The sequence below is a fragment of the Ictidomys tridecemlineatus genome, chromosome 15 (assembly GCF_052094955.1).
Source record: "Ictidomys tridecemlineatus isolate mIctTri1 chromosome 15, mIctTri1.hap1, whole genome shotgun sequence".
NCBI classification, from domain to species: domain Eukaryota; kingdom Metazoa; phylum Chordata; class Mammalia; order Rodentia; family Sciuridae; genus Ictidomys; species Ictidomys tridecemlineatus.
In genome coordinates, this window is record NC_135491.1 from 43,821,427 (window position 1) to 43,874,549 (window position 53,123).

Here is a 53,123-nt window from a genome sequence, read left to right on the forward strand (position 1 = left end):
AAAGTGTCCAGGGACTGAGGTTTCCTAACGTTCAAGTGGCAATCACAGTTTCTTCGCGTGACTGGAGACTCCAGAAGTTCCAGATGATCAAGTAAGGGCAGAAAGTAAGGCCCTCGGGAGCCACTGTCGCTTGCCAAAGGCCAGCTGGGCAGCTACACACCCAGTGGCCTGCGGACAGGCAAGGGGAAGGAGGCCGCCCAGCGGGAGGAGTCCAGGTTCCCTGCAGTCCAGCCGCCGCACAAGCTACAGGGTGGCGCATGCGCGGCGCGGACCGCGGAGTTGTGAATGGTGCGTCTTGTTTGCAGGAGTTTGAGGCGGGCGGGCGCGAGGAGGAGGGGTGGGGCCGGCGGGGGCGGGGCGGCCGAGCGAGCGAGGTGGGCGGCGAGAGGAAGTGGCGGCGGCGGCGACGGCGGCGGCCGGGGGCGGCAGGCAACGGCTGAGGCGACGGCGGCGTGGGTTGGGCTCGAGCGGGCGGTGGCACCTCAGACTCCCCGGAGCGGGAGCCCACACGGGCGGGCGCCTGAAACAAAGGGGAGCGGGAGAAGGGGCGCCGCGGGTGGGCGGTCATTCGGTCAGCGCGGAGCCGGCCAGCGGGTGCCCGCGCTTCCCCGTAACCCGGCCGGCCGGCACGGCCTCAGGGCGGGAAGATGCCGCGCGTCGTGCCCGACCAGAGAAGCAAGTTCGAGAATGAAGAATTCTTCAGAAAGCTGAGCCGCGAGTGTGAGGTAAGGCGGGCGGGCGGCGCGGAGGCCGCGACGTGCCCCGAGTGGGCCCGAGCAGAGAAAAGTTTGAGCGGCGCGGTCCCCGGGAAGCCCGGGCCGGCGCGCCCGCGGAGGGGCAATCTCGCCCGGGCGGCCGTCTGCCCACAGGCTCTGCTTGCCCTTATCGGCGCTGCGCGGGGCGGGAGGGCGCGCGGGCGGCGCCGCAGATTTCGCTCCTGATTTCGGCCGTCTCTGCCTTACAGATTAAGTACACCGGCTTCAGGGACCGGCCCCACGAGGAGCGCCAGGCGCGCTTCCAGAACGCCTGCCGCGACGGCCGCTCGGAGATCGTAAGTCCGCGGGGCCCCGGCGCGCGCGGGTCACTTGTTGCGCGGGGACCGCGCGGCCCAGGCGGGTTCCGGACGGCGCCGCGGATGCCGCGGCTCCCGGAACTGAGCGGGCGCCTTCTCACTTCCTACTCGGGATTCAGAAGGCGAAACCAGGCGCTGGAGGCCGGCTCCTCGCGGGGACACGCTTTCCCCGTGGCCCGCCGCGGTGGCTCGTGTTTCCCAGAGCCGGCCTGGCGCACAGTTCACCGCGAGTGGAGCTCCAGCCCGAGCCAAAGTAAATAAGCAAAGGTCCTTATATAGGCTGTGACACCGATGAGGGTTGGGGGGGACTTCGGGGTATGTGCGGGAAGAAAACACCCACTCGGGAAAAGGACTGGAGCTTCATTCGAGGTCAGCGATAGTTTGTTTCCTAGACGCTGGATTTGTTGGTAAATTTATATGTGAAGCTCTTTTGCTCCCAGAATGAGGATACATCTTTACTCCAGTTATCTATTGTCCTGATAGAAAAGGGAGGTTTAAAAGAAAAAGGGCCTACAGGACGTTTAATTTTCTTTTCCTGGAATATAATGCTTCAAGAGAATCGGGGGGGAAAAAATTATCAGTTTTTTTTTTTTTTCCCTAAACATATCCTGTTTAGTGTTGCAGTACCTAAAGAACCGCATATGGCTCTGCAAAAACCACCGTTGATCTCCTGGAGGCCCGTTTGGGTGTGATAGACTTGATGCCTCACCTCCATCAAACCTAAGGTTGAAAAAAAAAAAAACAAAAGTATCCTCCATTCATCGCCTTTTGTCCAATTGGAGGTATAATAAGGCAACGATGGGAAGAAACTGTAGAAAAAGAGGTTGATTATTTGTTTAAAAAATGTTGAAGCACTGTATAATGGACTCTTTACCTTGCATTATGACTTGAGCCCATTGCTTTGGCAGAGACTTGAAGCTAAGGTGCTGTTTGAACAGAGGTTAACAGTAGGAAGGCATGTTGGAAAATTTATTCCTCCCCTTTTACAATCAATTATTTGTTTTTATTGAGGTGTAATTCATATACTATAAAATTCTCCAGTTCACAAAAATCAGATTTATTTTTAAATCATATTTAATATTTAATATTTAAACAATGTTTTTGGAATTATATTACTGATAGATGATAAATTTTTGAGGAGCTTTTAAAATATTTGATCGTTAATGTATATTATGAGAGTTTTAAGTCCCCCTCCAAGTTTATTGATAGTTGTAATATTTGTGTATTAAAAAAATACTTGGGGCTTGAGATGTGTCTCAAGCGGTAGCGCCCCTGGCATGCGTGTGGCCCGGGTTCAATCCTCAACACCACATATAAGCAAAGATGTTGTGTCCGCCAAAAACTAAAAAAAATATTAATATTCTCTCTTTCTCTCTCTCTCTGTTAAAAAAAAAAAAGACAAATACTTTTTGATTTTTGGCACTGGGTGATAGAAGAATAATTCATTAGTTGGTCGAGTGACTGTCATTCTTTGCCTGGGTTTTCTTTTGCAAAAGGTGGATGGATAATAGTCCATCAAAGGATTTCCCGGAGGTAAATGATGAGATACAAAATGCTGTCACTTTTTTAAAGCTGAGATTTTTTTTCTGAAAATCAGTGAAGCATAGCCTGTAGGGTTCTTTTAGTTGTATTATACTTTGCTGCATGTAATTGTGAACTGAGGATATAATTTAGCCTATAGTATATCTAAAGAGTTATATTCTAATATTGTTAAAATATAGCAGTGTTATATAGGTTGTTATGTTTGTCATAAATTTCTTTCCAGGGTGAAATAACTGATCTTACAAATTTTAATAAGTTTTGTTTAATTTGTTTTCTGAGAAATATTAAAGATTGAAGGATGTAGATTGATTTCTATAAGATTTGCACTTAAGATGGCACTGGCACATGTTGTTTGTTGAGTAATGTAATATTTGGGGAGGAATTTCACTTTTTACTCTTTTTTCTTTTTTCCCCCTCTCTTCCTTGTTTTTCCCTTTTAAATCATTGTTGCCCAATTTAAATTACAGGATCCTGCCTGGGCACAGTGACACACATCTGTAATCCCAGCTGCTCTGGAGACTAAAATGGCAGGATTGCAAGTTTGAGGCCCTCCTCAGCTACTTAGTGAAGCCCTCAGCAATTTAGCAAGACCTTGTCTCAAAATAAAAAATCAAAAGGGCTGGGTATGTAGCTCAGTGGTAAAACTCCCCAGGTTCAATACCCAGTATTTAATTAATTAATTTACAGGATCTTTAGCTCCTAGAGGTTGGAGACTGTACTAAGCCTGAATAAATCCCTCTAAAAAAAAGTGCTTTGCAAAAGGCCCTTTGTATTAGAGGTACTGATTATTTGAATTTAGAGGCTACATAATTTAAGGCCTGAAATTTATCTATGACTTTTGAACAGGTTGGTTTCTAACTATTTAGTAGTAGAAAAGGAATTATTTTCTATTTGACAGTGGTCATATATGGTAAAGATAAACATAGTTCTCAATTCCCCAATTATTCCACTGCCCCAGTTGCTGTTTTTTTTTTTTCCCCTCATTTTTAACATCTCCTTGTGTACCAGGGAGATTAGTAAAGAATTTATTTTACATTTAGAGGTGAAAGAAATTAAGGGCTGTAATACTTTCCTTTCACTACAAAACTTATCAGACTCTTTTTTTTTCAAATTTTTTTTAGTTGTAGATGGACACAATACCTTTATTTTATTTGTTTATTTTTTTAAAGTGGTGCCAAGGATCAAGCCCAGTGCCTCATGCATGGTAGGCATACACTCTACCACTGAGCCACAACCCCAGCCCCTGTTCAGACTTTTTAGCACATAATGAAATGATAGTGATTGTGGGTGAGAGCTAGAATTTATTTTGGTGAAATTTGATTTATTCCTCTTTTGAATTGTTATTGTAGTAAGGATATCGGAGATGTCTTCAACACAAATAATTAAAAAAATACTTACAGGGGTATGTTGACTCTACTATGGGGAAGGTAAAAACTGATATATTTTTAATCCTGAAGATTCAATGGTTAAATATATTGGATTGGCATAAGGTGTGCCATTTTTTTAATTTGTGAAAACTATAAAATACAGTCAAGACAACTTGGAAGTCTTACATACTGACATTTTCCCACTGTAATATTTTAATATTTTCAAACAGAATTTTCTGACTCTTACGTGTAGGTATTTTATTTAAAAAGGGATCCCACTGTAGCTCAGGGGTAGAGTGTTTGCCTAACATTGGTAAGGCCCTAGATTCCATCCTCAGCACCTCAAAAAAAAAAAAAAAAAAAAAGTCATTGGGTAAAGTAAATTTGGAAAACACTATTCTAGAATGATTAATTTTTAGTTTTTACCACTTCTTCTCTCAGGGAGGGATCTTGGTGAGAAAGTGGTAAAGCAGGAAATCTCTTCTGAGTTTTGCATTCAAACAGGAGATGAAGTAATAAGATCTTCAGAGTGTCTTAGCACTATGCTGGTTTAGAAGTAGAAGGGTTTGCTACTGGATAAACAAAGTACTGAAGAAATGTGATTCAGAGGTTTTGACACAGGACATTCATTCATGGGTTTAATCTCTTATCTACTACCATTCTGTTCTGGGAGAATTTCATTATCTGAGGTTAAAAGTTGCCACTTTTATTAATCTCGAAGTTATTTCTCTTAAGCAGGGTGCATTGGGGCACACCTATAGTCCCAGCTACTTGGGGAGGCTGAGGCAGGAGGACAGCTGTGCTCAGAAATTGGAAGCCAGCTTGAACAATAACAGACAACCTTCCTCCCCTATCTCAGACAGACAAAGGTTATATTTTTCAGAAAACATTTATATGGTGTTTACTTGGTACTGTTCTAAGCATTGTAATACAAATATTAATTTGTGAGGAAACTGAAGTATGCCTCAGGTCATACTGCCTAGGCAGTTTTTCTTCTAGAATCTGCTTTTCATTTGAACTAATGGTTGTGCTATTATGGATAAAACTTAGTTCTGATAGTGCATGGAAAGATTTTTTAAAAAAAATTACTATTGTAATATTGATGTTAGTTTATTTCAGTTTCTAGGCATAGAAAATAATTACCACAACTGGCATCCCAGTTGATGAAAGAAATGCCATCAAAGATGTCTAGAGATTTAGCAGTTGAGTTGACAAAGTACCTACAGTACCAGTAATAGAAATAGGAAGTATAATTTTTACCTTTAAAAACAGAATAAACTGTTAACCAGTAGGGGAACTAGTGGATAGTTATATCAGCTAATGGTTTTAAACAAATGGCTCAAAATGTGAAGCCCTTGCTTTCAGATGAAGACTGTGCTTCAAGTGATGATGCTTCAGAATGTAATCAGTAAAATAAACCAAACAAAACTTTCTGGTTTCAGCAAAGAAGAGTTTACATTTAGACAATGAAAATGTATTTAAAAAAAAAAACCTGCTTGTTATTTCTTTCAGAAAGAAATAGGAGGAATAATGTTATTTCTGTTTTTTACATGGGAGAAATATAGAGTTAAATTGCTCAGGGGCTACATGGAATGACACTTAATGAAATGGTTTTAGACTCTTCTGTCTGAGCTGAACCATCCAAATCTTCTATAAATATTAGATGAACACTCAGTACTTTTAGTTGTAATTAGAGCTACTTCTTCTATAGTAAAATTTTAGAAAAGTGCATTTTTTTTTAAATCATCTAACGTTTTAGAAAGAAGTACTGTCACATTACATGCTAATGTATGGTTTATAACAAGAAAAACAATCCCTAGTGCATTTTTTTCTTTCTTTCTTTTTTTTTGGTACTGGTGATTAAACCTAGGGGTGCTTCGCCACATCCCCAGTCCATTTTTATTTTTTGAGACGGGGTCTTACTAAGTTGCTGAGACTGATTTTGAACTTGTGATCCTCCTACCTCAGCCTCCTGAGATGCTGGGATTATGGGCATGCACCACTACATCCAGCTCCTAGTACATTTTTTAACATGGGTTTTAAAATCCATTTAAAAGGTTTTTATTTTTTATTTTTTTAGTACCTGTGATTGAACTCAGGGGCACTCGACCACTGAGCCACACCCCTAGCCCTATTTTGTATTTTATTTAGAGACAGAGTTTCACTGAGTTGCTTAGTGAATCACTTTTGCTGAGTCTGGCTTTGAACTCACGATCCTCCTGCCTCAGCTTGTGGAGCCACTGGGATTACAGGCCTATGTTACCACGCCTGGCAAAAATGTACTTACTGCATTTTTTTTTTTTGTATCACACACCATTCAGTGTTTCCTTGAGCGAAGGAAATCAAGAAAGATCAAATGTATCATATAACTTTAAATTGCGATATGCTTTTAAATTCAAAATCTTTAGTTCACTAGTGGTTTTCACATTTAAAAATATTTAAAAGTTTTAAAATGCAAGGACAGTGGTTTCTGGTTAGACATTAGCAATGTAAGATCCTAACGTCAGCAAAAAATGACCTGAAAGAAAGTATTGATTCCATGTCTGATTTTATATTTAAGCAGCCAATGGCAAATGTCCTCAAAATGGAATCAGATGTTTGTAACTTAATACTTAAGAAAAATGATGAGTGCATGTTTTTTACTTTTAAGTATTCTCAGTGCTGCCTGGCTTAAGACATAAACTGATGTAAAAATAAATGACTGCCTGCATAATTTATGTAATGTCCTGCTCCTGATCCTGTTTGTATTGATTTTTCTAAAAGGCTTTTGTGGCCACAGGAACCAATCTGTCTCTCCAGTTTTTTCCGGCCAGCTGGCAGGGAGAACAACGACAAACACCTAGCCGAGAGTATGTCGACTTAGAAAGAGAAGCAGGCAAGGTAGGAAACGTTTCTTTTCAATTGGTGAGTTGTTTTCATTAAAGGTTTTCTGATGATATACATTATTAGCAATCGTGGGTTACCCAGGTATATGATCAGATTTGCTTTCATTTCATATTATAAAGATGTAATACAGTGTTTTTAAAATCTGTGTTATACTATATCACACATTACTAATTTCACGAATATTCATCGAAGAAAGTTGTAGCCCATAAGGAAAGCAGTGAACTTTCCTACAATAACACTTAAAACCTAATTCTTTTAAAAGTGTTGACAAGAACTTTTTGTGTTTACTAAAATATGTGTTACTACAGTGTTGTAAAAAAAATGAAATTAAGAGAAAAATGGGAAGGCTCTGTAGGCTTACAAATTCACAGTATTTAGAAGTAGCTCATGGGTAACTTTCTAATTCTGTTGTAGCAAAATTAATTTTGAGAAAAACTTTTAAAACTTCAACTTGGAAAAAATTGTTTTGAAAAAGTTTCTGGGAAAACAGATTTCTTACAATTTTTATTTTAGAAGTTTAGGCAAAAGGGGGTTGGGTTGTGGCTCGGTGATAGAGTGCTTGCCTAGCACAGGGAGGCACCAGGTTTGGTCCCTAGCACCACATTTTTAAAAAAAAATTTAAATAAATAAATAAACAAAATAAAGGTGTTTTTTTTAAAAAAGAAGTAGTTTAGGCTAAAGATTTTTTAAAAGGTAGAAATATTTATGCTTAGAGTCCTGTTAATCTAAGTAAAAGGTACAGGACTTTTTGGTGAAATTTTAATGAATAATAACTTGGATTGGTTGATCATTAACTAAGAAGTCAAGGAGCTGTCTTCTTGAAATAAAAATTTTAAAAAGAATTTTGGGGATCCATATTATCTTCAGTGTTTCTTGTTTCCTTTACAGGGTGTTTCCATACCTATTTCTGTCTGTTTGAAAATTACTTTTCTTTTTTTTTTTTTTTTTTTTTTTTTTAAAGAGAGAGTGGAGAGGAGAGAGAGAGATAGAGAGAGAGAATTTTTAATATTTATTTTTTTTAGTTCTCGGTGGACACAACATCTTTGTTTGTATGTGGTGCTGAGGATCGAACTCGGGCCGCACGCATGCCAGGCGAGCGTGCTACCGCTTGAGCCACATCCCCAGCCCCTGAAAATTACTTTTCAAAGTGTCATCATGAATGGCATAATCTATCATTTTATTTGCAAAATGTAAGAAATATCTAAATATTAATGAAGGTATTTTGTATCAGAAAAGGATTTCTAATTTTTTATATATGCAATTAAGAATTTTTTGTTTTATGAAATTAAGTTTGATCTTGTACATGAAACAAACTAACTAATCTTTGGATTTGGGAGAGGGAAAATAGATGACAGGATTTTAAAAAAATGAGTAATATTTGCTTTCCTGTGTATTAGCTTGTTTAATTAGAAAGTTAAAAGCAAATATTACATATTTTACTATTTGGTAATTCTTAACATATAAGGGGAAACTTGGAAAATCATTGTAGGATTATTGGTCTTTGTCTGTTTTGGTGCATGTATGTGTGACTAGATGAAGAAGAAAAAATTTTTTTTTTCTTGTTTAAGACATTTCCTCAGAATCAGCTGTTGAATCTAGTTCTAGCCCAAGTGTTCTAGCACTTGTTAGGCTGAGGCAGGAGAATCACTTGAGCCAAGGAGTTTGAGGCTAGCCTGGGTAACATAGTGAGGCTTTGTCAAAAAAAGAAAACACTAGATAGATCAGTTTCTTAAAGGCATATATATATAAAAAAGTTGCCTTCCCTTAGCTTTAATGCTAAACTACTTAATGCTTGAAGATTGGCATGTCAGTGCTACTGGGAGGTCCATTTTACTTGAATTAGATAATGATATCTGGTCACTAGTTTGAAGACTACATTATTCTTGGATTTAAAGCTATTGATGTGTTTTCAGTTATAGAACTAACAATATCAAAAATGTCAGATGGGGCCAGGCATGGTGGTGCATGCACGCCTATAATCCCAGTGGCTCTGGAGCTGAGGCAGGAGGATCATGGGTTCAAAGCCAGCCTCAGCAGAAGCAAGGCACTAAGCAACTCAGTGAGATCCTGTCTCTAAATAAAATACAAAATAGGACTGGGGATATGGCTTAGTGGCTGACTGCCCCTGAGTTCAATCCCCAACTCCCCCCAAGCCAAAAAAAAAAAAAAGTTTGAAGGTTTACTCTAGTATTTAGAAGATTTTCAAATCTATCAGGAATTTATATTTTATAATTGATTTTAGAAATTTCCTTTCTGAGGGGTGGGATATACTCAGTTGGTAGAGTGCTTGCCTTGCATGAATAAAGCCCTGGGTTCAATCCCCAGCATCATAAAAGAAAGAAAGAAAAGAAATTTTCTTTCTGTAAAGGGAAAAATAGTAATATTTTCAATTTTGCAGGCTAATGGTCTCTGTTGCTGCTATTCACCTGCGCTGTTACAGTGTGAAAGAAGCCAGAGATAATATGTGAACAAATAAGTGTGACTGTGTTCAAGAATGGTTACATTGGCAGGATGGAAATTTGTTTTTTTAATGTATATATCATGTTTTTCTCAACTATAGCTTTGCCAACATCTGTACTATACCAGCAGGATCTAGAAGAGTAAACCGTTTTAAGGAAAAACAAAAACCCTCCTAGTATGCTATGGGATAAATTACTCCAGTGAATTTAGAGAAAAAATTCTGTCTTGGATTTTTTCATACATGGAGCTAAGATTATTTCTCCCTTCCTTTTTATGTTCTCTTTAACCATTATATTTTGATTCTGTACCCATATGACTAGGACTAGAAGCAAAGAAAATTGAAGGGACTTCCTCAAATGTTAATTTGCCTCTTCTATATCAGATCCCAAATCAGTGTCATCCTCCTTATTCTCTCAGCCTCACTTACTGTGTTAGTCAATGTTTCATCACTATGACAAAATACCTGATAAAACTACTTAAAGGAGGAAAGATTTATTTTTGGCTCAGTTTCACGGGTTTCATTGTATGGACAATTGGTTCCTTTGTTTCTGGTCCTGTGGTGAGGCAGTAGTACATCATGGCAAAAGGGTATAGTAAATCAGTACTGCTTAACCTTATGGCTGGCAGAGAGAAAGGAGCCAGGGGCAAGACAAAAGTCTTCAGAGGCATGCCCTTGAAAACCTACTCCCTTCATCTAGGTCCCACCTTCCAGTTTCTTCCACTTCCCAGTAGTATGTTCAGCTATGAATGTTATCAGTGAATTAGTCCATTAATGAGGTTAGAGCCCTTATGATCTAATTACTTCCCCCAAAGCCCTACCTCTAAAAATCGTTGCACTGGGGACCAAGTCTTCAACATATGAGTCTTTGTGGGACTTTCTGAATTCAAACCATAATACTTCCTGAAGCAGCTTATTTCTCTTTACTAATCAGCAGGATATTTTTATTCTGAGCAGGATATTTACAGTTTTAAATAGGATAGTCTAGGTAAAGAAGCTCATATCTGAGCAAAGGCTTGAAGGGAGTTTAGGGAATGATGAGCCCTGTAGGTATATGGGGGAAAAGATGTTCCAGATAGAGGAAACAGCCACTATGAAGGCCACAGGGTGTGAGCATGTTATGTATATTTGATAAACAGCAGCCAATCCTATGTGAGTAGAGTAGGATAAGAAAGGAGGAGAGAAGATGAGATCAGGGCTTTAACAAGGAGCCAGTTCTCATGGCTGTTGTAACAACATGGATTTTTATTCTGAGTGAAATAGGGAGTGGTTTCATGTTTTTGAGCAGGTAAATGATATGGTCTGGGTTAGGTTTTGACTAACCTAACTTTTGGGTTGATTGATAATAAACCATAGGGGACAAGATTGAAATAGGGAGACCTGCTTGGCTATTTCAGCAATCTTTGCTAGAGAACAGGGTGATAACAGTGGACAGAATGAGAGAAGGATGTGTTTTGAGAAAAAGAAGATTTGCTTATGGATTGGATGAGAAAAAAAAGGAGTTAATGACTGTTTTTTTGGCTAGAGCAACTGGAAATATGGGATTGCCATTATCTGAGATGGGAAAGGCTATAGATAGATCAAGGAGCAGGTTTGGTCAGTTTAGGGTATGTGAGTTTGTAATAATAGCTTGTTATTGCTGCTTCTGTTTCCTAACCACCCTTAACTCTTAAAGCCAAAACATTACTTTTTCATAAATGATTCTGCGTCGCTTATTTTGAGTTCATTTGCCTTTTAAAATAACAATTTTATTGAAGTATATTTTCCATTCAATAAAATACATCCAGTATAATTATATAATTTTTTTTAACATTCTCACTCCATTATTTTTTTATTTAATCATTTTCTGTTGTGCTGGATTTTGTACCCAGAGCCTCGTACTTGCTAGGCAAGCCCTCTTACTACTGAGTTACATCCCCAACACAATTGTATAATTTGAGTTTTAACAAATATATGGACACATGTAAATGCCATTACAGATAAAGGCAGTGTTTCTGTCATCCCCAAAGTTTTCTTATTTCCCTTTACAAGAATCAGGGAATTGTGTGGCTGGGTGGTCCCACATGAGGTTGCAGTCCAGATGTTGGCTGGGACTGGCAGTCTCTGAAAACTAGACGGAAGCTAAAGGTTCCCCTTCAAGCTCACTCAGTTGACTTCAGTTCCTAGGCATGTGTGCACCTCTTTATAGAAAAAGAATGAAGTCACCATGCTTTTTATGACCTGTTATTTAAGTCATTGTGTCTTATTTTATTCATTGCAAACTAGTCACCAAGTCTAATCCACACTAAATAGGAAGGGTGATTCCATATGGGTGTGAATACCAGGAAGCTGAAATCACTGGGGTCATCCTGGAGTCTAGCTATCATTGATATAAATTTAGTGAATTTAAAAAAAAAACTTAGAATGCTGAGAAAGAAGACAAGAATCTCCATATCCTTTTATTAAAAATAATGATTTTATGATTTATGGCTCATATAAACCAGTGCCTTTTATTCATTCTTTTGCTTATGTGGTTGCAGGAATATTTTCAAACCAAGAATCTTCAATAAAAAGGTTTATTAATTATTAACTACACAAATAGGAACTTTATGTAAGATCAAGTCAGCACATAATTTTCTCTATTTGAATTTTTTTTGTACCAAGGTGTCTGGTGACCCATCTACATTGGTTCTTTTTTAAAAAAATCTATACCTTTATTTTATTTATTTATTTATTTATTCATTTTTATGTGAGGCTGAGGATTGAACTCAGTTCCTCACATGTGCTAAGCAAGTGCTCTACCACAGAGTCCCAGCCCCTCCATTGGTTCTTTCTCAGGAAAGATTTAAAATAATCTAGTAGAACTCTAGAGTAAAGTCAAAGGTAATCATAAATATTTTCCTCATCTATAAATGATAATCAGAATATCTGTTCTGTTCATATACTTCATGTGAGGATTAAATGAGGTACTAAAACATGTGAAAATGTATTTTAAATTGTAAACCCCTATCCAAAGTTAGGTTATTTGATGGTTTTCTAGGGTGAGATTATAAGTAACTGAATGTTAGTTAGTACAACAGTGTACCTTAGGTAAGCTTCATTTTAGGTGGCTATACAATGTTGGAATACTGTGTCTTTCCCAAGTGGTGTGTTAGCTTTTTGTTGCTGTGACGAAAATACCTGACAAGAGCAACTCAGAGGAGGAAAAATTGATTTGGGGCTCAGTTTCATAAGTTCATTTCAAGGTCAGCTAACTGTATCACTCTGGGCCTAAGAAGGCAGAAAAGCATCAAGGCAGAAGGATGTGGTGGGGGAAAGCTGTTCAGCTTGTGGCAGCCAGGAAGCAGAGAGGAGCCAAGGACAAAATATAGTCTAAGGGTACAACCTCAGTGACCTATTTCTCCAGCCAGTCCTCGTCTGCTTACACTTAACCTGGTTATGTTGACCAGGATGACCCCAGTGATCCCAGCTTCCTGATATTCACATCCCATATGGAAGCCATTCAGATTATTAATCCAACAAATGGATTAGTCCACTAGTTAATTATTAATCCATTAGTTATAGCTCCCATAATCCAGTGATTTCATCTCTGAACATTTTTGCATTGCCTAATGCTTGAGTTTTTCAGGGGATATTAAATATCCAAACTATAACAGTTATAAATCTTAGCAGCCAAAATGTTCTTAATTCTTCTTTAAATTGCTTCCCTCTAATTTTGCTGTCAGAAAACAAGGAAAAGCAACTTATCAGTATTTAAATCATTCCTAAGTTAAAATTTTATAGACTTAGCAACTCTTTAATTCCTTTGATCTTTCCTCTTAGGACCTATTTCCAATTCCTTTTTATTTCAAACAAACGCAAATGAATATGGTTAATAAAAATTTTTAATCTTGGGTAATCAGATTAATGTTTTTATCACATAAACTGTATTTCTTAGAGTTTTGTTGGGATTGTGAATAAAACATTTATGTTTACTTTTGTGATCCCAGTTTATGAGTACAAAGTTGAAGGGTATGGTATGAAAAATATTTCATAAGTTGAAAAAAATGAAAAGTGCTACTGTTCGATCATTTTTTCTATGGAAATAGAGCATCCTGTCTAGTTTTACTACATTGGCCACAGAAATAAAGAGGTTAAACTTTTTATGGTTGGTGTATTTCTGTTTATAGTTTATGATTTTAATTTATAGTCAAACAGCATGAATATCAGACATTGAGAAGTAGTTATAAATCATGTCATTAGAGTGAGTGCTCTTTGCATTTTTGGTAAGTTGTGTTTATTTTTTCCTTTTTCCAAGTTCTGAACTTTGCATACTTAAGACAAAAAGACAAATCTTTTTAGCACTCATTTTTATTAGCTAAAATAGCAAAGAAAAAATTCACAGCATTTGTTTTAATGAATGAAAATAGAATCTTATTTTAAATGGCCTTCTCCAACAGTCAGTGGTTCTGCTGCTTCTGCAGCCTTTTGCTTACTTGCCTGCAAGCTCTTTGTCCCAAAATAAATATTGTCTGTTTATATACTATCCAAAATTTGGCAGGGTTTACAGGACTCCTTGATGTTAGTTTTGGGAAATTCTTATTCATGCTCAACAAGTTTCTTCTCTTTTCTACATAGCCTAGTCTTTCCAAATAAAATATTTCTGTGATAAAGCTTTGGAATATAATTTTCCCCCAAGAGAAATTGAGACAATTTTACAACTAGCTTCTCATATCTAGAATTCAAGTATTTATATTCAACTAAAATTTGAAATGTATCTTCTAGTACTTAGTTATTGTGTATTAAAATAAGTAATTTGGTTATTAAATTTTTTTAATTTTTTTTTTTTTTGGTGGTACTAGGAATTGAACCCAAGACAAGCATTCTACCACTGAGCTATATCTCCAGCCCTTTTGAGAGCCTAAGTTGCCCAGTCTGGCCTCAAACTTGAGATCCTCCTGCCTTAGTACCTGGAATTTCAGGCAGGTGCCATCATGCCCAGCAAAGATAACATTTTAAGTATACTATACTTAAATATATGTTCTAAGAATACTAATACTTATAAGAACTGAATCATAAAATTTAAAATTGGATGTTACTAGTATAAGCTATAGGCTTATATATTTTTTTAAACTTTTTTTTTTAGTTGTAGATGGACACAATAATAATAAATAAAATGAAGTCCACCATCAACTAAAAAAATACTTAAGAAAAAAAATGTGCCTCTGGCTGGGGTTGTGGCTCAGTGGTAGGGCACTTGCCTATCATGCGTGAGGCACTGGGTTCGATCCCCAGCACCACATAAAAATTAACAAATAAAATAAAGGTATTGTGTCCATCCAAAAAAAATTTTTTTAAAAAATGTGCTTCTTAGTGTATTGCTGTACTTTCAAGACTCTGAGACAGTGCTGTACTGCATGTCCTGAGAACAGGCTGAGTCAGGGAATGGTTGGCAGGTTATTTTTGTGTGAAAAAGCTTTTTTCCCACATACACAATCTGTATAAAAGCCCTTTTGTGTTTTAAAACTTCATATATAAAGGCAGATTAAACTCCAGATTAAAATAAAATGATGATCTAGAAATATGTGATTCCATTTTCATTAGGAGAATTTAGATGTTTCAAACACATATTTTTGCCTGTATTGTAGATATTCAAAGTGTGTTCTTATGTTCTCTATTTTTAAAAAATGATAATTTCTTTCTTTTTCTTTTCTTTTCTTTTTTTTTTTTTGGTACTGTAGATTGAACTCAGGGGCACTCGACCACTGAGCCACATCCCCAGCCCGTTTTTGAATTTTAATTAGATACAGGGTCTCACTGAGTTGCTTAGTGCCTCGCCATTGCTAAGGCTGGCTTTGAACCCACAATCCTCCTGTTTTAGCCTCCAAGCCACTGGGATTACAGGCATGCACCACCACGCCTGGCAAAAAAATAATGATAATTTCTAATAAGAGTCTGGCTTTATTTGTAGAATATTATTTGAAATAATAACCCTTTGGAAGAACTAGTTTTTGAGGGTTTTGCTTATTCATGCCAGCTGGATCCCTTTGCTATCTAGAATGTTCCTGGACCCTTTTTCCCTTCTCCCCCATTTGTGTCTTTTGTGTACTGGGTATTGAACTTAGGGCCTTATACATGCTAATTGTAAGCTTTATCAATGAGCTATACCTCTAGCCTTTTTGGACTGTTTTTTAAAATTGAAATAAAATTCACCATCTTTATCCACCAATTACACAACTGAGAGGTTTTTAATATATCACAGTGTACACCCATTACCATTATCTGATTCTAGAGCATTTGCAGAATTCTGGGCCATTGTGAATCCAGTTTGACAACTATAAGCCAGTTTTTACTGTACTAACCACCACCAGGCTCTGGTTTACCTCATCACTAATTCTATTAAACCTGTACTATATAGTGAAGTCTTTGATTTGATTTTAAAACACATCTGGTGTTTGCTTGACTTTACAGCTGAAGAAACTAAGGCCGGAGAGTCTAAATTTTCAGAAATCATGAAGTCCCTTTCTTACAAAGAGCCAGGATTCAGGCCCAGGTCTTTTTTACCCAAGTTTTTGTTCTTTGTGGTGTATCACACTACTGCTAATGTATATTATTAGAGAAAGTGTCACAAACTGTACCATCTTCAAAGCCTTTTATAAAGTTATTTTGGTCCAAATTATTCTTCCCACCTGAATGAGTAACCATTGATATTTTAGTGTGATCTTTTAGACAGACACAAAGAATTTTATGATTTAATTTTTATGCTTTTCATTTGAAGTTGTATATACTAGGTCAGTGTATTTCAGGACTTCCCTAAGCATGTTGTTTGCTTTGCATCTTGAAATAAAGGTAGCCAAACTAGTAAGTCGTCTTTTTCGGTAGGGGGATGGAGGGTGAAGTAGTCTATATATTTTAAAATTATGTAAGGCTCAATATACATATTTATTGTTCTAGATGCTATGAATTTAACCATTGAAGTTGACTAACAAGTCTCTCTTTTTTAGGGAAATGCTCTATTTTAGCATACCCTGAAATACTGGAAATACTAAAAATACTCCTCATAAGTGTATCTGTGATTGAGGTAAATTTCGAGAGTTAGGAGTTCTGGATGTGGTTTTTACTGCTTACTAGTTGTATGACCTGCCAGTGAATTATTTAATCCCTCACAGTTTTAATTTCTTCATCTTTTATATTTCTTTCTATTGGATGGTTGTAAATGTCAGATGGGACTTGGAGTTTTTTTAAAGCTGAAGAGCTTATATAAACTTAAAAGTGGTGATGCTGTTATGCCTGAGAGAAAAAGTGTCAGGAAGAGAGAGTTAAAAAAAAAAAGAGAGAGAGAGAGAGCCATTTTGGAGTTGGGTAGGGGCTTCTTTAAGCAAAGTGAATTCAAAGTAAAGATATGAGAGGCATGGAGATGGAGACAGACTAAAAATAACATTTTGAGAGCACAACAGTGTTCAAGCTTACGATAGATTGTGATGTGTAGGCTAACACCTTTTTATGTAGTGAGAGAAAGCCAGTAGGCATTTTAAATATACCTTCAGGAATAAAAAATTTATAAAAAAAATATAAATCATTGCAAATTTTCAGATTAGACTAAAAATATTTTCAGCTTAAAACCATTTGTAAGTACAGGTATGATTGGTGCAAAAGCATCTTCTCAGGGGGCTCACAAAAGGAATGGCTCTTCAACTAATAAATGGACCAGGAGTGTTTCTAGGTAGAGTACAAATTCTGTGACTATGTATGTAAATAAATATTGTAATGTCACTTTCAAATGAAACTCCTGGGAAAGGATAAACTGAACAGAATCTCAGGGTCAAGTCTAGATCCAACTTCCATGGGGAAGAAAGATATATGTGTATATACATATACACACATACACATACATATATATATATGTATGTGTATGTGTGTGTATGTGTGTGTTGAGGGTGAAGTTGGAGATCAAATCCAGGACCTCAAACATGCTTGAGAGGCATTTTACCACCAAACTACAAACTCCCAGACTCTCTGACATATTTTTTTTTGTTTAGTTGTAGATGGACACAATACTCTTATTTTATTATTTTTTTAATGTGGTGCTGAGGATTGAGCCCAGTGCCTTCCACATGTGAGGCAAGCACTCTACCACTGAGCTACAACCCCACCCCCCCACCCCTGCAAATTTTTAAGAGCCACTTTGGGGAGTTTTGTGAGCAGAATCATGAGTGTGTTGTAGGAAAACTGACTTGCTTAAAACACACCTTTAATCCTAGTAATTTGGGAAGCTGAGGCAGAAGGGTTGCAAATTCAAGATCAGTTTTAGCAATTAGCAAGGCCCTAAGCAACTTAGTGATACCTTGTCTCAAAATAAAAAAGGACTGGGGATGTGGCTCAGTGGTTAGGCACCCCTGGGTTCAATTCCTTGTACACCACCCCCCCCCCCCAAAAAAAAAGGAAAAACAAACTATGGCTTATACTCTCTGGCACAAGTGTGAACCACTGTAAACAAATCTGGGGAGGAATCATGGTCAGAGGGAGTGAGCTGCTCTCTATTTTCTGCTAGGTTTTCTACCAGGCTTATGTGAGCATTCTGCCCTCCGAGGATCTTAGTGATGACCATCCTCAGAAAGTCTGTCTTTTGAATCCAGTTTTTTTTTTCTACATTAAAAGCTCTGCTGGGGCTGGGGTTGGGATTGGGGCTCAGTGATAGCCCACTTGCCTAGCATGTGTGAGGCACTGGGTTTGATTCTCAGCACCACATAAATTAAAAAAAAAAACAAGTCAATAGGCAAATAAAAAATTAAAATTACAAAAAAAAAAACTCTGCTATGATATAGGATCTCCATTAATCCTGTGTTGTGATGGGCCTCTCTCCATTTTTTGTTTCCTTCTTTTGCTTGTGTGGGAGGTTATGTACTGCGGATTGAACCCAGGGCCTCATGCATATTAGGTAAGCACTCTGCCACTGAGCCACATCCCTAGCCCTACTTTTTTTTTTTTAATTTCATATCTATTTCTTGGTAATTTTGTGAATAACTTACTTGGGGGCGGTACATGGAACCAAAAATTTCTGAAATTTTTTGCCTGTTTGAAGTATCTTTATTCTACTTGTATACTTTGCCATAAATATTTGATGTCTTCTAGAGTTTGAGATTAGAGATTTGTTTTCATTCAGATGACCTCATTACATTGGCATACTTCCATTATTGCTGTTGAGAATCTGAAATCAGCTAGGCGCGGAGGTACACACCTGTAATCCCAGTGGTTCAGCAGGCTGAGGCAGGAGGATCACAAGTTCAAAGCTGGTTTTAGCAATTTAGCAAGGCCCTAAGCAATTTAGCGAGACCATGTCTCTAAATAAAATATAAAAATGGGCTAAAGATGTGGCTTAGTAGTTAAGCATCCCGGGTTTCAATCCCTGGTACCAAAAGAGAGAGAGAGAGAGAATTTGAAGTCATTGTTTCTAGTCAATTTTCCCCTCTTCACAAGTTTGTAAAGTTGTCTTTGTCTCTATGTTTTAAAAGTCATCTATGATATTACCAAGTGTGGATCCACATTCCTTTGTTGTGTGGGTATTTGGTAGTTCCTTCCTTCCTTCCTCCCTCCCTCTATTTTATTTAAATGGGCCTTTATTTTGTTCATTTATTTATACGCGGTGCTGAGAATCAAACCCAGTGCCTCACACATGCCAGGCAAGCACTCTACTACTGAGCCACAACTCCAGCTCCTTGGTGGTCCTTTTCAATATGGCAGCATATGTCCTTCCAGAAGGAAATTTTCTGGTATTTCTTTATGTTTTTTTTTTTTTTTGTTCTATTTCTGGAACACCTACTATTTGGATGTTGGATCTCTAGGAATGATCCTGTTGATTATCTTGTTTTCTAATTTCTTAAAGCTCTTTGTGTTCCACATCCTGTTCTTGTTTATTGAATGCATTGTTTTTTATCTGCAGATGAAACTGATAAGTTTTGCCTCTTATTATAGAGCTTCATAGGAAACAATCGGGCTGTGGCGGAAGCATAAAAGTCTCACTTTATTTGGGCTCAGATTTCCGCTTAGGAAAAGAAAAATATAGTGGAACCAAATTAAAATAAATATGTGGAGAGCACATTAGAGGCATGTATGTTAATACATATTTATAAATTTGCACCAAAGTTTGCATATATTCTTTTTTTTTAAATACCAATCTACACTTCCAGTCTTTTATTTTTTATTTTGAGAGAGGGTCTTGCTAAGTTGTTTAGGTCCTTACCAAGTCACTAAAGTGAGGCTGACCTTGAACTTAGAATACTTTTGCCTCAGCCTCCTAAGCTGCTGGGATTGCAGGCATGCAGCACCATGCCCTGCTTGATCTCATGTATTTTTGACCAAAGTCTGGTTTGGTTAACATATCCATTTATTGAGTACATGTTTGTTTATCCATTTATTGAATATGTTTTTTTTTTAATTTTTTAGTTAAACACTTGAACACAATATCTTTGATTATTTTTACATGGTGCTGAGGATTGAACCTGGTGCCTCATATGTGCAAGGCAAGCGCTCTGCCACTGAGCCCCAGCCCTGAATATGTGTGTATATGTATACACACACATTAAGTTTCAGACACATTCTCTAGTTTCCCATTTTAGGGTTTCAATTATAAATAGTATGTTGGTAAGTTACATTAAATCATTATAAAGGAATCTATTTTTACACTTAAGTGCAATCTAATTATGATTTAGAAGCAAGTGAGATTGAATGACTGCATTCAGTAATTGTCTGGCAGCCATGTAGCTGACTGTGCATATTTGAACAGGGAGAAGCATGTGGCTAAAGGCAGATGAGTCAAAACCAAATATCTTCTAAAGGAATCTGTTAAATAGTCTACAGAAATGATTACAACTAAACATTAGGGTACATAACTTCTTCCATGGAAGATCTTGTTTTCCTGGATGCATATGTCATCTCTGTATTACTGCTTGTCTGATGATTCATTGTTTGTGGGTAGAAACAACTATTCATCGTCTGGGGAAAAAATAACATCTTTACCTTTGAAAAAAATTCTATGTAATGCATTGGTGGCAATATATGTGCAAGTAATCATTGTTTCTCTGTTTCATAAGTTTTATGTACATTGATTTAATTTTTGCCTTCACTTGTAAAGAAGGTATTCTTAAGCCCTGATTTAAATGTAAGGAATCTGAGGCTTATAAGCAAAAGTAACTCTCTGGGCATGGTGGTGCATGCCTATAAACTCTGTGTCTAGGGAGGCTGAAGCAGGAAGATCGAAAGTTTGAAGTCAGCCTCAGCAACTTAGTAAGGCCCTAAGCAACAAGTGAGGCCCTGTCTCAAAATAAAAAATAAAAAGGGTGAGCATGACTGGGTTGAATCCCTGGGTCCCAGGAGGAAAATAAAAGATAAGTAGTTTGTCACACTTGATACTTGATAGAGACAAGTATCTATCAAGACACACTTGATAGAGCTAGAATATTTAAACCCAAGTTTTTCTGATTGCAAAGTTTATTTTGTTTCCACTCTTTCCATGCTCTTGTGTTAAACTTAATGATGATATTCCTTTAAAAAATAATTACATATTTTTGGAATGTTAGTGAATCACTTTGGAAGTATTGATTTTGGAGTTGTAAAGAAATTTTAGTGAGTAGATGTGAATTCACAGATAGGTAATCTGGCCATTAGTGGACCCATGGAGAGTGGCAAAAAAATGTCGCTTTCTAAGCATATTCCCAGTTGAAGTCACACAAAGACAATGCTCTGCCTTTTTGTAGCAGCTCTCATGGTGTAAAAGTATTCTTTTTGAGGTTTACTTAGTGCCATGTTTTTCATATTTTGTGTTTTTTGTTGGTGATTTTGCTATTTAAAGTGGTGGCCCTGAGGCTGGGCTGGGGCTCAGTAGTAGAGCACTTACTTGCCTAGCAAGTGTGAGGTACTGGGTTCAATTCTCAGCACCACATATAAATAAATGAATAAAATACAGATCTATCAACATCTAAAATTTTTTTTAAAAAATAAAGTGGTGGCCCCAAATGTAGTGTTGAAGTAATGTCTAGGGTTCATAAGCGCAAGATGTGCCCAATTTAGAAAATACATATATTAGATAAGCTGCCTTCAGGCATGATATGTTACAACAAATCCCATCATTATGTACAGCTAAAATGCACTGATGAAAGGGGGGAGAAAGTGAACATCTTTCTTTATAACAAATGTTTTGTGTACATCTTTGATTAAGTTTTAAGAGGCATTTATAGACATAGCGTTGCTGGATCAGAAAAGTATGCACACTCATTCCCCCAAAATGTCTTCCAAGAATCATTAGTCAGTTTTCATTTTATCTGGCAATGTAATATAACCTGGTTTGCCTCCTGATAGACATTATTAAAATTTTTTTCAATTTATTTTTATATTTGTTTAAATATAGTTATCTTGTTTGAATTTAATATGCTTGATTATTGTTGTGAACACTTCTGAATAACTTTTGACTGTTTATTTTTGTGGTGTTAAGGATTGAACCCAGGGGCACTCTCTCTACCTTTAATCCACTTCCCAGTCCTATTTATTTATTTATTTATTTATTTAGAGACAGAGTTTTAACTGGCCTGGAACTTGTGATTCTCCTGCTCAGCCTCCAGAGTTGCTGGGATTACAGGCATATACCTGTAAGGTGGTCTTAAAAAGAGGTGGCAAGGCTAATATATTCAGTTCTTCCTCGTTAGAAGCTTTTGAGAACCTGAGGGGTAATGATTATTCCTTCTTAGTGTTTTCCCAGTTTCTCAATTTACAGACTAGAGTTGAAAGTGTTTAAACTCTTAACAGTTTAATACAGAGGAGTGAAATATCCTTTCCAATTGAAAGGGATTTTTTGAAAGTGAAGTCTTTTCTTCTTGCTTTTGTCAATAGCTTTGACTGTTGGTATCTGTGCATATTGATTTTGTGATTCAATACTAATGTGTATGGGGGTCTTGTTTCCAGATCTACAATTATTCTGTATTAATTACCTTTAAATTATGTTCTTTTGAATCACTCAATAGGAACTCTTTCTGCCATCTCTTTGTGCTTTCTGATTCTCTCAGATCAGCTACCTAGAAGCCAGAAATCCTGTTCTTTTCTATAAATATATATTTGTAGAGGAAAAGACAGTTGAGGTTGCCACTACTTATTCCATATTTAGATATTCTTTGAACAAGATTTTAAAGAAGGAACTGTTGGGTGAATAAATGAGAAGTTGAGTAGTTTTTCTCATACCCTTCCTTTGACACTTATTTTTCAAAACAGGGTTGCTAATTTTTAGCTCTTAAAATAGTTTGAATGGGCTGAGGCTGTAGCTCAGTAGTAGAGTGCTTGCCTAGTATGTGTGAGACTTGAGTTTGATTCTTAACACCATATAAAAATAAATAAGAAGAATAAAGGTGTTGTAAAAAAAATCTTTAAAAAAAAAAAGTTTGGAGGCTGTAGCCCACTGCTTGGGAGGTTGAGGCAGGAAGATTATAAGTTTGAGGCTAGGTTGGGCAATTTAGGGAGAGCCTGCTTCAAAATAAAAAAAATTAAAAGGCTGGTGGTGTAAGTTAGTGATCAGGTGTCCTTGGGTTCAGTCCCTGAGGTATATGTATAGGAGTGGGAGGTGAGTTTGTTCCATTTACTAAATTAAGGTTATTTATCATCCATTAAGCCCTGTACTAGAAAGATCTTTGTGTTTGTCTATGAGGGGAGGGAAAGAATGGAGTTTTTACTATAATGATTGGATTATTTTTGCTTTGCACACCTGTATAAGAATAATGAAACCAGTAGTCTTCCTTAGAAAAATGTACGTAGACTCAACATACATTTTTACACAGAATTTTGAGAGAAGTTGAGTGATCCAAGATCCTGTAACATACTTAAGATATCTGATTCAGCCAACAAAGGGGAAGTTTTTTACTTGGGGATCTATAACTAACCTTTAGCCACTGGGCTCCTGACCTGTTTTCTTTTAACCCCCCTGTCTGTTCATAGCTCCATCTGCAGGATTCTTTTTTTCTACCTAACATCAAAAAGTTGGACTTTTCTGCAGGTTCTTTCTGGGTCCTTCTCTTTTTTTCCCCTACTTACTCCTGGGGGAATCTCTTCTTCCTTCTCTTCAGTTTCACATATTCAATATTGTTGGTGGCTGCTAGATTTATAATATCATCTGAGATTTCTCAAAGTGCTAAAATCCCATATGCTACTTCCTACTTGGAATCTCCTTTTGATATCTCATATGTCGCTTACATAACAGATAAAAATTGTTACAAACATTTATTATGACAACTTCATTGAGATATCCACATACCATAAGGTTCAGTCTAAAAGTATACAGCTCAGTGATTTTTAGTATATTCAGAGATGTGCAGCTATCATAACTAATTCCAGAATATTTTCATCACCCCCAAAAGAATTCTCATACACATTAGCAGTCATTCCTAGCTCCCCTCTCTCCTCAGCGCCTAGCAACCACTAATTTTCTTTCTGTCTCTATATCTGCCTTTTCTGGACATTTCATAAAATGTGTCCTTTTCCTGGCCTCTTGAACTTAATATGATGTTTTTAAGGTTTCTTTATGATAGTAAGCATTAATACTTGTTTCCTTTTTTTAACCAAATGTTTCATTATATCAGTACTAGAGTTGATGGTACAAACATGTTTTTGATGACCCTGTACTGCTTGAGTGATAGGGAATTTGAAGATACAAAATATGAAAATCAAATGATAGCATATATAATTTAGATAGAATATCACAAAACTGATAATTTAGATCTTGAATGTATTAATTTTGTTTAACATTTACCTTTTCTTAAGAAAAATACACAATGTGAAGCTATAATTAGTTTTAACCTGTGAAATCTCACACACATTCTGTGATATTTAACTTTTGGAAAGATAAGCTATTTTGATATTTTCTTGAGATTAGCTGCATCTGTTTACCCATTTTAAAATAGTTTTATAAAATCCATTTTGTAGGAAAAAATATTTAATTGTTCTAGAACAATGGGTTTAATTCATGGGTCATATTTAATATTTTTTTCTGAAGTTTTGAGTGAAATAAGTAAGGCATCATCATTTAAGTGTAAAATGTCTTTGTGTTTAAATAACATTATTGAATTATGTTACAAAATACCAAACTATTAAGAGTCAGAATTATATTTTCTTCATACTTTGAGGCTTAGTATTCATGAATGTATAAAAGCACCATTTACTTTGAAGATTTACATATAAGACTGTATTTATTTGAATATGAATATCTAAATAAATCACCAGGATCATCTAAATGTTCTTTTTAATTAGGATTTTAGAAATTGGTCTTTATTAAGAAATGTAGCCATTTTCTAAAGCCATTTAGGAATTTCTCAAAACAAATCAGTGGTTTTCTTTGTCATGAGAGAACATTTATAAAGAAGTAATAAATGGGTTTTTAAAAAATTTAGTATTTTTAAAAGGAAAATATGTTCGTGAAAATTAATATGAATAAGCTAAGAGATTATAGCATTTTGAGTTCTGAAAGATGTAAACCATTTTTGAAGAATATAAAATCTTGATTAAAGTGGTATTAAAGATGACTTCGCTATTAGATGAATTCTTTTCATGATTCGTATAAAACTTTAAAATAGGTGTTCACTTATAGGTGAGATGTTCTACTCTCCACTATGTGCCATTTAAGGGTAGGAGGAAATCTTCATTTCAGATGTGGTGAGTTGAGTTATATTGATGTGAAGAATAGTAGGATATTGTTTGTAGATTTTGTGAGGTATTAAACATTAGGTCAGTCAGCATAGTCACTCATATGACTATATGCACATAGATGGAGTTTTCAATTCACAGTGTGGAAGGGCATGAACACTTATCAGAACAGAAGGAAATATGTGGTTAAACGGTTTCAGCTCTTAACTGTAGACTATTTCCCTTCATCCAAATGAGAGGAGAAATGGAACCTTAGGTTTGGTGAGGTTTTTTCCCTATTGCAAGTTGAAATTGGTTCACCATGGTTTCTTGAAACCCTTAGCAAAAATGGTTGTGTTTAGCAGTGTAGGGAAGTGACAAAAATGTATATGTAGTAGGAGTCATAGATTTTATATTACAGGTGTCCCAGGAACAAATTTTCTAGCATATTTGTAATTATTAGAAGTCAGTTCTTATTGAGCATCTTTCAAAACAAGAAGGATGCAAGAATCTTTGTGAAGAAAACTGCTAAGTAATCTCAGTGACTCAGGAGACTGAGGCAGGAAGATCGTGAGTTCAGAGTCAGCCTCAGCAGCTTAGTTTAGGCCATAAGCAACTCAGTGAGACCCTGTCTCTAACAAAAACATAAAAAGGGCTGGGATGTGGTTCATTGATTAAGTACCCCTGAGTTCAACCCCTGGTGCCAAAACAAAACAACAAAAACCCTGCTGAATTAAGTAAAGAACAAAATTATGCTTCCAACTTTTTCCCCCCCAAATGAGAAACTGTCTTACCAATTTTCTGTACTCATAGTAGCTTGCAGAGCGCTGAAATTATCCAGAGAAAGTACATTTGGATAAGTGAACTTATCCATAGGTAATAAAAAAACTTCATTTCTAAAGATGTATTTGATTACCTGGAGTTTTGAGTATCATTTAGGTACTGCTTCTTCTGCATTTAAAATATCTTAGCAAGGCAGTAAATGATTAAAATCTATGCTAATTTTCATTTAGAAGCCCATATTAAATGAGGTAGTGAGGATCTAAAATGATGTTTTTTAAAAAAAATAACTGTTAAAGTGTATTGTTAGGGTAGAGGAGATTGTAGGAAGTGTAATAATTCTCTTAAAGTGCTTATCTGTATCATAGTAAAATATTCACTTCCAGGTAGCATTAGCACCATCCTAATTACCCTTTTTTTTTTTTTTTTTTGATATGAGGTCTTTTTCTGTTTGCTAGACTGGTCTCCAATTTCTAAGCTTAAGTGATCTTCCTTGCTTCAGTCTCCCAAGTAGCTGAGACTATAGGTGGGGTACCACCATGCCTGACAGGAATGAGTCAGTATGAAAGTTAATTTGGTGACTGAAAATAATATGAATTTGGAAGTCTTAAAGTGAGTTTTACTCTAGGAATGGTGAAGAACTTGGTTATTTTTTGCAGAAGAAAGCTTAAAACTTTAAAACTTCAATTAATTCCAAAGCTGAAGGATATAGGAGTTTTCTGATAAAGTTTAATGTTTATCACAATATTCCCACTTATTGAGAATTCAGAATGTTTGGTTTTATTCTTAAATTTTTATTATATTTTAATTTATTGATGGATAGTGCATAATAATTTTAACAGTGAGTTGAAATAACTAGATTTTGAGTTAATTTATTGATTTCTGGGAAAATTATTGATTTTACATTAGTTCACTGCTGTGACCTAATGTATTTTAATGATTGTTAAATAGTTTAAATTAAATTCCTTTGAAGAGATAATGCCTTGCAAGAGAAAAACAGGATTAATTATCAGGAAGCTGTGCAGTAACTTATAAAACTAAAGGAAATATGAAGAGTTGAACTGTGGCTGGCTATAGGTATCGAAGTTGAAGGAAGCAGTACATTCTCTAATCAGAGGATAGTGAGTTCCAGTTGTTTTCCCTCTTTATATCTTTCTATGCAAAATCAGAAGAACATCAGGACAAAGAATCTGGTGTCCTAGTCTTAACTGGAAGAGTAAAGAAACATTCTTCAAACATCACCTTATTATGAACAGTTTTTACAAATCCTATATAATTTTCTTTTTAAAATAATCTGGAAAATTGTGACTAGAAATAAAATCCTATGTCTGAGGATATAATTTAATGGTAGAGCACTTGCCTATCATTGCGTTTGATCCCCAGCACTATGAAAGGAAGAAAGGGAAAGAAAAGGAAAAGGAAGAAGTAGGTAGAGAGGGAGGAAGGGGGAAAAGGAAGGAAATAAAATCCTAGTAGGGCAGATTAATTTATAGAATATGTCAGAGACTATGGTGTGTGTATTTTTTAAAGAAAACTACGGATTGTTATAAATAAGCTTAAACTTTCAATGTTCACACATCTTATAGTTTTTTAGTGGTTTTCATCCTTCTTTTCTATGTCTTAGGTGTATTTGAAGGCTCCCATGATTCTGAATGGAGTCTGTGTTATCTGGAAAGGCTGGATTGATCTTCAGAGACTGGATGGTATGGGATGCCTGGAGTTTGATGAGGAGCGAGCCCAGGTAGGGTGACGTCAGGCCTTTCTGAACATTCATCTTTTATTAAGCCCCTAATCTTGCTCTTGTCTAGGAACCTATTTTACTTAGTCTTTAAAAGTAAGTATAGAGCCAGGTGCGTTAGTGCATGCCTATGATCCCAGCAGCTGTGGAAGCTGAGGCAGGAGCATTGCAAATTCAGAGCCAGCCTCAGCAACTTAGTGAGGCCCTAAGGAATTTAGTAAGCCCATATCTCAAAATCTCAAATGAAAAATGAAAATGGGGATATGGCTCAGTGGTTAAGCACCCCTGGGTTTAATCCCTGGTACCAAAAAAAAACATCTAGACAATAATAAAAAGTAAATCAAGAAAATAATACATTCTGGTAATATTGAGGAATTCTGAAAATGTTGAAGCCCACATCTGGTCTCAATTTGGGTAAAGTGTTTTTTTCAGTGGTTCCAGACTCTTATTGGATTAGTCCTGTCTGCTTGGTGAGAACTTAAAAGTTCAGTAAATGGTTCTATTTAGTATTTGTTAGTGAACCTTAGAACATTATTAGGGGGATAAAAACATTCAAAATAAAATGTAGAAACAGACTAGGTGTGGTGGTGCACTCCTATAATCCCCACAACTCCAGAGATTGAGGCAGGAACGTCACAGATTTGAGACTAGCCTCAGAAACTTTAGGGGACCCTGTCTCAAAATAAATAAAAAAAGGGATGGAGATGTAGCTCAATGGCAGAATGTACACAAGGCCCTGGTCAATCCTAGTACTAGAAAGAAGAAGAAAAAAGTTGAATCAGCACTTTTGGAATGCCTGAGTAGGAATTTGGCTAATCTTCTCCCCAAAAATAGACTGGTTTAAAAACCAGCCAGACATGGTGGTTCATCCCTGTAATCCCCACAACTCTGGAGGCTGAGGCAGGAGAATCACAAGTGTGAGGCTAGACTTAGCAACTTAGTCCCTGTCTCAAAATAAAACAATAAAAAGAGCTGATATGTAGCTCAGTAGTAGCATGCCTGAGATCATTCCCCAGAACTGCAAAGAGAAAGAAAAGAAAAAAAATTTATTTGTCTTTGAAATTAACCAAAGAACACAAATTGAGAGACCTTTATTCAAACAGAGCTCTTAACTTTTAATAAGATCAGTGACAGTCTGTGACATTGTAGTCAGGAGCTGCTGCCATCCCTTTCCCACCTCTGAGGTCCCTCAGGTTCTATCCTGCATTGGCAGGGTAAGCCACAAGGGCTGGTAGCTCTGTTGTAGGGAGGGAAGAAGGGGAAAAAAAGGAAGGATATAAAATCCTAGTAGGGCAGATTAATTTATATGGAACATAGACCAGAGCTTGGAGAAGATCCATGCCCAGGATATTGCTGAAAACGATAGATGACTTATTAGCAGTCTGGCAGTTATTGTTTTAAGAAGCAATAAGAAAGCCAACCAGCCAGAACTTTATCAGGGAGATCCGGGGACATATATAGCTAGAGTAGCCCTACTAAGATCACACTTTTGTGGACTGGAAATTCACATGTGTGTGCCAAGCTATATCTGCTTTAGAGAGAAGACAAAGGGGCCCTGGTAAGCTGCTAGACCCTGGCAAAACACATAGTAAACTGGTAAACTCACTAAATTTAGCATTTCCCCAAACCTCACATAGATCTTATGGCAAAGAACAGAAGCCTATTGGCTTAGATAATTTAAGCAAAACCTCTGACCTATAACTGGCTGACAGCTAAGCTATGCTGACTGGTAGGTAGCCTTCCAGAAAACAAGACTTAAAAAGATCACACAAGGGCTGGGGATGTGGCTCAAGCGATAGCACGCTCACCTGGCATGCATGCAGTCCGGGTTCGATCCTCAGCACCACATATAAACAAAGATGTTGTGTCTGCCAAAAACTAAAAAACAAAATAAATATTTAAAAAAAAAAAAAAAGATCACACAAAACAAAAAACTGAGCAGTGGCATCAGTGGCTACACACTGCTAGGCAAAGCAGACTATAGGATTATTCAATTCGAGTCAGTGAACAAACAAAAAGAGCCAACAACAAGCTAGAAGCAGGATCAGAATTCAGAGTTGCGACACCATGTTATCTAAAATTTCAGTTTTCAACCAAAAAATCATGAAATACACAAATAAGCCTGAAAAAAAGAAAAAGAAGAATGCAATAGAAACCTTCAAGAGGTTCCAAAATATTGGTTCTTAGAGACGTGAATTTCAAAGTAGTTATTTAGTTCAAAGAACTAAAGGAAAATTCTTTTTTTTTTTTAATTCTTTGCTTTAAAGATTAAAATTTTTGAGCACATGCCTGTAATCCCAGCTACTTAATTTGAAACCAGTATGGTAATTTAATGAGACTCTGCCTCAAAATAAAATAAAAAGGGCAGGAAATACAGGCCAGAGGTAGAATGCTCCTGGGTTTGATCCCTAGCATAAAAAATAAATGAATTTTTTTTTAAAAGATAAAATTCTGATGACAGTGACTTTCCAAAAATATAAAATCAATAAAGAGGTTTAAATTATAAAATAGAATCATGTGGATATGGTGGCATGCACCAGTAATCCCAGCAACTCTGACAGCTGAGATGGGAAGATTGCAAGTTTGAGACCTGACAAATAAAAAATAAAGGAAAAGAAAATATTAACAATGTAGCTCAGTGACAAAAGTGTCCCTGGGTTCAAACCCCAGTGCCCCCCCCCCCCAAAAAAAAGGCTCACATATAAGGAAGCCACAATAAAATAAACAACTGGCCTATTTTTGTTGTTGTTGTTTGTTTTGTTGTTCTGGAGGCTAAAGAGTAGTAAGATGGCATGTGCAGAATGCTAGAAGAAAAAGGTAAAGCACATTACCAGATGATAATGTCACTTAATTTTTTGGTATTAAATTTGTTAGTAGAGTTGAAATGATAATGACAAGAAATAAAAAACAAGTTTCATTATTTCTTTGTTCTCTCTTCCCATATTATTCTCCATTTATGGAAATGTGAGAATTTCTAATCCAAGAGATCAAAAAATGAAACCTTCCTTGTAAAAAAATAAAGATTCAAAGTTTAAATTCTTAAGAATCCCTGCTACCCTGATTTCCACAGTGGTAGGAGTCCCAGTTCTTTCAGGAAAATAATATTTTCCAGGCCTCAGAGTTCTCTTTCATAAAACGGGGGAAATGCTACCCATAAAATTATTGGTAGCCTACCATAATACCTGGCATACCACAGTTTCTAAATGAAGATTCTTGATTTTGTTAATTGCCCTTGAGCATTTTATACTTACAGTTTCCACTATTCTTAAGGGATCCTAATCTTTTTCTTACATTAATATGTTATTTTGAAAGGAATGAATTTCAGCCTTCAGTCATTGGATGTTTATGCTAGAACAGGGAGTAAACCTGGCCAGTAGCCCCACTTCTGTGTTCCAACACAATTTTTGTTTATCTCTGCTGATCCACAGACAGAAGTAACTTTTCTAAATTGACCAAAAAGTTGTTTGAAAATTCACCTCAATTCTTGGTTGGTGTTACATCAGTAATGATATAGTATTCAGTTGGCCCTCCACATCCCTGGGTTCTACATTCGTCCATTCAACCAACTAGATCAAAAATATATATTTTTAAAAATTATTTGCATTAAACCTATTTTTCTTGTGATTCTTCCCTAAACAATTATATTAGGTATGATTAGCAATCTAGAAATGTTTTAAAGAATACAGGAGGATGCATATAGGTTATATTCAAATACTACTTTTTTGATTTGTTTTATTTTGCTTTGTGGTGCTGGACTTTCAACCCAGGGCTTGGTGCATGCTAGGCAAGCATCCCCCACTTAGCTACATCCCTGACTCCCAATTTCATTTTAGCTAAGGATATTACATGCACTTATTTTATATGGTTACCAAGGGATAACTGTAATTTGATGTAGAATTAAAGAGTGATCACTTGTCGTTTCTGATACAGTCCTAAAAGTAAAAGATGTCATTTAAAATAACTAAAATCATATAACATTTTGACCCACAAAATATTTTATTGCTGCTAGTCTTAGAAAAGTAATGGTTGGGCATGGTGGTGCATTCCTGAAGTCCCAGCTACTTGGAAATCTGAGACAGAAGGGTCATAAGCTCAAGGCCAGCCCTGTCAACTTAGTGAGATTCTATATCAAAGTAAAACTAAAAGGGCTAGAGATGTAGCTCACAGGTAGAAAGAGTTTACCTAGCATGTGTGGGGCCTTAGGTTCAATCCCTAGTACCGCAAAAAAAGAAAATTCTATGCAAAACTAATTTCAGAAGCAAGTTTTTCTTAAAAAAATTAACTTATCTTTGTACATTATAGCAAAATGAAAAATTTATCTTTATGTTAATTAGTCTATAAGAATAAATATTTTAAAAATTTTTAAGGGTCTCATACATGCTAGCCCAATGCTCTCCTACTGAGCTATCTACGCCCAGTCCCTTTTATTTATTGTTTTGAAACAGGGTCTCACTACTTTGCTGAGGCAGGCTTCAAACTTGCAATCTTCCTGCCTCCCACCTCCTAAGTAGTTGAGATTATAAGCACATGTCACCATGTCAACTTAATGTCTTATTTCATTTTTTAAAATAAAGGTGCCTACAATGTTTTAATAATAAATTTGGACCCTTGACATCTTTGGTTATTCCCTGAGCTGTATAAAAAATTGACAACAAGCTTAGCATAGTGGTACATGCTTGTAATCCTAGCAATTTGGGGGTCTGAGGCAGGAGATTGCACATTTGAGGCCAGCTTCAGCAAAAGCACAATGCAAAGCAACTCAGTGAGACCCTGTCTCTGAATAAAATATTTAAAAAGTGCTAGGGATGTGGCTGAATTGGTCAAGTGCCCCTGAGTTCAATCCCTGGTACCCAAAAAAAAAAAAAAAAAAAAAAAGTGCTGTATGAAAAGGTTCTTCCCAAAAAGAATAGATATGAGAATTGAAGAGGAAGACTTAAAGCTATCTTTATTTGCAAAATATACATGTACTTAGTATATCCAAAAGAATCTATAAACCATTAGAAAAATTAATATGGATGTTACAAGGTATTGGATATAATATAACGTCATTACACAATCAGTTATATTTCTGTATATTAACAACAACAACAAAAAAGACAAATACAGGGATGGGGTTATAGCTCAGTGATAGAGTGCTTGCCTAACACCTGAGGCACTGGATTTGATCCTCAGCACCACATAAAGATAAATAAAGTATTGTGTCCATCTACAACCAAAATATATATTTTTTAAAAAATAAATAAATAAACATGAAAGTGACTGCAGTGCAACCTCCTGTTCCATTCCAGTTAATTAAAACCACACCTCCTTGCGTGTGCACAGAGTACATAACAGTACTCACTTTTTTTTTTTTCCCTTTGTACCATGGATTGAACCCAAGGGCACTTAACCACCATTGAGCCACATCCCCAGCTCTCTTAATTTTTTATTTAGAAATGGTCTCACTGAGTTGCTTAGGGCCTTGCTGAGTTGGTAAGCCTGACTTTTAAACTCTCAATCCTCCTGCCTCACTCAGCCTCCCGCATATTCATGTTTAACAGCAGTTAGTTTTGTCCATTTATATAGATGGATTCATAAAATATTCACTGTTTTCTAACCCTCAATATATTCGTGAAATTAATCTGTGTTAGTATGTTGTAGTTTTTCATTCTCCTTGTATTTCTTACAAATTTTACTGTTAATGGTCATTTGGGCTATTACTGATAATGTTGTTTAAAATATCCTAGTATATGTTGTTTCAAATATCCTCTCCTCTGGAGAGGTCTGTATATTTATTACTATTGTATACATGCCTGGCATAGAACTGCTAGATCATATGTGCAAACTTAATTTTTCTTTTTTTCCCCACATTTTTTAATTGGTACACTATAGTTGTGCATACTGATGGACTTTGTTGTTACATATTTGTACATGCACACAATATAACAATAAATTTGGCCAATATCACTCCTCAGCACATCTTCCCTTTCTCCCTACCTCCCCTGGTTCCTTTCCTCTACTGATCTCCTTTTGATTTTCATGAGATCCCCATCCTCCCTCTTAATACCTTTGTTTACCTTTTTCCTCTCCAGCTTCCACATGAGAGAAAACATACAACCCTTGTGCGCCTTTTGATTCTGGCTTTTTTCACTTAACATAATGATCTCTAGTTCCATTTTCCTGCAAATGACATAATTTCATTTTCTTTATGGTTGAATAAAACTCCATTGTGTATATACCACATTTTTTTATTCATTTATTCATTGAAGGACACTAGCCTGGTGTGAATTGTGCAGCTATAACCATGGTATGCATGTATCACTGTAGTATGATGATACTTTTAATTCTTCAAGATAAATACCAAGTGAGCGGAATGGTGCATGCTTGTAATCCTAGCAATTTAGGGGCACTACTACTTTTAATTCTTTAGGATAAATACTCAACATCTGAGTCATATGGTGGTTCCATGCCTAGTCTTTTGAGGAAACTCCATACCGATTTCCATAGTGGTAACCTTAATATTAACTGCCATTTTTCTAAACTTTGTGCCAGTGTTACCTAACCAGCACATCTTTTACTGCTCTACATCCTTACCAGCGTTTGGTATTATCGGTCCTTTTCATTTTAATCATTCTGATGGATATGTGCTAGTATCTTCTTATGGTTTCAATAATCATTTCTCTGACAATTTAATAAAGTTGAGTATCCTTCATTTGTATAGCCTTATTTGTAAAGTACTGGCTAAAAGTCTTTTGTCTTTTTTGGTTTGTTGTTATTGTTGTAGTATTGGGGATTAAACCTGGGGCATTTTACTACTAGCTACAAACCCTGCCCCCCACCCCTTTTATTTTATTTTGAGACGAGATCTTGCTAAGTTACCCAGGCTGGCCATGAAATTGTGATACTCCTGCTTTAGTCTCCCAAGTGGCTGAGATTACAGGCATTTACCATTGTGCCAGCCTTTTGTCTATTTTTATATTGGGTTGTTTTCTACAATAAAAGTATTTTCTCACTAAAATATAGTTCCTTACATATTTTGAATAGGTCCTTTGTCAGAAAGTTCTCTCACAAATTAAGATGCTTCTGAATATAAGTATAGAAACTCAAAACTGTTTAATGATTGCATTTTGGTATCTTAATTTTAGTTATTTTAATTCTAATTATTTTGTAGATATAAATGTCAGTATGTTTTTTATTTACATGCTTGGTTTCCAATAATTCAGTTCTCTAAAAATGTAAAAAACAAGAAATTTTTGTACATCACCAGTAAATATTCCTCCACAACCCCCCCCCCAAAGAAAAAAATAAAAAATCATTGCCACTGTAGAAAAACTACATTGGTTTCAGAGTGGTTCTTTAAAGACTCAAATTTTCCAGAATAGAATAAACATTATGATCGCTGTATGTATATAGGTGACTCTATGACCAGTGTGATTCTGCAATCTGTACAATCAGAAAAATGAGAAATTATACCCCAATTGATTCAAATGTATAAATTGCCAAGATCATTGTAATGTCATGTGTCGCTAAAAAAAAAAAAAAGACTCAAATTTTCTAAAAATCTAAAGATAATGTGTACTGTCATGTAAGTTTTTTTTTTTTTTTTTAATGCCAGGGATCTAATTCAAGGCCTTGCACATGAGTTTACATCCCCAGTGCTCATAATGAGGTCTTTGTTGTTTTTGTTCTTTAGCATCGGCTTTGTTACAACACTTCTGTAGTTCAGTTACTTGTATTATGAGTGTGTATAGATACTCGTAAATTCTAAAACTATAAAGTACAAATGTCAGCAGAGTGTCTCATTTCTTTGAATGCAGTGATGAATTACATGTGTAACAAAACAAGTTCCTAATAAATTTCTATTTTGTGGTTTTTTTTAATTCACTGAAAATGTTATTTTCCTTTAGGTCTACCAACCTTCATATTTATATTATCAACACAGGAGCAATAATCTCACCTTCATTATTGTACTTTTTAAATGGTTTTACTTTCATAATCACAAACTTTGAAAAATTTTTTGTTTTCTCCCCATGATTGGGTTAGAAAAATAAATCCATTATTGGAATTAACAGACTTTCTGTTTCAAACACCAGATGACACTAATGCAAAACTGGTGTCCTTGAGCTATAAGATTTTCCTATTAAGCCAACATATGAACAGCTTTGCTTTTTTTGTATGTGTACAAGAATGTGGATAAAATTAACTTGGAAGAGTCATTTGATTTAAATGAAGTTATGTTCTGCAGAGTGATTGATTAAATGTACCATTTGCAGCTGCATATGTTAAATTGTTGCCTTTAAAGTAGATACTGATGCTTCTTCAGCAGATTTTTTTCTTCTAGTTTTCATCTGAGAAGTGATATCATTCTGTCCCCCACAGCATAGCATATATATATAGGTTTATCAACTTTCTTGGAAACAAATGTGATTAATTTTTCATTAAATGTGAAATTCCATTTTTTAAGTTCTTTGCTGCAGAAAAGTGTTACCAAATTGTAAATAAATACATTTGTAGATTTAGATAATACAATAAAGGTAAAATCACTGCAGCAAAAGTGGTCAGAATATGTGCTCTATAACAGAAAGGCTGAATTTTTACTTCCCATATGAATTTTCCAGACACCCAACTTTATTTTATGTTTACTCCACCTGGCTACTCTGTGCTGGTTGTGGTATAAATCATGGAATAACTGGCTTTAAAACAGGAAGCTAGTGGGGACTTGAATACTGGAAACCCCTCCCAGCATCACCTGAAGCTAGATAAAGTTAGTTGTTCCTAGCCCTTAGTTTACTTCATAAGGGAGCAGGTAGTTTTATCAGCAAGGGCTATCCTTGAAAGGGAGTTTTTTCTTGTACAAGATCAGGATGACACTAGTAATTGCCAATCTTTCTGATTTTACCATTTGTTAAAATGTGGATTCTGTTCATTGCACATACATCTCACTTGTCACTAATCAGACCAAAACAGGTTAGAACTAGAAAATAGAGGGCTACTAAATCTTTCCTAGCTTTATATTTGTTGTTGTTCTAATTAGTTATACTTGATAGTAGAATGCATTTTGACACTTCATACATAAATGGAGTAAAATTTCTCATTTTCTGGTTGTACATGATATAGTTACTCAAGTCATTTAATCATATGTGCACATAGGGTAATGATGTCCAATTCATTCTACTATCCTTCCTTAGCTGCCTTTTTTACTGCAAAAATTAGTAATACTTTTTATTCTTTTAACAACAACAACAAAAAAAATCCATGACCATTGCTAGAATACATATTAATGGCTAATAACTTTTTTAAGGACTCAAATCACATATCATGTTATATACTCATTTTATCCTCTAATTTTCCTCTACTGCACTTAATTGCAGTTGATAATTTTATGTTGAATTGCTAATTTAATTTTATTTTCCACCTGCCCCACTGGATCAGAAGCTCCATGAAGAGCTTGTTGTCTTATATTATATCTATAGCACCAAGCATAGTGAGTTGGGCATAATAAAGGCTCAAAAAATATTTGTAGAATAAATGAAAAAATGAACAAGTAAATGCACAGAACAGAAGGATCATCAGCAAATATGTTCAGTTGATGCCTAACTAAATAATAAAAAGCCTTCAGGGAACTGGGACAGCATTCTTTTGCAAGTACCTCTGGCTTGTATAGTACATTCTGAGCGTACAATAGGTATGTGTAATGTTTAATAAAATGTGTGAATTTTACATACATTAATGTTTGTAAAATAATTCTAACACAGTGCTGTCAGATAATTGCTTAGGCACTTATGTGTTATCTAATCTTTACAAAAACATTGTTGTACAATATTTCTCTGCTCACTTTACATATGAATTTACGGTAGAAAATACCTTGTCCTGGGTCCTAAAGATAGTAAAAGCATCATAACATTTTTTATTCAGTCCTGGAGATATAACCCAGGGCTTCTTGCATGCTAGGCAGGTGCTCTACCACTGAGCTGTATTCTCAGTTCCAAGAATGGGAATTTGATCACATTTCTTCAATTCTGTTTAAGTTAATAGGTAGACATTGTGTCATTGAAAATTATAAGTGTTGTTTTTTTTTTTTTAAACCCTGCTAACAATGACAAAGGATATAGAGTAAGGTATCCAGAAGGGCTCAGTCCAGGTCTGGTATGGCACTTATACTATCAGAGGCCCTAGAGTCCAAGTGACTACATCCTCTTTATTATGTTTGCACAGGTAGCCGCTGCATCTGTGAGAATTACATCAATTCCCAAGAAGGGATGGTGAAATGTCTCCTAAATAACTTGCCTGGAAGCCACATTAGGTGACTTGTGCTTATGATCTCATTGACTAGAAACAAAATACATGGCCACCCCTAGTCACAAAGATTCTAGGAAAGTCAATATTGATGGCTTTTGATGTTGTTTTGGTTCTTTTAGTTTCTTCAGGTTTACCATTGAAAATCCTAATACATCTTCAAAAGTATATGACTACAAGGTTGAAAATCCTGTGCTGTATGTACAGTGAGGGATTTTGTTTGTTTGTTTGTTTTTGAAGTTAGAAGGTATTATGTGGTCAGGTTGTGCCTTAGAAGACGTGCACTGGTGTCTGTGGTGAGTGTTTGGAGTAACAGAATAGAAACAGAATAGATCATTTAGAATACCTTTGCAGTGATCCAGCTAAGGGCTTTTAGTTTCCCAAACTAGGGAAACGTTTGTAAGAATAGAAAGGAGATTCAGGCTGGAGTTGTGGCTCAGTGGTAGAGCACTTGCCTAGTATGTGTGAGGCACTGGGTTCGATTCTCAGCACTGCAAATAAATAAATGAATAAAACAAAGGTCCATCAACATTTTTTTAAAATTCTTTTAATAATAGAAAGGAAATTAAAGATTCCAAAAATGTAGGACTCAATGGTGATGGTTAATTGTCTCTGGAAACTAGAAGAGGGTGAATAATTAAAGATGGCTCAGATTCCTAGTTGAATTGAATGAATGGTGCTACCAGCTGAGACTAAAGAAGAATAAAGGAGAAAGTTTAAAAAGTGCCTTTTTATGACAAAATGAGTTTGAAATATCTGGATTTTTTTCATGCGTCGATCTTTAGTCACTGGGAAAAAATTAGGATGCTATATTATATGTTATTTTTTTATTGATAATTTTCCTTAGAAATATATTTGGTTTTTGTTTTCTGGAAGTTTCTGGCATTTTATAGTCAGATTTTATATATATATATATATTTTTTTTTTTTTCTGGCTTTTGTGTCATAGTTAGGGCCTTATTTCAAATGAGAAATATTTATCTCTTTTTTTTCCTTATACTTCTATGATTTAAATATTGACAGGAATTTCATTTTGATGAGTAAGAAAAATGAAGGGAAAAAAAGGGAAGGGGTTTTCAATTGTTTGAATATAATTAAACATGACTACTATTTCCAGAATGTATTACAAAACATGAAAATATATTATACTGAATTTTTCTCTTAAAAGTACCCCCAAAATTTATTTATTTATTTATTTTGGTGTTGATATCTTGAGAAGTACTTTGCTTTTTGTTTCCTTCAAAAAATAAAACATCCCCAAATTTTAAAAATTTATTATAAATTAAAATAGTTATTTCACATATATTCTGACAGCAGGAGGATGCATTAGCACAACAGGCCTTTGAAGAGGCTCGGAGAAGGACACGTGAATTTGAAGATAGAGACAGGTCACATCGGGAGGAAATGGAGGTGAGAGTTTCACAGCTGCTGGCAGTAACTGGTTAGTACTTTCCCCAAAACTCTCAGGCTGTTTGTGATATATGTATATAATATTTTTTAATGCTTTAATTTTGACTTTCATTTTAAAAATTGTACTTGCTTATTCTATTTGTTAAATGAAATTGCTATAAAGAAACGTATTCTAATTTTAAGGATGTATGTGAATTCCTCATTTATTGTTTTTCATAAAAATTATTTATTACAAAAAGGTATATTTTCCTCTTAATTCATCAATCTAAATATTTTTGAGATTATTTGTAAAAATTACCAATGTTAACATAGAACATTATTATTTTGGGGTTACTGGGGATTTAACCCTACAGCAGTTTATCATGGAGCTATATTCCCCAACCCTTTTATTTTTTATATTGAGACGTGGTCTCACTATGTTGCCTAGGGCCTCAATAAGTTGCTGAGGCTGGCCTTGAACTTGTAATTCTCTTGTCTACCTCCGAAGTTATTGGGATTATAGCTAAATGCCACCACGCCCAGCAAATTTAATAATTTTCAAACTACTCAAAGAATAGAATTAAGAAACTACTTCTCAACATTTTTTTATTACAGTATAAAATACAGGAAAGTGTGTTATGCAGTTTTAAAGTTTAGTATCTTTGTTGGCATGGACATATATTTTTTTTCCTATATAAAATTAGAGCCTGCTTTAAGCAGATCTCAATTATAAGAATTAAAAGAATACATAAATGTTTGAGTACTAAAAATTCTTTAAAAATATATTTGAACAAAATAAAAATAAGAACTAGTGTGTTTTAAAAATGTTCTCGGAGGTTAATAGATATCTGTCATTCTTCCAGTTTGTAAACTTAGTATCAACATGAACATTTCCTACAAGAAGAAATAGAGTTAGCATGGACACAATACCTTTGTAATACCTTTATTTTATTTGTTTATTTTGTGGTGCTGAGGATCAAACCCAGTGCCCCAGCCCAGCATGTGTTCATTTTTAATTAGGTCTATTAAAGCATTCATTTTATCAAATATGGTAATCTCTTTATTAAAATTTAATTATAGTATATCAACTAAATAGAATAATTTCCAGCCATGAGAAACAAATGTTTTGTACCTAAGGGAATCAAATTTATAATTACAGAAGGTAAATGGTGGTTACCAGGAGAAATGGGGAATGACTATTAAATGGGTATAGAGTTTCAGTTTTGTAAGATAAATCTGTTCTAGAGATGAAACATACTACAGTGTCACTACTGAACTGAGTGCTCAAAAATGGTTAAGATGGTAAATTTTATGTTATGCATTTTTTACCACAGTTTAATTTAAAGTTTTAAAATCAGTGTTACATAATACAGAAAATTTATAGGTTTTTTTTTAAAGTGCAAAATTATATATGCAATATCATTTAATGTAAAAGTGTGTATGTGCGCATGCACACATATGTGCATGTTTACAAAGATAGTGTTAAGAGCCTAGACTAGAGCCAAACTGAGTTCTGAATCTAGTTGTACCACTTACTTTGTCACATTGGACTAATAGCTTCGCCTTTCTGTGACTATGTTACTCATATATAAAACAGGGTTATAATAAGCCTCTCTTCTAGGGTTATTGTGAAGATTAAATAAGTAAATACATGGGAAAGCACTTGTAGAGCATGTGGCACTGACTAGATGTCAACAGCTGTTATTGTTACTATGTCCTTTTGTGTGGTGTTATAATATATCCGCTTAGAATAAATTTAAAAATAAAACCTATTCAGTGGTTACTGTATGAAATAGATTCAGCATCTTTTAATGATTGATAGTCCTTTGTAAGTGAATTTATTTGTCTAATGAACTGATAACAACTAGGGATGTTCCCAAGAATACCTTTTTTTTAGCTCGGAAAAGAAAACCGGAAGGATATATGTGACATACTTGTTTTCTCTTAAGATTTTACAAACTTCCATGCTACCTTTTTTATTTTTTATTTGTAAAATTAAGTTTTTAATGTATGATATGTATTTGTTGTCTTACACTTACCCTTTTTGCTTATGCTATTTGCAACTAGATGTAGAATATACTTGTCTACCATTTATCAAAGCACAGCTTAAATGTTATATATGACTGTTCTTATTCATCTTCCAGTTTGTAGTTAATGGAAAACATAGCACTGCTTATTTCTGTTAGTATTCTTATGGATAGTATGTTGAAACAATTATAAATATGTCTGACCTCCACTTAATTGAGATCCCATAGATAGAGCCCCTAATTTTTGTGTTCTTCACATTTATTTACCACAGTGTTTTTACATTGTGTTTAGTTGTTAAATGAACATCTTCAGAAAAGTCCTATCCTGCCTGAGAACTAGAATTGTAGGATAGTTTGTGGGATAAAGTTATGATACATATTAATGGTGCAAATATTTTAAATATTTATAATTTGTTGGTTTATATAAATTAGTTAAATAAGTAATAAAGTAATGAGCCCCAACTGTGTTGTGCTGGATTCTGCATTAGGAACTGGAAATACATAGGTTAAAAATGCAGGGCTTCTGTCCTTGAGTATCATTCTTGTGGGAAAAATTAGTGTGTAAACAGATAATTATGTCCTTTAGCAGCCTGCATATATAACGGTGGGTTCAAAGGGGACTGCAACAGTGTAAAGGAAGGAGGAATATTTAAGTTGGCTTTTGCTTGGAAGATTCAACGGAGAATACACTTGCAGGGATTTAAAGGAAGAGTTTGGGTTTACCAGTTGGACAGACTGGGGAAAGCTTTCCAGACAGGAGGAGCACTATCTGCAAAGGCATGAAGGAATAAGGGAGCTTACTAAGTCAGAGCATGGTCAGTCTTTCTGGAACCAGCTACTATGACTTTAAATTAATGTATTTGAAAAATAACTATTTGATAATTAATAAAACAATTATTTTGGAAGTTTTTAACTTGTTTGGTTTTTCTAATTTATAATATTGTTACTTGAAAAAAATGTTTGATTCTCTTCTTGGAGCTTATCTGTGTCTGTGAACAATAACTGTTAACAGAGGAGCCAAGTAATTTGTTGCTGAAATTGTTTTTATTATTATTATTTTTTTTTTTTGTCAGTGACTGTGAGCATAGGCTTTGTAGTCAGACCTCATTTACATTTCTGCTCCATCACTTGCCAGTCTCTCTTAAGGCCCAGTTTTCTCATAGAAATTGTTGTGAGAATTAAATAGAAAAATGCTTGTAAAGCACTTAGTGTGGTTCTTGGTATGTGTATGCTTACAGTAAATAATAGCTCTAAAGTACTTCTTCAGTGCTAAAAGCTCTACCACAGTGCTGGTTCCAGTTAATTGAATTATCTGGCTAGCAAGAACATCCTTTTAGTTCTCTTAAGTGTTTCAGGGCGCTTTCTCTGCATTATGACTAGAGCATAGATCTTATAGTTCCTTACAGCAGTAATGTGAAACATCAGTTCTTGTAGAGAGCTGTCATCTAGGAGATTGGGCTGGAATCTGTCTCCAGAGTATGCACTGTAGGGAGGTTTGAGGTTTGCATGCCTTTTGGTACTTTGTATGTATATGTTTTCTTCATTTCTTTCTTTCTTGCTATTTTATCCATAAACTTTTTTTTTTTTTTTTTTTTTTTTTTTTTTGGTGGTGCTGGGGATTGTACTGAGAGCCTTGTACATACTTGGCAAGCATTTCGCCACTAAGCCCCATCCCTAGCCCCTCATAAACACTTCTCTTTTATTAATTTTTTTTTTAGTTGTTTACAGACCTTTATTTTTATTTATTTACATTTGGTGCTGATAATCGAACCCAGAGCCTCACACATGCCAGGCAAGTGCTCTACCACTGAGCCCCAGCCCCAGCCCCTCATAAACACTTCTTAAGGTCAGCTTATATTCTTGCAGTTTATCTTCTTTTTCCTAAAAGAACGGTGGAGAAAAATGTTTTTCTCCTGTAATTAAACATCTTTAGGGATTAAAGTATCACCTTATTTATCATTCTTACTATAATTGATGAAAGCAAGACTCTCAGAAAAATTAATTGACTTGCTCTCTTTCAAATAGTTGGTTAGTAGAAGAAAATGTGAGGACTTAAACCATAGTTTTCTAACTAGGAGGTCTCCACAAATACAGTCTAGCAGTGGGAAATTAATTTCCACACCACCCATAAAGATGATTAGGCTGAAAAAGCAAAATCTGCCAGGAGAGGTTAAAAACCATTTTGCCTGGAATAGAAAAGGCTGAGGCAGAAAAGAATAATATTGGTTCTAGTGGGTGGTCCTAATGGCTGACTGGAGACAAGGACCAGAGAACACTGGTAACTCCTGGGTGGCAGTAACTTAGTAAATGGTCTTTGGATGCCTAATATTCTGGCAACACAGAGGTTTAAGGATGTCTGCCACTGTTTGAATAACTTCTGAGACCTACAGCCCTGTCATGTTAAACTTATAATGGTGCAGCTCATGAGCATAATGTATGTGTAAAGTTAAGGTTTTAATAGTGCGAAGCAGAACTCCAAGTGGTTGATGGTTCAGGGTCTGGATTTCCACCAGTGTCTTTTAACCTAAAAATCAGTTATTAAATTCCATTGGCATGTTTCAAAACTTTACAGATGATAAAATAGAAAGTTTTCTAATCACCATTCCTGGTGGAATTAGCATTTTCTTTTTCTAGGTTTTAAGGAAAAGATTATTTCAGTAGTATAGTATCTTCTTCACCTTTCAGAGGTAATGACAGATTATTATTAATTTGGATGATGAAAGACTATAGTGAAATGAAGAAACATATTTTAATAACCTTGCCCAACTCACTGGTGTGCAATAAAATGATGTGCAAAAGATACAACATACTGCATATAATATCTTACCCTGTGGATATTTTAAAAAGGAATATATTTGTTTGAATATGCATAGTTGTACTGTAGTAGGATACATAAGACAGTGATACTGTAGCCAGGCATGGTGCACACACATAATCCTGCTTCAGGAGAATTATAAATTCAAAACCATTTAGAAGGTCCTAAACAACTTAGTGAGACCCTGTCTGGAAATCAAAAAAATGCTGAGGATGTGACTCAGTGGTTAAGCCCCCCTGCATTTAATCCCTGGTATAGAAAAAAAGAGACAGACAAACTTGTACACTGTGGAGGGTGGAACCAGGTATCTGAGGGCAAAAGTGAGAGGGTTATCACTTTTCATTATATATTCTGTGTACTTTATAAATTTTATATCATGTGCATCTATTGGCTGTTTACGGAAAAAAAAAACACTTGTTCTTAGTATTAACACATAATAATGAAAAACAGAAGATTCTTAAATATTCTGCCTGTAAACTGGCATATAGGCTATTTTTTTTAATGTGAAACCATTCTGTTTTGTTGATGATGTTGTTGTCCTGAACCAGGTATTGAACTCAGAGGCACTCAACCACTGAGCCACATCCCTAGCTCTTTTGTATTTTATTCAGAGACAGGATGTCACTGAGTTGCTTAGGGCCTTACTGAGTTGCTAAGTCTGGGTTTCAACATGTTGTCCTCCTGCCTCGGCCTCTCCTGCCTCGGCTCCTGGGATTACAGGTGTGTGCCACTGTGCCCAGCCTTTTATATATTTTTAAAAGGAATATATGTGAAATTTTGCACAGAGCCCCATTTTATTAAATAGGTAGAAGGGTCGGGTCATAACTCTGGATGAAGCAGAGGTAAGGGTTATTCTGATCTTCCTTTGGGGTTCCTGGAGTTTTTTAAGGAACCCTGTAGGTGGCAGAGGTAACTTGAGGGCCTTTGATGTGGTAGAATAAACATAAGGTTTGTAATGGGTTGCTAACTTTACTATTTTGCCATGTGACTGACATTGGGAAAGTTGCTATTCCTTCAGCCTCATTTATGAAACCTACCTCAACAATTGTTGCTAGTTCAGTACCTGGGTGCTTAGAATGGCGGCTTAGTGAAAGGTAGTGTCTTCACCCCTTCACCCACCTTTCCATGCTTATGACTCCAAACATATCTTCAGTAGCAGTAAAAGTAGGCATATCCTAACTTCAGACTATGAAACTCAAAGATATCATTTTGCCAAGCTGTTTTGATACTCATGGTTGTTTTGGTTTGGTTTGGGTGGTCAGTGAGTTGTTTTTTTTGTTTTTTTTTTTTTAAGAGAGAGGAGAGGGGGAGGGGGAGAGAGAGAGAGAGAGAGAGAGAATTTATTTATTTATTTATTTATTTTAGTTTTTTCCGGCGGACACAACATCTCTGTTTGTACGTGGTGCTGAGGATCAAACCTGGGCCGCAAGCATGCCAGGCGAGCGCGCTACCACTTGAGCCACATCCCCAGCCCGAGTTTGTTTTTTGAAACAACCAAAAATTTTAATTTTTTCTTGGTTCTTTGGGGGACTGAGTTAGCTGTTATTCCAGGGTTGAGCAGTGACTAGGAAGGGATACCTTCTGGAAACATATAGTTCGGGTTTTTGTTTGTTTGTTTTATGGTACTAGGGATCAAACCCAAGGCCTTATGCATGCAAGGCAAGCACTCTACCAACTGAGCTATATCCCCAGCACCATAGTTGGGGTTTTAAAAAAATTTTTGTTCTAATTAGTAGAATACATTTGACACATCATACATAAGTGGAGTATAACTTCTCATTGTACATGATGGAGAATCACACCAGTCGTGTAATCATATATGCACATGGGGTAATAATGTCCAATTCATTCTACTGTCCTTACTATCTCCATATTCCCTCCCTTCACTCTCTCCTTCCTAATCCAAAGTAACTATTTTTTCCTAGCCACTACCCTCCACCATATAGTTCTTGATCTGGGTGTTAGTTATGTGGGCTATGTTCACTTTGCAAATTCATTGTTATATACTTAATTTGTCATTTTCTGTACTTTATTAAAAACAATTTAAAAGGAAAAATAACCTAAGACATTACTATTCTTTAGTGTTCCCCATTGGTGTCTATATATAGAAGTAGCCCAGTGCCTTTTCTTTTTTTGGTTTTTGTGAAGGAAGAAGGTTAATAGTACTGTGACAAACCTAGTGCTTTAATCATAGATGAATTAGATGCCTCTCTTGTCTGTTTGATGGCAGCTTGTATACTGTTTTGAGAGACTACCTTCAGCTTGATTGAACTCTTGACCTAAAATGTTATGTTGCACTGTTGGCAGTTGATTAGCTCCAAGGTGACAGGGTGCTGAAATTATCATTATCTAGAAAATGCTTTCATTGGGTTAAATTATAAAGTGTTAGCAAATAAATGGTTGTTTTTAATGTCAGAGAATGGGTAAATAATTATGTTCTATAAGGAGTTTTAATACAACTCAGCAAATCATAGGATAATTTTATGTGCAGACTATTTGGAAATAGAAAAACGTAAAACACTTTATGTGGGTTTTGTATTTGTGTTTTGCATGTTTTCGAAGCCTTCGATTCTGTGTGGTCCCAGAAAAAAAAATTTCAGCCTTTATTTACTTTAAATTCCCAAGACTTTGCTTTTCAAATCAATTAACTCTACACATACTCACTCTTATGTAAGAAAAACATCAACATCAGAATATATCTATACTGGGCTTTCTTGGGACATGTTTTGGGAAAATGCAAATGAGTGTGAACTGAGAATGAGAAGTGGAAGAAATAATTGAGGTAGGAAGAAGGAAGAGGTGTGTTCTTCTAGTTTTGATTTGCTTTTATCATAGGAAGGATAAATGTTTTCTTTTACAACTTAGTTTATAAAAATTACTCTATCTGCAGGATGTGTTTGTTCTAAGCATTTAGAATGTTATTTTAAAAGTTCACATAGGTAAATTGGGAAGTGATGAGGAATTTTAACAGTGACAGCACAGGTGTATACTGTGTGCTAGGTGCTATACATTTTAATTTTTGCTGTACACTTGATTCTTTTTATTTTTACCCCTCCATACTGGGATTTGAACCTATTGGTGCTTTATGACTGAGCTACATCCCTATCCCTATTTGATATTTGTTGTTGTTGTTGTTGTTTATATTTTTTTAGTTATACATGGACACAATATCTTTATTTTTTTATTTATTTTTTTAATGTGGAGCTGAGGATTAAATGTAGTGCCTCACAAGCACTGTGCCACTGAGCCCCAACCCCCAGCTACCTATTTTCTTTTTCTTTTTCTTTTTTGAGAGAGAGAGAGAGAGAATGTTTTACTATTTATTTTTCAGTTTTTGGTGGACACAACATCTTTATTTTATTTTTATGTGGTGCTGAGGATCAAATCCAGCGCCCCACTCATGCCAGGCGAGCATGTTACCACTTGAGCCACATCCCCAGCCCCTTTCTTTTTATTTTAAGAAAGGGTCTCACTAAGTTGCTGAGTCTGGCCTTGAACTTGTGAACCTCTTTTGTTCGCCTCCTGAGCTGCTGGGATTACAGGTGTGGTCCATTGCACCTGAGTGAATCTTCGTTTTTGAAGAACTGAGGCTAAGAAATGTGAGAATAGAAATGAAGAGAGGATAAGAAATATGCCTAAGGTCATGTTTTTATAAAAAATATGATAGTGTAAAAAATATATATATATATGGCTATTTCTGTGTAGCCATGACCAGTAGAGAAACCTCTAACTGCTGGGGACTGTTCCTTGTCGCTCGTTTGGAGTCATCCAATTATTATTAATATAATTTGAAAATTACTCTTACCCAAGACAAAAGCTGAACTATTCTTTTCCCAAAGTATTATTGGTAGGTTAGTAGTGATTTATAAATACGTAATTAGGATTGATTTTTCTCGGTGTTTCTTCATTGCTCAGCCCCTTTCTAACCTTCATTGACTGAAACCAGATGCTTATATCACCATCTCTGATTCTGCAGAATTGATCTGTCCTTATACATAGCATTGATTCTGTATGGAACATAATTGGTTTTTTTTGAGGCATATGCATCCATAGCTCTTTTAGTCTGGGATTGTGCTCCATAACTTTAAGTATTTAATTGAAAAGAATGTGCTAATATTAGTCATTGTGGGTCTGCTAACAAAAAATAGTTAAAATCTGCTAGAGGAATACATCAAATTTTAAGGAAAATCAAAGATGTGAGTGTTGGATTTTGATCGAAAGTAAATAAGGAGGCTGTCATTTTTGTTTAAATAACAAAACCCTCTTAAAAGATGACACAGCTGGAGCTTCTGACAAAACTTGATCTCAGAGCTGGGGGTATAGCTCAGTGGTAGATGCATGCTCAGCATACACAAGGCTCTGGATTCAGTTCCCAGTGCCTAAAAATAAAAGCAACAAACTTGATCTTACAGTACAAACGTGATTTATTGAGATCTTGTTTTGAAGGTCAAAGATGTTTCTTCTCTAATAAAATAACTGTTTTAGATCTTAAGAATTTGATTTCTAGTAGTTTTCAAAAATGACACAGACAATGGAGAATTAGTTGGTATTAATATACAGTTCCATTTAGGTAAAGATATTATACAGGTAGTTGCAGATAGCCTCAGCTGCTGGATTAGTTTATAACAGTTGTCTGAGAAAAAAATATCCGGGTGAAACATGATGGTGGCTTTGACTAGGGTGAGAATGTTAAAGAGAGTCAGAAGTGGTTAGGTTATGAATATATTTAAAGGTAGAGCCATCACAATACACTTTTGGGGCCTACCATAGTGACACATGCTGAGGCTGAGGCAGGAAGATCACAAATTAAAGGTCAACTTCAGTAGGTTAGTGAGAAGCTCTCAAAAAAAACTTATAAAATGAGGCTGGGGATGTGGCTCAAGCGGTAGCGCACTCGCCTGGCATGCGAGCGGCCCAGGTTCGATCCTCAGCACCACATACAAATAAAGATGTTGTGTCCGCCGAGAACTAAAAATAAATATTAAAAAAAAATTCTCTCTCTCTCTCCCCCCCCTCTCCTCTCTCACTCTCTCTAAAAAAAAAAAAAAACTTATAAAATGACTGAGGATATATGTAGCTCTGTAGTAGAATGCCCCTGGTTTCAGTCCCCAGTATTTAGAAAACAAACAAAAAAGAATTCACTCTTGGGTATGAAAGAAAGACATGTTAGGAATTTAACAGTAAAATGGTGTTGCCATTATCTACCATAGGAAAACTTGTGTTGGAGGAACCAACTTCTGTATACAAATAGATATTTGTACTTGGCCAGCATTTGGAAGCACTCAAGAAAGCTTGTAGAAAAACTCCCATTAGAATTTGTGAAAGAGACTGAAATAAAAGGTTGCATGTAGATAAAAGGAGCACTATGTTATATATTACAGTGTGTGTCATGCATAGTGACATTTATAAATGTTCTCTATTAGGCAGTTTGCCTTAGATGGTTTAAATAGGGTGTTCATTCATTCTGCAGTGAACCTTGAAATCCTCAGTGTTTATAATTGTCAAGCCTCTTGATTGGTAAATATTTTATAAAGATAGTTCTGGGTATTATAAGCATACCAGATTTTCATTTTTACTTATGAGACAAATTTTATTCATAGTAATTCTGAATTTTTATTTCTTAAGGTAGAGATCTCTAAAATTTACTTCAGAGATGGGATTGTTATATTTTACAGTTGTGTAATCAATAGACCATTTACTTTTTTGTGACTCCATTTCTTTATCTGTGAAATGGGGGAAAATAATAGCACATATATCTTACCATTGACAGAAGGGATTAAATTAGTTCTTTCATGGAGAGTACTCAACAGGGCCTCGAATATAGTTAGTGCTCAATAAATGTCAACTATTGCTAAAAGAAAAAGTTTGTTTCTAAGGTTATTGGCTGTGCTGATACGTTAGTTAAACCCTCTAGTTCCTGAACTTATACAGATTCTTTATTCTTTTATTCATAGTACATATTTATGATAATACTCTTTTGAAAATAAAATGGTCTTTACTCTTGACTTTTAAAGAAATTTAGCAAAATATGTCGTATGTAATTTTAATTGTTCTTTTGCCAGATACTGCTTGAAAAGTTTTTTTGGGAAATTTTCTTATAAGTAACTGGCTTATATTTTATATGTCATATTTTATATATCTGGCATTTTGATTTTAAACCACTTTCTAACCCCAAATTACAATTTTGTCATTTCAGGCAAGAAGACAACAAGACCCTAGTCCTGGTTCCAATTTAGGTGGTGGTGATGATCTCAAACTTCGTTAATAATAGCACAGCAAATGTGCTGCCCATCTTTATGTACACATTGCTTCTAGTTGGCAGAAATAATTCATTATAAGACCAGAAACTGTGATAACTGGAGGTACTACGATCTATTTCTCAAACCTAAGGCAGTAAAAGACATCACAAACTGCCATGGTTTTGCACTATGATTATAATACCTACATTTCTAATTTTTAAAGCATGTAGCCAGTAATAATTTGAAATTTTTTTCTATGCAAGCTTACCTTGTTGGCATTATTTTAATTCAGTTGAAACTATCAATTTGTAAAGCTCTTTTTTCCTCCATTCTAATTTAAAGTTCATGTCATTTTAAAACAAATTTAAGTTTTTAATCCAGAGGGCTTTCTTTAATCAGTTGCTTTTTTTTTTTAATACTTTTAGATGTGTTGGTTACAGTTTCTTTTTAAATAGGCAGTCTTGATTTGTTTTTTTTCCTGCATTTCCTTTTGTTTTTATTGTCTATTGCATTTAAAAACTGTTGATACGTTTGCATTATTTACAAGCTAAAAACTTAGTAGCATAGAACTGTCTGCCACAGCCTTTTACCACAAAGTTTACAGTTGTTAAAGTTGCAGTATCCTTTTAAATGCTAATAATGAGCACCCTTTCTTTCCTTTTTAAACATAAAAAATTTAAATTTTTATTAACTCTGTAATCTGCCCCAGATGTGTTTTAGATTCTGCTTTATAATCATGAGTTTGGGTGGAGATATTCTCCATAGATGATAACATTCTACTGAAATGCCTAAAGAAGTCACAGGCTGGCTTCTGTTTTATTCAGGGATTTTTTTTTTTTTTTAATCAATCAAAAGGGATACTGGAGCTTCTTTATGTGTGTAACAACATATTAAACTGGAGACAGTGATGAATCAGCTACAAAGGTAATATTGTATTAAAATCATGTTTAAGATAGCTGCTTTTATGTGTTTTATAGTGCATGCTTTTGTAAAAACAATACTGGGTAATGAAAGATTAGTCTTAGAAAATGTTCATCTGTGCAGAGGATACATTTTCTTTATTCTGGGGGAAAACATTCACAATTATATATGGTATTTTGCAAAAGGACTATTATTAGCACCTTTTGAGATGAATAGTTAAGAATATTTTTTAAATAGGCTTACTGTCAAATTGGGTGCAACTTTTTTTTTTAATACAAGACTGGAAGAAAGTGCTGAGTCATTTGGCACAAACTTACAAATACTTTTCATGGTCATGTTCATTAAATGTTAATACATTTCTGAATTTTTGCAAAAATGTATTTTATCATAACAAAATGGCATTATTTTGAAGAGTAGAAAAACTGACACATAATTCAGAAAATGAAATCTGAATAAGGTCATTGCATTTAAAAAGCATATAAATATACTTGATTGATGAAGGAGGTGTGATTTTCGATGTATATAGGTCTTTTAATTCATAAACAGATATCCTGTATCAGAATAAAAAATATTTGTTATATATTTGAAGTCATGCATGGTAAGGAGTGTGTTTAAATTGTTATAAACAATAATACATCATAAAAAACCATGCTGATCTTGTGTAACTAAGTACTATGAATGAATTTGGTTGGTATTTGGTGTTGTACAGCTCACATGTTTACACACTCAGTGCCCTAATTTCCCCTGAGGGAATCGACTTTTAAGTGATCCTTACAGTGGTGTTTTAAGGTTACTTTATCACAGAGCTCCTTGGTTTTTGACTTCTGCACTTAATATTTTTTTAATAACATGATGATGGTACATTTTTCTCTATTGCTTCCAGCTAAGGGCTTTTAGTCCACCAGTATAAGATCAGATGTTAATAAATAAATGTTCCTGTTGCCATTCTTCTGTAAATACTGGATTTCCCCGTGTCGTTTAGTACTGTTGCTTCTGTCTGTCTTAATGCTGGCATTAAGATTATAAGCCCTTTTTCTCCAGTAGTGCAGACCTTGGAAACTTCTTTTTTTAAGTTATTGATGCAATTTGATATGTTTTCATAATCCATATTTAAGCAAAATTACATCATTGTATCAGCTTTTCTAAATTCATCTCCATCAAAACTTGCCTTAAGCTACCAGATTGCTTATGCCACCATTAGCCATTCTGTGTATTACATGTTTTACTTTCACAATAAACTTATGTGTAGTGAAAAATAGGTCTTGGCTCTTTATTGACATAATCTGATCATTTCTATCCCAGAGTTAGTTATGACATGAAAATTGATTCTATTGTTTGATCCTGCTTTTTGACTTATTGATTTTAAAAAAAGCAACAGTGACATCTAGTGGTCATTTCTTCTAATTCCAAAGAAGATTTCCCCACCAACTCCCTTTTTCCCCTCTGTGCCAGAAATAACAGCTTTTAAATTGTAGAGGTAAGGCTGGGTGTGGTGGCACACACCTGTAATCCCAGCACCTTGGGAGACTGAGGCAGGAGGATCGCAAGTACAAGACCAGCCTGGGCAATTTAGCCATACTGTCTCAAAATAAATAAAAAGTGCTGGGATGTAGCTCAACACTAGAGCACTCTTGGGTTCATTCTTCAATATTGCAAAAAATAAAATAAAAATAAATGAAGTGATTTCAAATGAAATGTATATCATGGTTTTGCCCTTACTATGAGGTGTAACTATAAAGCAGTGACCCTTGAGGGGAATATTTAAAATAATACACACAGGGGCTGGGGTTGTGGCTCAAGCAGTAGCGTGCTCGCCTGGCATGTGTGCGGCCCGGGTTCAATCCTCAGCACCACATACAAAAACAAAGATGTTGTGTCTGCCAATAACTAAAAAATAAATATTAAAATAATAATAATAATACACACAGATTAGTACTATCTTGCTAGTTTTAGGAATGTACACTAATTTTTATTGTGTTGGCATTATATCATACATTCTTAGG

General features: G+C 35.5%; 1 protein-coding gene across 7 annotated transcripts; it reads left to right on the plus strand.

The window, feature by feature from the left end:
* Window positions 1-366: 366 nt before the first annotated feature.
* On the plus strand, window positions 367-52,077 carry Cbfb (core-binding factor subunit beta). 7 transcript variants are annotated; one of them, XM_005318289.5, is made up of 6 exons: window positions 367-725; window positions 965-1,051; window positions 6,745-6,861; window positions 27,342-27,458; window positions 39,044-39,139; window positions 50,157-52,077. In XM_005318289.5, the coding sequence occupies exons 1-6, from the start codon at window positions 648-650 to the stop codon at window positions 50,223-50,225; spliced, it is 564 nt and encodes a 187-aa protein (XP_005318346.1). In that variant the 5' UTR covers window positions 367-647; the 3' UTR covers window positions 50,226-52,077. The 7 variants fall into 7 exon arrangements, with proteins under 7 accessions (XP_005318346.1, XP_077888637.1, XP_077888636.1 ...); XM_078032511.1 differs by having other exon boundaries at window positions 39,047-39,170; XM_078032510.1 differs by having other exon boundaries at window positions 39,047-39,139.
* The last annotated feature ends 1,046 nt before the right edge of the window (window positions 52,078-53,123 follow it).

What these genes read in the sequence shown, in the direction of transcription:
- Cbfb (XM_005318289.5), top strand. Translation starts at nt 648, where the DNA reads ATGCCGCGCGTCGTGCCCGACCAGAGAAGCAAGTTCGAGAATGAAGAA. An exon ending in AGCTGAGCCGCGAGTGTGAG is followed by an intron (nt 726 to 964) that starts GTAAGGCGGGCG and finishes TCTGCCTTACAG; the next exon opens with ATTAAGTACACCGGCTTCAG. An exon ending in TAGAAAGAGAAGCAGGCAAG is followed by an intron (nt 6,862 to 27,341) that starts GTAGGAAACGTT and finishes TCTATGTCTTAG; the next exon opens with GTGTATTTGAAGGCTCCCAT.